This window comes from Danio rerio, chromosome 24, assembly GCF_049306965.1.
Source record: "Danio rerio strain Tuebingen ecotype United States chromosome 24, GRCz12tu, whole genome shotgun sequence".
Taxonomy (NCBI): domain Eukaryota; kingdom Metazoa; phylum Chordata; class Actinopteri; order Cypriniformes; family Danionidae; genus Danio; species Danio rerio.
In genome coordinates this window covers 16,306,339-16,378,427 of record NC_133199.1, presented here as the reverse complement: position 1 = coordinate 16,378,427, position 72,089 = coordinate 16,306,339, and the positions used below count along the sequence as shown (strand labels likewise).

The 72,089-nt window shown below is 39.4% G+C and overlaps 1 protein-coding gene across 1 annotated transcript; it reads right to left on the bottom strand.

Annotated features, from left to right (window-relative positions):
• Positions 1-14,712: 14,712 nt before the first annotated feature.
• On the bottom strand, positions 14,713-56,518 carry crispld1a (cysteine-rich secretory protein LCCL domain containing 1a). The gene is made up of 16 exons (XM_073940703.1): positions 56,310-56,518; positions 50,771-51,079; positions 40,622-40,740; positions 38,328-38,460; positions 35,436-35,551; positions 35,212-35,312; positions 32,729-32,875; positions 32,087-32,147; positions 29,433-29,499; positions 29,212-29,342; positions 29,089-29,132; positions 28,809-28,881; positions 28,611-28,686; positions 26,147-26,280; positions 23,041-25,760; positions 14,713-15,376 (listed from the first exon to the last, which is right to left on the bottom strand). The coding sequence occupies exons 2-15, from the start codon at positions 51,041-51,043 to the stop codon at positions 25,709-25,711; spliced, it is 1,527 nt and encodes a 508-aa protein (XP_073796804.1). The 5' UTR covers positions 51,044-51,079; positions 56,310-56,518; the 3' UTR covers positions 14,713-15,376; positions 23,041-25,708.
• Positions 56,519-72,089: the final 15,571 nt, after the last annotated feature.

Genomic DNA, 72,089 nt, shown 5'->3' with positions numbered 1-72,089 from the left:
CAGCCCTGCTGGTAATCTAGAGGATTTAGGCAAAAACAGCAGCACTGTGATGTGTCTAAATGTGAACGAACTCCTAATAAAAGACAACGTCTGCCATTCTCAAATTCTCCTTCTGCTCTCTCGACAAAAATGCTTGCAGCACACAAACAGTATTGCTGTATGGGCCCTGACAGCATCGCAGGGAAAAGCATGCAACAAACCCCGTGGATCATTGAAACAAACACATACGACCCTTCATGAACGACTAAATACTGTATGCCGTGGGTCCGTAGAAGAGGTTTCACCCAGTCATTAAGGTAGGATCTCACAGCTAGGCACTAGCAGGTTTGCCTTGTTTTCGGAAAGCACGAGCAGTCATGAATAATTAAGAAGCAGGCTCTTCTCATAGGATAGGAAAACTCTGCTAAGAATAATGAGAAACCGGCGCGTCATCTTTGCACTTGCAGTTTTGTGCTATGTCACCGATTTTGATAAAACCCCAAAAATCATTTTAAACCCGGAAGCTGAAATTAGCTGACTAAAGCTCAAAATTATCCAGTTTTCCCCACAATTAAAGCTGTCTTAACTGATGCTTAACACACACAAATCTGTTAAAATCTCAAAAAAAGTACTCAAGGGTTTTGTGAACCTTTAACAATCTATAATGTTGGCTTGAGAAAGACAACAGTGTTCTGTAGGGTTGCTAGTAGATGTTGCTAATGTGTTACTAAGTCATTTCTAACGTGTTCTGAGCTTTGGTTTGCTAGGGTACTTTCGTGTGTTATTAGGCAACACTCATTTACATGTTTTATTAAATATTAATAAGCTTAGTAAGCGTTCTCATCAGTATTTTAAATGCCTCAGTATTGTTTAACACTATAATGTGCTTCATGTTTTTTTCAGAGACCCTCCTTCACCCCAGCTACACCTGTATTAAAATAAGCTACAGGGATTACACACATAGTGTTTTTGTAGCAGTAGTGTGTTATATTGTCAGACTACATGTCTGTGAATACTGTATACTGTCAGTAGCAAGTCACAGTACTTGTTCTGCCATTATGATCAAATACATAGCAGATCTACTGGAGGTCAACAGGACCAGACACATCAACATTGCAATATATATACAGTGCATCCAAAAAGTATTCATAGCGCTTCACTTTTCCCACATTTTTTTTATGTTACATGTATGTACTGACAGCCTTTGCTGTGAAGCTCTAAATTGAGTTCAGGTACTTTCTGTTTTCACTGATCATTGTTGAGAAGTTTCAGCAGCTTAAATGTAATTCACCTGTGGTAAATTAAGTTGATTGGACATGATATAAAAAGGAATACACCTGTCAAAATTAGGTCCCAGGGTTGACAGTGCATGCCAAAGCACAAACCAAGCATGAAGACAAGGTAATTGTTTGTAGACCACAGAGACAGGATTGTCTTGAGGCACAAGGCTGGAGTTGGTTACAGAAAAATTTCTGCTGCTCTTAAAGTTTCAGTGAGCTCAGTGGTCTCCATCATCCCTAAGTGGATGTTTGGAACCACCAGGACTCTTCCTAGAGCTGGGCGGCTATATAAGCTGAGTGATTGGCAGAAAATGGACTTAGGGAGGTGATCAATAACCTGATGGTCACTCTTTCTGAGCTCCACCGTTCTTCTGTGGAGAGAGGAGAACCTTACAGAAGAACAACCATCTGTGCAGCAATCCCCCAATCAGGCCTGTATGGTAGAGTGACCAGACGGAAGCCACTTCACGGCTGGAATTTGCCAAAAGGCATCTGAAGGATTCTCAGATGATAAGAAAAAAAAATTTACTGGTCTGATGAGACTAAAATTTTACTTTTTGGAGTGAATGCCAGGTGTTACGTATTAGAAGGCTAATACCATCCCTACAGTGTAGCATGGTGGTGGCAGCATGATGCTGGAGGATGTCTCTAATCAGCAGGAACTGGAAGACTAGTCAGGATAGAGGGAAAGATGAATGTATCAATGTACAGACACATTCTGAATGAAAACCTGCTTCAGAGTACTCTTGACCTCGGACTGTTCATATTCCAGCAGGACAATGATGCAAAGCACACTGCCAAAATTTCAATGAAGAGTGGCTTCACAACAACTCTGTGAATGTCCTTGAGTGGCCCAGCCAGAGTCCAGATCTGAATCCAATTAAACATCCTCTGGAGAGATCTGAAAATGGCTGTACACTGTCGCTTCCCATCCAACCTGATAGAACTTGAGAGGGACTGCAAAGAGGAATGAGCTAAAATTCCCAAAGACAGGTGTGCCAAGCGTGTGGCATCTATTACAAAAAATATTTAAGGCTGAATATGCTGCCAAAAGTGCAACAACAAAGTATTGAGCAAAGGCTGTGCATACTTATTTACATGTGATTTTTCAGGTTTTCTATTTTCAATAAATTTTCAATAAATTTGCAAAAATCTTTTTTCACATTGTCATTATGGGATATTGTGTGTTGAATGTTGAGGAAATAAATTAATCCATTTTGGAATAAGGCTGTAACAATAAACAAATGTGGAAAAAGTGAAGTGCTATGAATACTTTCCAGATGTACTGTATACTATACTAAATCTCTTCAAGAGTTGTCATGACAGAAATATAAAAACAAAAGATTTAAACAAATGCAGTTTATATATACATACAAATAAACCATTTCACTTAAAAAAGTCAAGTTTATTTCAATTTAATTAATCTTTATTTCTGTAGCCCTTTTACATTGTAGATTATCAAAGCAACTTAACATAGAAGTTATAGTAAACTGAAACTGTGTCAGTCCAGTTTTGAGAGTTGAACTTCAGTTTAGTTCAGTTCAGTGTGGTTTAATTTTCACTGCTGAGTTCAAACACTGAAGAACAAATACATCGATGCGCAGTGGCCAGTGGCGAACAACAAAACTGACCAATTGATTAAAGGGAAAGAAAAAAAACTTTGAGAGAAAGCAGGCTCAGTTAGGTGCGACCATTTCTCTTCTGGCCAAACTTCTTGAGCAGAGCTGCAGTCTAGGCACTGGAGGCTGGAGAATGCTGGAGATCCATCGTGGAGAACTTCAGGTGTGAGTAGGTCACTGGTAGGTGTTCAGGCTGGCCCACAGGATCAATCAATGCAGAGGCTCGCCTGTTACTGGGGTCTTTCAGGAATCAGTCTCATAATCTCCACTCCTTCATGACTGCCACAGCATCTGTGCAGGATACGGCATGGTCCAGGATCATGGATACCTCTAGAAGTCCTCTATAGTTGGCATAATCTCTTTGTGTGTGTTGTCCTTGAGGTCCTTGATGGTTGGCATTAGGGTTGGGTTGATAGACGATGCCATCGTCCATCGTAGATGGCCAATAGATGTCATGATGCTGAGCCTGCATCGCGATCCCTTGCCCCGCCCCCTCCGCAAACCTGCTCGAGAAAAATACACACTCAGACCCCGTTTACTCTAATACAGCTTGGTTTTAAAATGGCATTTTAGAACTAAAATGATCCACATCCACACTTTCATCTTGCATTTCTGGACAGCCCTCTGTCCAAACGCACATCACGTGACCACACACACACACACACACACACACACACACACACACACACACACACACACACAAACACACTGTCATGCGCTCGTCTGAGCTCCAGCCCTGGCAGTGAGAGTAATCTATCAGGTAACGTGTGACAGTGTCAGTACACTGCTTCAATCTATCGCTTTCACTCTTGTACTTTATAATTTTAGCAAAAACCTCAGATACTGTTGGATGGTGCCTGTTGTTTGTGCACCTTTCTTATCAACCAAGTTTGTCGACGTCATTACGGCCCAGACCACTCTACCTATTCATGCCAGAGTCCCGCGGAAAAAGTAATTGACAGGTGGTAATTTGTGTGTAACTTATCTTTATTTATTTATAATTGGGTTATGGGTAAAACAAAGACCATGCGGGTCAGGTAGTTGAAACGGTAGGCTACAAATAATTCATTCGTTACAAAAATACAGCAAATTGTATTTCAAAATCTTTAATGTATTCTTCAACATTAATGGCGCTATCACAGAAGTGCAAGTTACCTTTGCCAAGGGCACTGACAAAACCCCATACCAAGACAGACCCTGGCTTTTGGACTTGTTGCTGATAACAGTGTGGATGATCCTTTTCTTCTTTGGACCAGCACACGGCGTCCATTTCTCCCTAAAAAATACCTGAAATACCTGATCAGTACACGTTTCTACTGTGTGATGGTCCATCTCAGATGCCTAAGAGCCCAGAAATGTCGGCGGGGTTCCAGGACACTGTTAACATAGGGATTACTTTAGGCACAGTATTATGCTGATCAATTAAACTTGACTACATTCAAGAAACGCAGCATTACTTTTTTAACAAGTTCTAAAGTGATATTTATTGAATCAAAAAGAAGGTTTTTTTTTTTTTTTTACTTATTCTTTACACAACAAGACTGTCTGCTAATCTTTCTTTTTATTTATACACTTCTGCCATTGAACTGCATAAAGCAATATCACACTCATATGTGTGTGGTATACAATACCAACAGTTGTGATTGCGGAAAACAGTGTAATATATTATATAATGGGTGTTATTTCTTAATACATGAATATATTTTTCATGTATGCAACAAGTGATTGTAAGACTTCATTAAATTCGTATTATCCGGTATGGTTTATTTCTGTACAAGTTTTCAGCTGAAGAGGAAATGAACTGATTAACAAGCAACTGTTGCTGACTTCAGACCAGATATTTATTTCTCAAGCTGTCACTGCCAGCGAAACGTTCATGAGATCAGCTGGAAACTATAGGGCCAGTGAGGGGGTAGAGGCGTGTATTTTGGCTCACTCTGTATTCGCAGCAGTTTATCGGCTCACTCATTTAATCTGACAGGTTTAATATAAAACAGGTGAAGTTTGTGGAGCTCTGAATCTCGGCTTGTTTTGGCAGAGACATGTGTGGCCTCTGCTGCCATTTCATCAAGACAAAGCGACTCTTTTACCTCCCCTCGGGTACTGACAACTGCTCATGTGTGAACATGGAAAAAGAAGCGAAATGAAACCCATTTTATAAACAGCGAAAGGTCAGTGGTGACGTGGATGAGTAGCACAAACTCACTCTGCTCACCACAGTTTGTGACCAGTAATGCGTCTTGCATGCTGCTATAATGCATGTCAACCAAATAAACAGACCTTTGCATTTGTTATATGACACAGACTCACTACGTTTAGTAATTAATTTATTTTAACTATATATTTTCAATTATATATCTAAATTTAAAGGGCACCTATGATGCAAAATCAACTTTTGGAACCTGTTTTGACAAAACTGTGTATAGTTATAGTGTATCTAGAGTGAAATAAACACAAGTCTCTATTTTTTATTTTCTGACATTATTTTATAAATAGAATCAGTATGCCAAAAATGTCTTATTAGTAACCTATGTAAATATGTCCACAGAACAGGATTTTCAAAGAAACTGGGATTAAAAGACCTGTTCCCACTCCCCATGATCACCTGCACATCAAGATTGAGTTTTAGAAGTTTTAAACGTTTTTAAACCAGTTCACGTTTGTAATAAAAAGAAGACGTAAAATCACTATATAATTCCTAACTGCTGGAACTACCACAGCCACATAGTATCAGTGCAACAATAAATGAGAGCAAAAACAGTGCAAATTGTTTGTGTGTACTGCAAACTTGTGTCACAATGATGTGTGACTCATCGTTTCACATGATACAAAAACAGCTATACTTTGTTCTGAGACCAAAATGGACATAGTCTGCATTACATGATAAATAATCTGATGGGTAATTTGAGCTGAAACTTTACAGACATATTCTGGAGACACCAAAGTCTTACCTTACATCTTGTAAAAGGGGTAAAGTAGGAGCCCTTTAAAAATCGGCAAGTGCCAAATGTACGTAAGTGACGTTGAGTATTTATCGCAGTTTCAAATTTTTAAGAATAACAATGCAATGTTTTGAGTAGTCAGTTTTTCTTTTAGATTTGCTTTTTCAGTATTAGGAAAGGCTGAAGGCCTTTATCCAGCTCAAGGCTTGCAATCTATATCAGTTGTGATGAATGCTATTTCAAAAAAGTACATTATACGGTATGGTAATGCAGTAGCGCAGTAGGTAGTGCTGTCGCCTCACAGCAAGAAGGCTGCTGGTTTGAGCCTCGGCTGGGTCAGTTGGCATTTCTGTGTGGAGTTTGCATGTTCTCCCTGAATTCGCGTGGGTTTCCTCTGGATGCTCCGGTTTCCCCCACAGGCCAAAGAAATGTGGTACAGGTGAATTGGGTAAGCTAAATTGTCCATACTGTATGAGTGTGTAAGAATGTTTCCCAGAGATGGGTTGTGTCTGGAAGAGCATCAGCTGCGTAAAAAGTGCTGGATAAGTTGGTGGGTCATTCCACTGTGGCGACCCCGGATTGATAAAGGGACTAAGCCAAAAATAAAAGGAATGAATGAATTATACAATATAAAGATATATAATACATGAAGCAGTTGCTGGACAACGGGGTTGAGCATCCGTGTGCAGCATTATTAAAGAGTAGTCGTACAGGCAATGGTCAAACACAAGGCTTAACAGGTACATAAAGGCAAATCCAGAAGAGTTGTCAGCAGGGCTTTACATTTACTTTTTTGATATATATACAGTATATATATATATATATATATATATATATATATATATATATATATATATATATATATATATATATATWTWTATATATATATATATATATATATATATATATATATATATATATATATATATATATATATATATATATATTAATCTTGAGCTCTTAAAAGCAGCAGGACTGTGGGTACACAAGCATTGTTTGTTGTCTAGTCTTTTTCAAAGAGAACCGATCGCAAGTAAACAAAAAAGTGCAAGTAAACAGGAGCGCGCACGCTTCATGTAATCATCCTCTCATAAGGTATTTACCTGCTTTGTCTCGCGCTAACACAGTTATTGTTTTCAGTCGTGCTGTTTCTCGATTCTAATATCACATTTGTACGCATATTGGGCCATCCTTATTGTCGAACCCTGCTTTAAGAAAACTACAATGTAAAAATGATTTCCAACCTGCCAAAGTAGCTAGTGGGAGCGGCAGTCTTACCCGCCAAAGCTGAAATCTACCCGCATTTGGCGGGTTGGCGGGTGTTAATGTAAAGCCCTGGTTGTCAGGTCACAGGTAAATGGTCTAAAAAGGTGGCAGACAACGTAAATAAGAGAACAAGGCATGTTAATGTTGCAGGGTAACCAAACAAAACTCAGCAATGTCTGTAGCTGCATCCCAAATGGCACACTATACACTATGCTCTTATCCACTTTGTAATTATGCACTTACACACTCAGCAACATAGTATATGTTTGTAGTGTTGTTCTAAATGGAACATTTATGTTTTTTTCATGAAGCAGAAATAAAAAAAACAACAACATTGAAATCCAACATCGATAACTCTGCACAGGGGCGAACTGGGACAGCATTTTCACCCGGGAAAACATTATTGTAGCTCAGGCCGCATGTTGTAATAAGTAAGTGAAGGGAGGGTTGGGTTAGGCAGCTGGCCAAATTGACCGTCAGGCCACCAGGAAATGTCACAGTGCTCCCTATTCCCAGTCCTCCCCTGACTCCTCCCCTTCCACTACGTGAGCAAAGCTGCAATCATTGAGTGCGTGAAGTGTCCATCAATCCACACTGCATTGTAGCGGTTGAATAAGTGTATCATCAAGGTATTTTCAGTACACTTTTTATTTAGAGTTTTCAGTGTGAACGCACTACTAGCATTATTCATAATACAAAATGGTGTAGAATAGTGCATGAGTATGCGATATGGGATGCACCTTGTGTGTGTGCTGTTTATATGGTCCATGTAATCAGTCTTGTGTAGCTATTAGCTGTGTGTGTAATCAATGAAGAACCAGAACAGGTGTGTGTTTGTGGTGCCTGAAGGGAGTTGTGGTTCATATGGTGGCAAAATTAGAATAAAATTAAATGTTCTACAACGATCTATAGGGGTTAGATCACTGGTGATCATGACAAGTACATAATGTACAATATTAATTGTACATAACAACAACAAAAAAGAAACGATAAAAACATGACATGGCACTCATAATACATAGTGTGTGCATATATGTATAGAAAAAAGATATTTTGGGATTTTCTGAGTGATTGTTGTAATATAACATGACCAAATATGCGTAACTATAATTTCCTTTAGAAAATAAGTTTATATATTCAATCATTTTCAGCTTGATTCCTTCTATATTTGATTAGATGAAATAACAATATTCTTCCTATTATCCTATTTGACCTAGATTCCTTCTCAAAGGAAGGCCAAAATAGACAGTGCTCTAAAGCCTGAGCCAGATCCTGTAGTTAACGCTACTTCCTCCTTTCACTAATGTACCATTGCTTCAGTAAAACAGTAAGACAGCAGGACTTATTGTCTTTTAAAATCAACAAAGTAACTGTTGGGGTCTGCAGTATAAGAATAATAATATGTGAGAAAAGTACACTATATGCATTTACCAAGACTTTCATCATAAATCTTGCCTTGGATCTGATTATTAATTCACAAACAGCAGCAGCTGGGAATCTCCGGAGTGAGGAATTCAGATATTAGATGTTCTTGTGTGCTTGCTTTAAGAGACCGTACATGTGGTTCACACCTGAAGCAAAACCTTGTTATGGTTATAGTCTGACATCCTGTAAGAAAACGGCACATTGGTTTTATTGTAACTCAAATGAGCAAATGTTTTCCTTGGGCTTTTGTTGATAGAGTTTTGGCTTGCGTGTAATAAAATGTATGGCAGCAATTACAATTACTTCCAAGGTGAAAATTGGAAAAAAAAAGAAACATTTTGCTTGTTTAAAGATAATAATAGCAGACTTATTATTTTAACCAGTTCTAGTATATTTAAGTAAAATATCATACAAAAACTGTGGCTAAAAGGAAAAAGTTCACTCATCACAAAATGACTGCATTCAAGTGGAAACAAGAGCAGTTTTCTTTACAGGAGTTGTGGATTCCTGTAATATCATGGAATTTTATGGGTCTATTCCAGAGATTGAAAGTCAGGATTTTTTTCAAGTTATGGATTATCAGTAATTTTTGTTTGTCATATTTACTTGCCATTTAATGAGATTTTTTTTTCTGTACTGTGTTTATAACATGTTCGAATCAAATGCAACCAAATGTAGTCACCAGGCTTTACCTGTTTATATATATATATATATATATATATATATATATATATATATGTGTGTGTGTGTGTGTGTGTGTGTGTAAATAAGTAAGGTTATGTTGACCTTTCTTAAAATCAAGCAATATTTCTTCCATTTCTTGCTATTTTGTTTGTTTACTTCAAGAACTATATGCAAGAACTATATTCAACAACTTATATAACAGGATTACTTAAAGAAACAAAAAGACAAAAAGTCTTTACTTCCTAACAATAACTGTGGTAAAATCTCTCTAATAAAAGCTTTAGAAAACTTTTTGATTTTTTGATTTTTTGACTTTTTGAACTTGTTAACATTTTGAACACAAGAAAAGTAGACTTGTTAGAGCAGGCTTTGACTGAAAAATATTTCAACTCAGGCTTATTCTGAAAACGTACCTCTACATACATTTCTGGATAGTGCCAAACAAGTCCCAGGAGGTAGTTTCTTTTTTTTATTTATTAATTTTTTTTTGCAGTTTCTGTTTTCCTAAATCCACCAGAAGCAGTGGTGTATGCTTTTTTTTTAGATCTCAAATTTCTCTCGCAAGTGCTATTCGCACCTGCTCTCTCACGGATCTGTTGACAGACTGACTGAATGACTGACTAACTAACCAATCAAGCGATATCCCCACCCACCCCCTTCCCTAAACCTAACTGATAATATTTGAAAAAGCACAGATTAACCTTAGCTTTGTTTTAAAGACAAAATGCAGCTTGTGTACTTCTGGCTACATAATTCGGGATCTCCAAAAGTGTATGCAGGGCTACATTTTCAGAATGAGCCTTCATATGACTCATCTAAAACAGGCCACACACCAAAGAGCAGCTTTGTCTATGACAACTCAAGGTACAGTATCACACACCAGGAGACCACCTTCCAAATTAATATGAAACAAGGAATGTGAACATTGTCCAGGCTGGCCCAATTTATTTTACAAATTTCTGACCTCTTAATTTTGCACTATTTGTTTGATTTTGCAACAGATTTTTCATTAAATTCAGTGATCGCAGAATCATTACACAACATTACTTAACCCATCACTGTACAATTTTTTAAATTATTCATTATAGTAAAAGTGATGGAAAAGTAAGGGAATTTGACATTTGGTTTAAAATGGGAACCCTGTTTTTACTAAAAATTAAGCACATCTAACACCTCATCAGCTGTACGAATTGTTCATTGCTGTCATTTTGCTCTCTTTTCTGTACTTGCTGTTTTTCTATTTTGACTGACTGGTTACTTTGTGTGAAATCTGTGGTAAATTGTAAAAGGAACAGGCTTGTTATTTTCATTTGAACAAATAGGATGCTGACTGTACTTAAAGTGAGACGTTATTAGTTCTGTTAACATGTCAGAAGTAATAAATCAAATCACTTATTCATGTGAACGTTTGCATTAATCCAAAACGTGCGGAAACAATCTGGAGTTTGTGTTTCGGTAGCCTAGATTGTAATTAAATAATATTTTAAAACTCTGTTTCATGTTTGCTTTGGGTTTCTGTCTGAAATAGGTCTAATTATAAGACTTGTTTGGCAGGTCAAGAGAAGCTCCTTCCACTCAAAATATATTCAATTTGAGAGTCATATTTTTAGCGTTTCCCTTCATCCGTAAGTTCAATTCTGATGCCAAGGAAAAGGTGGGCGTAGAAAGGCAGACATTACCTCTGGTCACCATAATATTTCAATTCATCGTCAACAACCTTGAGCTTGCCAGACTGAATCGCTTTCAAAGATTTAGGAAAATGTAGCATGTAAATAGAAAAATGAATGAGTAAGATTGTTGAAGATGTTCCAAAGAACTGAAAGAGAAAAATACATGCTGATCTCAGTTCAGTTCATCACACTACAGCTTAAAAGGTTATTAATGGTGACTGTTATTACAAATGACTCTCAAAAAAACATGAGTCTTGAGGTTTGTCTTTCATCACTCACACAAACATCTTCAGTCTTCAATCTGCCGCTGCCAACCGCTGCACGTGTGTCGATGGAAAGTTGTGGGAACACCCGGCCTCATTTGTCCTGCATGAACTTCTGCTTTCCAAAGACAGTCCTGCATGCTCTATTTGGTCAACTGGCCCATTTTATAACACACATCCTTTTGTTTGAACCTACATTGTAACTGACAGTTTTTTTTAATATATAGATTCTTATTACCTTTTATGTACAAATATCTAATCAGTAAACGCAACCCAGGCTTGTTATTGAAATGTGCCCCATATACATTTCTGGAGATCGTGATACGTTCTTGCGTAAATCCACCAGAGGCCACTGTCGACCTACTCACTGACTGACTGACTGACTCTCTTTCCTAAACCCAACCGACAGTGTTTTCAAAAGCAATCCAGAAAATGAAAAGCCCTCGAGACTGCTTAATTTTTACCCCATTTTTAGATCTTACCACATTCTTACCCTGTTATTTACTTGTTTATCTTATTTTAATGTTTTTTTTATTTTTTGTCTTACCCGCTTTCTGGAATAATTCTTTGTCAGACTCAAAACCCAATCGTCGTGGTCAACTCTTCTTTGTGTCTCAAGTCTGGTGAAGTACATGGCAAATTACTGGGCAAACTGGTAACAGCGGAAAAGCGTAAAAAGAAACAGAAGCTGACGGCAGCGTCATACCGCCCCATAGAGTTCCTTTTAAAAGGAAATTCAGCCATGCATAGCTCTGGCTACATAATTTATGCTCTCCAGAAATGTATATGGGGTAAACTTTTCACAGTGAGCCAGTGTTGCATAGATCTTATGGCAGCATTTCAATGCATTTAGGCATATAGATATTAGCTGTGTTTCCATCTAAAGATGTGAATTAGACTAATGCACAAAACTGGACTATGGCATAAAGAACATCTTCCAAGAGGTTGTTTATAACAAATAAAAGGGACCAAACACTGACCTTTGTGGTGCACTGTAACTAGGACATTGGTTTTACTGAAAAGTTGGCTCATTCAGAGAGAGCTCTATGAACTGAACTGAATGTGTCAGATAACAAAATGTGCAAGAAAAGAAAAAAAAGAAAGAAAAGAAACAAAGGAACAAGCAGAAAACATTGCATTATAGAACAAACTTTTTTTTCAGTGTCCTTGGACACGGAAATAATAAACTCTTTGTTTAATACAGTAGTTATAAGTCATCAATCAAATTATGAGGTAAATATCATCACAAATTTTGACTTGTACTGACAAAGATAAAATTATTGTGTCTAATTAATTTTTTACGTTTGTAGCAAGTATGCAATAACTGGTATAATGTACATCAAGCAAATTGGTTTTACTGAATAAAGATTTTTGTCCTTGCTGATGAGCCCGTAAGGCTTTATTCTGTGAGAACAACCAGCTAGATGTACATTGCTGACTATGCTTTAAGAAAGCGGTGGCAAAACTTATCTACATTTCCTACATATTGCTTTTTCAGGGTTCATACACATTTTTACTACTAAAATTCCTTGACTTTTCCAAAACTTTAAAATAAATATTCATGATATTCATGAATATTCACGTATAGGTGGCAAATAAGAAAAAAATACATGTTTAAATTCATTACAGCATATACAAAATTATGTGACAATCCATGTAGTTTATGTTTATTTTTATTTCTGTAAAATAGTTTTTAGAAAGTGTCTAAAAATTTTATGTTGGCTTGTGTTTTCACAAGACTTGAGATTAGTACAAATTAGCCTTTTGCACCCACAGTATCTTACCTCTGCAGTTAGATATTGTTTCTGGACACGACACTTAAATACATCTTGAATTAGGATTAAAGTGAGTAAAAGAGAGGCGAAGCTAAAATTGCTATAGATTTTTTAAGTTAGTGCTTTTTTTTACCAATTTTATTTTTTTGAAGTTTACGCATCAAAATAGGTGTCAAGAGTAATTCAAGTTCATCTCAAAAATGTTCAAGTACACAGATATTTGCTAAACAAATTTTCATGACTTTTCCAAAAAATGTTGAGTTTATTTGTTTTTACAAAACTTTCCCAGGCCTAGACAATGCCTTTTCGAAATTGTTAATTTTATTTTTTGGCTTTTGTTTTTGTCTTACCTGCTTTCTGGAACCATTCTTCACCAGACTTAAACCGTGTTGTTGCAGTCAACCTTTCTCTGTGTCAAGTCTGCCAAAGTATGCGTTGAGACACTGGACAAACTGGTAACAGTGGGAAAGCTGTCCACATTGGTGGAAAAACCTGAGGGATAAAAGCTAAAACAGGCCACGGCAATAGTGGAGATATTTTTAGGAAGTGTACTTTTTTTTTGTTGCTTTTTTTCTTGCCATAATTCAAAATATATTTGTAGAACAACCTATGTTCTGTTGTCAATATTATTTAAAAAAAAATAATAATAAGTTAAACTGTCCGAGATATGAACAAAAGCAAGTGATCCATCAAAGTTTAATTAAAAAAAATCTTGAATGGTTATAAAAATCACTAAAATAATTTATACAAATAAAAATATTCAGTTAAAAAAATATTGAGCGATATTAATGATATAGTTTCAGAAACTTTCTACTTCTCTGTTTATCTGTCTGACTTTACGGTGGGTTTCTTTTGACCGCTCCCTGTCGTTTTAAAGAACATCACAATGGCGAACGCAGCAAATACAAAAGCCCCGTCCACTTTGTGTGGAAGTTTCCGATGCGGCCCCAGGCAAAAGTATAAATCCACCTTTAGCGTTTGCTTCAAAGACAAAATGCAGCCATACGTACTTCTGGCTACATAATTTGCGATCTTCCGAAACGTATATAGGGCTACATTTTCAGAATGAGTCTGTTGTATGTTGGACCTAACTCCAATAAACTGGCAAAATTATTTATCAAGGTGTTGAAATTGTGTCTTGATTACATTAGTGGCACTTTATATTATAAGCATATGTTAGTGAGGCAGTCACCCTGCATTACTCTGTTTTGTTATGATGTCAGTGTGCCGGCTAGTAATTACACTTAAGTTGTTTCTGGACCGCAGGCTTTCAGGTGGAACACAAGCTGGATAGAGAATGATGTTTTGGACTTTGGCCATAAATAATGTATTTCAATGGCACAGCAGACTGTGACTGTGGCACATCTGAAAAGAGTCAGGCAGCACTGACAAAGTGGACTTCTAATAAACAAGTTATTTAAAATAAGGCATAGAGTGTATGATACTGCAGCTGTCTAATACTCAACAAGAAGCACCTGGTTTAGTAGTTATCTACCCATCCTTCTTACCAAGAAGACATTCAATTCTTCAGCTAAATTAGATCTACAGAATCCATCAACCTGACTGAATGAAAGTAATGTGCAATTGTGCCGCTCAATAAAACGACTCTATAATCCGCAAGGGAATTGTTTTTGGGGTGAGAGAGCAGTAAACACTGAAAATTATTCCATCTGGTTTTCATTACAGACAGATGGCCTCAATCGTTTCTCTGGGTCCATGCATTGTGCCAGTCCTGGTTTTCCAGAAAATAATTACAACAATAAAAATCACATTATTATCTGAAAACACACAATATTTTTAGACATTGGGTGGGATTACTGAATTTTATTGAATTTTAATTTTAATCAATGTGAGGTAGAAAACACACAAAAATATGTACAGTACAATTATACATGCATACATTATCCAAAATTGTAAAGTGCCAATTGCTACCTTGTTGATTATTGTATCTCAATTCAATTGTAATTATTTCTATCATTCCAATTAAAGCAGAAAAAGCACCATTTGCAAAATTAAGGGTGTGTTCACACTTGCAGATTCTTGGTTCTTGCGCAATACCTCTGTGAAAGCTCTTAAAATTGGGCTGTGGTGAGAAGAAACCCAGAAGTATCGCCTGGAGTCACAGAGTAATGTTCTGTACTTGGCTATTTATCTTATCAGTGAAGAGAAAGTGACACACATTTATCATTTCACCACCTTCCAAATGACCCGAAGGGCCGTTCTGAATGCATAGTGAAAATTAAAAGGGAAATCAGACTTAATTTTCAGCGAAGTTAAAGAAAATGGAACTAGTTAGATAATGATTTGATGATGATCCCAATGATATAATGATGATCCCAAACACATGTTTTAGATGCTATTTATCAAACTCAAGTTAATGAACCTATTCTTTTATTATATTTGTCTTTTCACGAATTTTGGCACCAATCGGTACTGAAATTTAACAAAAAATGCTCAGGTTACGAAAGTAACCCTTCATTCCCCGAGGAGGGGAACGGAAATGCTATTAGTGGATTTGAATTTAGAAATCCACGAATGAGAGGATTCGGTTCAGAAGCCGCTTGTCTGAAAGAGTCTTGAATGGGCCAATGAATGCCAATGAATTGGCAGCATAAGCTTGCGCAGGTGTGCTTCATTGCCAATTAACCCAGCATATAAGCACACGTGGAGCAAGCAGACGCCATCCTTTTAAGCTGAAGAGACTTGCTAACAGCTAAGGGACAGTCATTATGGCGATGGAAAATAGCATTTCCGTTCCCCTCCTTGGGGAACGAAGGGTTAATTCCGTAACCTGAGCGTTCCCCTTCGGGTGGGGAACTCCAATGCTATTAGTGGATTTGAATTTAGAAATCCACGAATGGGAGAACTACAGAAATTGCCATAATGACTGCACCTTACCAACGCCTCCGATGAGAGGATAGTCAAGCGAGCGTGATACACCCACCTCATGGGAGGCGCGGTCCTCCAACGTGTCCCTGGCCCTAACTTATCCCACTTCAAAGGAAGTTTTATGGATAGGATTTTTTGGGAGTTGCTAGCGTCTAGATATTTCTAGGAATTATGACAGTACGTTGGGAAGCGTGCAATCCCGATAGGGAGGACGCTGCGGAGACCATCCGCACCCAATGGGCGAGATAAGATTGAACCGTGGCGGAATAGGCATATGGGATCGCCTAGTGGGGATCACGCATAGCAGACACCTATACCCAAAACATGGGCTGACCAACGGGCAGACCTACAACGTAGTGGGCCAGCAAGTGGCTCCTCCGCTGAGTCAGTGCTGGGGGCCATGGAGGAATCTATAGGGCTCACCTGACGGGGACCTTACTGACAAATAAGGAGGTACACATCTCTCCGTGTTAGGGAAAAAATGGCACCGCAAGCGTGTTACAACACCCTACCGAGTTGTTTCCTCAATCACCAAAGGGTTACCTAATACCCTTGAGGAAACCGGCTCCACTCGCAGATCGTAAAACCTAGCAAATGTGTTGGGTGTCGCCCAGCCCGCAGCTCTACAGAGAGGCTGAGCCACTGATGGAGTGCACCGAACCTGCGAGCTAGAGAGCACAGTGTCTCAAACTGGCAGATTTCAGGCTGTCACAACCGGGGAAGTGGAAAAGTGCTTTTTCATAGATGTTTTCATGGCAGTAAAACGTGCCGTTGGAAATGGGGCTCCGCCCTCCAGCAGGGAAAGAGCAAGTTCCCTTTTCTCCAGATGACCTGTCCCAGGGACGCTTCGCGGTCCGTTGCCGGACTTAGCGGCGTTCTGGGCAGGGGGCTGCCTGCTTCCAAGGTGCTCGACGCGCCCGCTTCGCCAGAGGCGTGTGCAGGGGCGGTGCAGCTCTCATAGACAGGCGCCTTCGGCGAGGAACAGATATGGATGGTACGGCGGGCGGAGCAGGCTTATGAGGATGCAACTCTCTGAGTGGAGTGCGCACGCACTCCCAGGGGACACGGCTCACCTCTGCTCAAATAAGCAAATGAATGGCCTCCACAATCCAGTGGGATAATCTTTGTTTCGATACAGTACTTCCCTGCTGCCGACCGCCATAACAGACAAAGAGCTGCTCAGATGATCTAAAGTACTGAGTACGGTCCACATAGATGCGCAGAGCACAAACTGGACAGAGTAAGGAAAGGGCTGGGTCTGCCTCCTCCGGGGGCGGCGCTTGCAGGTTTACTACCTGGTCTCTAAAGGGAGTGGTAGGAACCTTGGGCACATAACCCGGGCGGGGTCTCAGGATAACGTGAGAATAATCCGGTCCAAATTCCAGGCACAAGTCACTGACCGAAAATGCCTCCAGGTCCCCGACCCTCTTAATGGAGGCCAACGCGACCAGCAGAGCTGTCTACAGGGACAGAAATCTTAAGGATACTGATTCGAGTGGCTTAAAGAGATCTGTGCGCAAGCTCGTGAGAACGAGGGCGAGATCCCAAGAGGGCATACGAGGACGACTGGAATCGGAACTGGATGATGAGGTTGTGCTTTCCCACGGTGCCGCCAGCTACCGTGTCATGATGAGCGGAGATGGCAGCCACGTAAACCTTGAGAGTGGAGCGCGACAGCCTGCTCTCTAGCTTCTCTAAGGAAAGAGAGCACAACACTGATCTGGCAGGTTCGGGGGTCTTCTCTGCGAGAGACACACCATTCAGTGAATAGACTCCACTTCATGCCGTAGGCGCGCCTCGTGGAGGGGGCTCTAGCCTGAGTGATGGTATCAACCACCGCAGTCGGTAGGTTACCTAAGTCTTCCTCGCGTCTAGGGACCACACGTGGAGGTTCCAGAGATCGAGGAGAGGGTGCCAGATGGTGCCCTGTCCCTGAGAGAGTAGGTCAGGGAAAAGAACAACTGGCAATAAGCGTTCTTGGAGGAAGCAAACAGATCAATATGGGCCTCCCCGAATCGCTCATATCAGCTGGACAGACTCGGGGTGGAGTCTCCATTCTCCAGAGTGTATTTGCTGCCGTGAGAGCACATCGGCTGCACAGTTGAGCATACCTGGAATATGAATGGCGCGCAGTGATTTCAGCCACGGGTAACTCCAGAGGAGCAGACGGCGGGCGAGCTGAGACATGCGGCGAGAACACATACCCCTCATATGGTTAATATACGCTGCCACCACCATACTATCAATATGCCAATGCAGCTGGGCACCCTTCCATAGGCCCGCAGCTGCATGCCCGCAACACACGGCCCCCCAGCCTGTGTTGGAAGCATCTGTTGAACAACAACATGACTGGACACCTGTCCCAGAGGCACACCGGCCTGCAGGAATGAGGGGTCATTCCAAGGGCTGAGGACGCAGCGACACAGCGCAGTAACAGAGACTAGGTGTGTGCCCGCATGGGACTCGATTGTGAAGCAAGTGCTGAAGTGGTCTCATATGGAGTAGTCCGAGCGGCGTGACAGCCGCAGCAGAAGCCATATGCCCCAGGAGCCTCTGAAAGTATTTCAGTGGGACCACAATTTTGCTGTAGAGCTCTCTCAGACAGTTCAGAAACAGGCGAGCGCGCTGTCCGGAGAGGCGCGCTACCATGGTCCAGCTCTATCCTGAGAAAAGAGCTCCTCTGCACAGGAACGAGTTTGTTCTTTTCTCGGTTGACCTGCAACCCCAACAGGCAGAGGTGCCAGAGCACCTTGTCTCTGTGCATAATCAATTGCTCCCGCGACTGGGCTAAAATCAGCCAGTCGACGAGATAATTGAGTATGCGGATGCCCGCAAGCCGAAGGGGTGCTAAGGCACCCTCTGCGAGTTTGGTGAAGACCCGCGGAGACAGAGAGAGCCCGAAGTGGAGGACCTTGTATTGCCACGCTAGACCTTCAAACACAAACCTCAAAAAGTGGAGACACGGAAATACACTTCCATCAGGTCTAATGCTCCAGACCAACCCAGAGGACGAACGCACCGGAGGATGCGCTTCTGCGTGAGCATTCTGAACGGCAGCTTGTGCAGCTGTTCAGAATGGAAGTCGCTAGCGAGGAGGGAGTGGCTTGATTGCATCCTTTGCCAGGAGGACATCAATCTCCTCTCACAAGACAGGGGCGAACAGGAGGCTGACCCTGGTGAATACACACCCGTGAACTTGAGAGGCCGTTTCGCGAATTGAATCGCATAGCCGAGTCTGATTGTGCGTATGAGCCACCGCGAGGGGCTGGCTCGCTCTAACCAGGCAGGCACAGCTCTCGCTAATGGAGTCATCGATACAATTGCTGGCGTACTGTGGAGTGAGTGTGCTGATCCGGGAAGCATGAGGGTCCCACGGAAGAGCTGGAGGAGAGCAATCTGCTCTGTCTCCGCACCCTGACTCCGGAGAAGGAGCCACTGATGGAGTGCACCGAACCTGCGAGCTAGAGAGCACAGTGTCTCAAACTGGCAGATTTCAGGCTGTCACAACCGGGGAAGTGGAAAAGTGCTTTTTCATAGATGTTTTCATGGCAGTAAAACGTGCCGTTGGAAATGGGGCTCCGCCCTCCAGCAGGGAAAGAGCAAGTTCCCTTTTCTCCAGATGACCTGTCCCAGGGACGCTTCGCGGTCCGTTGCCGGACTTAGCAGCGTTCTGGGCAGGGGGCTGCCTGCTTCCAAGGTGCTCGACGCGCCCGCTTCGCCAGAGGCGTGTGCAGGGGCGGTGCAGCTCTCATAGACAGGCGCCTTCGGCGAGGAACAGATATGGATGGTACGGCGGGCGGAGCAGGCTTATGGCCCCGCCGAAGGTGACATCACCCATCAGACTGCTCTCTTACTGCCTCGAATTCCTGGGTGAATTCACAGATGGTGTCGCCGAACAGGCCAGCTTGGGATATGGGGGAGTCAAGAAAGCGGACTTTGTCGACTTTGCGCATATCAACCAAGTTCCGTTCCCCTGTGCGTCCTCCCCCAATGCACACGCAGCGGACTTAGTAGTCCAAAGAGCTTAGTCGGCTGCGGTGCGAAGCTCATAAGCGCACTCAACCTGAGGAATCGCCACATGCTCCCTGGCCGTTCCACCATCAAGTGGTGAGGGTGGAGGGACACGCAGCACTAGCAGAAAACAGTGCCCTTCAAGACCGCGTGAGCCTACTGTGCACCTCCGGAAAGAAGGGGACGCCCCTCTAGTCAGTCCGGACGCGGAGCTAGGGGATAAACCATCTCCAACCCATGGCCGAAGCAGCCCGGGAAAGCATGGCTAACATGTCCATTTCAGGATGTGTTTTGACAGCGCTCACCTGCCCGGAGGGGGCGAGCGGGTCTGGATCATCATCGGACAATAAAAGCCCACCCTCCGATGCCGCGGTGGACGTCTGGTCTCCAGTGTCATCGAGCGTAAGGGCTACCATCTGTTAGACGGATCGCTTCCCCTGCCCGAAGCTTGGATGGAGTGCTTGGAGGAGGGAGAGGCCTGCGGGCCCGTGGGTGATGGATTATTTCTCGCTGAAACCCTCAGATCTTCCCGAGTGGCCGCTGCAGAGCAGGGGACAATGACGACATGAACTGCCCACGAGCAGCGTATTAACATGCTGGAGCATGTAACGCAGTGCCCGTGCCTATCATCAGAGGACAGAAAACCACCGTATCCAGAAATGCACAGTTGGAGCACCATCCTGAAAAGGATGTGCTGCACGACTGTGTTGCTCTCTTTGTGAAGTTTGCAACTTTATACGCACCGCTCTGGAGGACCGGACCCAAAGAACGCCAGGCAAGGGAGAAACCCAGCTCGACCGTCTGCCGCTGCATGTACACACTCTGGACCGGGAGAATGCTCTCATTCGCTCGGAATCGCTGGAGCACAGCAGGAGGAACCCTCATCGATTCGATCAGAAAGTCTCTGAAGCGAAAAGGATGGCGTCTGCTTGCTCCACGTGTGCTTATATGCTGGGTTAATTGGCAATGAAGCACACCTGCGCAAGCTTACGCTGCCAATTCATTGGCATTCATTGGCCCGTTCAATACTCTTTCAGACAAGCGGCTTCTGAACCGAATCCTCCCATTCGTGGATTTCTAAATTCAAATCCACTAATAGCATTGGAGTTCCCCACTCGAAAGGGAACTATACATTTCCCGCTAACATTTAAGTGCTGTTAAGTGTGTTCTTAAGCAGCACTAATTTGCCATGGTATTCACCAGTGCTCAACACAGATGAATGTGATTGGCCGTGAAGGTCATCAGTTCACTGCACTTCACCAATCCCACATAGCAAAATTTCTCTGGCCCAGCTCTGGCCCACACAATCAGGTTTTGCTTGGCCCACATGCCACAGTGAATTACGGTACATGACTGGACCAAATCTGGCTTCCAGACAAGGGCCAAACACGGACCATATCTGGGCCAAGTCTCAGCCAAGTTAATAACTCATAACTGGGCCTGAACTGGGCCAGATAGGTTGGTGTGTCACGATTGCAATGAAATTGATAAAACCATGGAGTGATGCGCTTTAGGCACACTATGGGCACGCTTTTTCTCAGGTGACCTGATTGGTAGAATTTTTTTTTTTTTACTCAAAAATGATTTTAGTGTATTTTAAATGTGGGTCAAGACTGGCCAAACTCACATGGCCCACTTTCAAATTTTTAAATCTGGGCCAAATACTACGTTTTTCATCTGGGCCAAATCTTGTGTGCCCCCTTAAAGACGGTGCCACCTTTGCCAAACCCGGGCCATGTTTGGCCCACATGCTGTATGCCAGTGCCGGATGAATGCCTGCTGTGCCAGCTTTATGCCAAATCTGGGCCAGAATTCTTTGCTACTAGGGATGTTTAACGAGTGCAAACACAGACAAGCAATCTGCTGATGACTTGACTGATCTTTGCGGCTTTAAAATGCTCCAATGTCCATGTATCTGTGTTTGCACTTAGTAAACAGCGATGAACTGATGACCTTCACGGCCAATCACAGTCACAAACTAATTCTGGTCCAGATCATGTAAATGAGGACCTACAAACCAGGCTTTATCACAATATATGATTTATAATGTAGCTTCTATATGTGAGTTATTACGTACACTGAATAAATTTAGTAAAGTTTGTTTTACCAATGCCTTTGAATGATTTGCAAGTTATTCTGGAGCAAAAACGATGTGAAAAGCCTAACAAAAAAATTTGGTCCCAAAAACATTCAAAATGATAAACAATGTAATGTCAGCTGCAGAGAAAGCCACCAAAAGTGCATAGAGGTGCTGCCCATTAATTGTGATGAATGACTGATGTGAGTGGAATACAGGAACAGGTGTGCACTGATGAGATGACTGTACATGACAAATTCTGCTCCATATAGAAATCTTGCCTCGTAAAAGCAAATGAACTAGGAACATATTTTAATATTGTAGCAGAACAGAGATTTTTAGCTGTGAAAATGCTAAATGTCTCTTTTTATTTTTGGATCTAGACCAAACAAACCAAGCGAACCGACAACAAGTCTAAAATTGCCTGCCAGGGGGTGTTACTAAAGCTGTGTCTCATTTCAGAGGCTGCATCCTCCAAAGAATGCAGACTTCAAAGGTGAGTCCTTCGAAGTCCACACAAGCTGAACCAAATGTTTTGAAATGAGATGATCTAGCCCACAGAGGATGGATATCGTCACCAGGCAACTGTAACAGCTGCTGTTAATAAGCAGTAATGAATTTTTTTAAAAGTGATTTTATAACAAATTTTAAGCGATCTGAAGGCAAAACAAGGTTTATAAAAGCTGGATATATGTTTCCTTTGATCCATACATGTACAAATAAGCATGTAAACTGTCTATAAAATCACTTATTCATAAGACATGTCATACTCTTTTTGTTTATTTAACATGTGTTTACATAATAAACCTAATTCATACATTTAAATCAGAGTTTACTTTTAAAAATGTCCTGCCGTATCAGCGCGGATCTTGGAACATTTGAGGTCATGAAGGATCACAAAAGGATGCATTTAAAGGCTGCTTTTAAAGGAGCCTTCAATTTTGTTTTTTAGTTGTGACACGATGACGCAGAGCATTTCTAATGCATCCTTCGGAGGATGCAGCCTCTAAAATGAAACTGAAAAAAATGAAATGAAATTTTGCTAACACAACTGCACCTTAAAGTGCCACTGTTATGTTTTTATTTCTCTAAATATTATAATTTTTAAGTGTTTATATCTGCTTGGTAAAATTTAGGTTTGTTCCAAATTAAAGTAATACCAGCTTTTAGCTTCTTGTGATTATTTATACTTGAGGCCTGAAAATGTCAGGCTTACATTTCCGACATGTCCAGAAGATGCTCTTTCATTTACTGCAAAAGTAAATCCACTTTTTATGCATTGCTAAAAGATGAAGACTCAGGCTCTGATACGCTTAAATCGACACCATCATTACTGTTCATATCATTGCAAAAAAAGGAAGCCTCTGGAGCTGAAATTCAGATATGGTAATGAGGGTAATCGGAGCATAGAAGACTCTTTTAGTTCCTTGAAGGAACTTTGTTAAATGACATGTATAAAAAAGGTGATTCTGCAATGTCTATTATGAGAAAATGAAAGTTTTTTTTTTAATTGGATGAATGTAAATGTAAAAGTGTTTACTAATACAGTAGAAAACCTTTAAAATAGCATAAAGGGCACTTTTAGACAGTGGGTGACAATTGACTACTAAAAATTATTCATTCTTAGGAACCTATTTTAAATGATAATGCAGTTTATTTTATGGTACACTGCATAATCTATCTACAATGCAACTTAAAAAATAAAGTGTTACATTTAATTCAATAGGGTATATGCACAGCTAGTGTTTTTTTTTCATACTGATCAATTTCCGGTGAACAGTTAATGTGACTTTTAAAAACTTTTTGTGGTTCCTTTTACAGCATCGATGTTGTAAAGTAATTAAAACACAATCAGATAAATAGACTTCAACATTAGTTGTTTGAGTGTAAAATGAGATGAAAAGGGTTTTACATGCACGCGCCCATCAGGATTAGCAGGCTAGCGTAGAAACTTCATTGAAAGTATTTGGGGTAAAATAAATTTTCATATTTTAAAGACATAATGCGGAAAAATGTAATTAAATGCAGTGCTTCTTGTACATTCTGAAACCCACTTTATATCATATATCAATCAGGCAGTAGAGATTGTTCATTTTTAATGAAAACAGACCTTAAAGGTGCAGTAGAAGATCTGCCTAAATGCTAACTGGTTAGCATAATATATTTCAAATAACAGAGATAACAGAGATCCACTAGATCATGTCATTTGCCAGTAAAAAAAACGGTATAGTACTTAATAATAAAACAATTCTGAATGAAAAACCCATATTATATCTAGCAAGTTTTCAGTTGTAGTTGTAGTTAGCAAGCTAAACTTGTCATAATTCTCTCATGATTCTCACTCATCAGTCTCACTCTCTCACACAATTTGTTCTAAAGCGACTACAGTATGCTTAGTGGTTGGCTGGCGGGCTACATGGATTACACTTACTAAGCCATACTTACATGTTATTTTTGACCGGATATTCAAAGTAGCATGGTTAATAATATACGGAGCGCATCACAGGTTGTCATTGTTCAAAAATGAACCAATATGAAGATAAAACCAACTTCACCTCAGTAAAACAGGCTAGGCGATGCTGTAAATGGTCCCTTATGAAGCTGAAAATAGTCACATCAATCGTTTGCCTAGAGATTTCAGAGGCTGAACAACACCACCATGCAAATCAGCCATTCGTAACAACATCTCCATAAGCTTTGCGTGAATAAAATATTTAAAAAACTTAACATTACCTGTCTTAAAGAAATACTTCAGCCATGGCATTGTCCTTCATCCAGCATGCAAAAGTAATTCCAATATTGATTCAGGATTTTACAAAGTTTTGGTTGAGCATTTGTTTTTAGTGCTGTCACTCATGTTCATGTGATCGCGGCGCAAGTGAACGCGCATCGGCAGGTGCCCAGTTGTTCAAATCTACATTTGCTAAGAGACAGTTTTAGCTATCACAACTATGGGAATCGTTGGCCGGACTATATTTAATTAGATGAACATTTTTTATTCTTATGCCTCACCTAGAATATAAAAATACACATACATACATTTAGATCATTTACTTTAAACAGTACTATTGGAATGTGAAGAGACTTTCAACCAGCACAACAAAACTTATTCTGAACACAATCACCAACAGCACCTTTAAACGTGCTGATTTTGTAACGGCATACTGGCAACTGGAAGCGCTTGACCCAGGTTACTGAAAAGTTTTTCAATTCAGCATATACCCTATTAATACTATAGACAAGCTTTTCACGACAAGCTATTTACAGTGTTTAATAATGTGGACGTTTCATACAAGTTTTTTTTCTGATGTTCTTGAAATTTAGATGTAATCTCCTGCCCTGCAGGATTATCCACATTCTTCATTATCATCAAAGTAATCTGCAAAAACTTTAACAAAACCTTATCAGCAGTCTTTTCTTGCCTTAAAGCAATATATAAAAAAATAAATACAGTTATAAAAAAAATAATAACGAAACTATAAATGAATGAGAACTTCCCCAACATGTAATGAAACTAAAATATATCATAGATACACTACAAAAGTTCTGAAATGAAAATAAGGCAAGATAAAAAATCCTTAAGTGCTTTTTCTCTGCAAAACAGACACCTCATTCCCTGAATCATCCCTTAATCACATACATTTCAACCAATAAAATGGGTAATCAGCACTGGAAAGGGTTTCCATCTATACAGCAAATACCTACTTCATTCAACATTTGTGTGTAAGGAAATACAGGCTGGTTAGAGTGAAAAAAGCCTCTTAATGGCCAGTATTACAGCCTAATCAACAGAACAGGTTGATGAGTGACCGTGACTTCAGCACATGCTCAAATAACTGCGAATACTCTGAATGCCTTTCCTCCCGCTGGGTTCTGTAGGCTAAGAGAGAATACAGAAGTTAAATAAGCAGAGTTTCCTTAAACAGAACTGTGTTCATAATGACTGACATTTGGTGGAAAGCTTGTTTAAATGTATGAAGTATTGAGGCAAATCTGTGGATGAGACGGCTATGTTCATTTCATTCTTGTACACAATGGTAAACTACAATAATTCAAGCTAATTGTGTGCATCATTATTGAGCATACATTCTGAGTGACTAACAAAGTTTACTCTACCATGCTTGGAGTAGAACCACTGGTACGGCTCTACCCTAATCAGCTTTCTTAGTAAAAGGCCTGTGATTTTAAAAGCTTAGGGAGAGACAGGCCGCCCCTTACTCTGCCTTCCACCGAGTGCACATGAGCCAGTTTGGGGATAAAGCCTACCTTTCTGAGACTATGCCATTCTGGTATGAAGAAGTGTACAGCTTCCTGTTGTCTGTGGGCATCACATCGATGTAACCACCTGACTCATTGCTTACAACACCAGCATGGATTGCAGACCTGCATATACTAGATTTCTGAAAATGAATGCAGAAAAATAAGGAAATATTAATTTTTATATTTCTTTTTTTCTAAAAAAGGGCTTGTTATATGGCATATATGGCAATTTATGCAAATTACATACATGACATTCAATTTATATTATATTTGAATTGCACATATATAAGTCATATGTGAAACTCACTGCAAATATTGCCATTTACTTTTTTTCCAACCAATTTCCAACTATATGTTCAATTATTTGAACTATAATGTCTTATATGTATTCATATATGGCAGTATACATACAGTTTGGTCCATAAGTATTGGGACATAGACACAATTCTAATATTTTTGGCTTTATACACAAACACAATGGATTTAAAATGAACAAGATGTGTTTAAACTGCAGACTGTCAGCTTTAATTTGAGTGCATTTACATCCAAATCAGGTGAATATTGTAAGAATTACAACAGTTTGCATATGTGCCTCCCACTTGTTAAGGGACCAAAAGTAATTGGACAATTGGCTTCTAAGCTGTTCCATGGCCAGGTGTGTGTTATTCCCTCATTATTCAAATTACAATAAGCAGATGAAAGGTCCAGATTTCATTTCAAGTGTGCAATTTGCATTTGGAATATGTTACAGTCAACTCTCAAGATGAGATCCAAAGAGCTGTCGCTATCCCTCTAGCAAGCCATTGATAGGCTAAAAAAAGCTAAACAAACCAATCAGAGAAAACATTAGGCATGGCCAAAACAACTGTTTGGAATATTCTTAAAAAGAAAAAACGCACCAGTGAGCTCAGGAACACCAAACGACCTGGAATACCACAGAAAACAACTGTGTTGGATGACCAAAGAATTCTTTCCCTTGTGGAGAAAACACCTTTCACAACAATTGGCCAGATCAAGAACACTCTCCAGGAGGTAGGTGTATGTGTGTCAGCATCAACAATCAAGAGAGGACTACACCAGAGTGAATACAGAGGGTTCACCACAAAATGTAAACTATTGGTGAGCCTTAAAAACAGGAAGGCCAGATTAGAGTTCTAAAAATGCCTTCACACTGCTGGAACAACATCCTCTGGACAGATGAGATTAAGATAAACTTTTACCAGAGTGATGGGAAGAGATGAGTATAGAGAAGGAAAGGAACTGCTCGTGATTCTAAGCAGTGAAGCACAGTGGTAGTAGTAACATTTTGTGGGCATGTATATGGCTGTCAATGGAAGTGTTTCTCCTGTATTTATTGATAATGTGACTGCTGACAAAAGCAGCAGGCTGAATTCTGAAGTGTTTCAGGTATTATTTTTTGCACATATTAAGCCAAATGCTTCTAAATTCATTGGACAGGGCTTTACAGTGCAGAAGGAGAATGACTTAAAGCATACAGCAAAAGCAACTACAGAGTTGTTTAAGGGAAATAATTTACATGTTATGCAATGGACCTGAATCATTTAAGCATGTATTTTACTTTCTGAAGACAAAACTGAAAAAAGAAAATGCCCCAAGAACAAGCAGGAACTAAAGGCAGTTGCTGTAAAGGCCTGGCAGAGCACCACCAGAAATTAAACCCAGCGTATGGTGATGTCTGTGTTTCAGACTAGGCTGCAATTGACTATAAAGGATTTGCAACCAAGTATTAAAGTGAAAATTTGATTATACTGTCCAATTACTTTTGGTCCCTTAACAAGTGAAAGGCACATATTCAAACTTGTTGTAATTTCTACACTGTTTACTCAGTGTACTCTTTACAATGTGAGATGTTATTAATAAAGCAATTTCTTTTTCTTCAACAATGCATTTTGTTTTACATTTAAACTACTCTTAAAAAGCTTTTGAAGAATCTAATAGGCATTTAACTTTTAAAACTGTGCATAGTGACCCTTCTTTCGAGCATTATTCTGCACAAAGTCTGCAATGCTCATCTCAAACACGTACTGAGAATAGTACATTTGGCAAACCTGTCCTGCCTCATTGTGGTCAAATGACTTAATTAAATGAAAAAGTTAAACTGAAATGTATCAGCACAATAAATGATTTTGTCAGTTGAAATAAAATAGACTACTCTTATATTTTGATTGTACGTGCATATGAAAGTAAAACATTATTCAAAACTACTTTTCTTTGACAAAACAATGAGTTCTGGCCTTTTGTTTTGGCTGTGGAATCATGGTAGTGGGCTTTGTCTTGAACGCACTTTATTTAATCTCAAATGTTATTATATATTCTTATTAGTTATTGTGCTGATTACTGGCCAACAAAATCACATTAAACCTAACATGAAGATTAAGTAAAACTCTGCGATGAACGAATCCTTTAAGTTTTAATTTGGAAAGGAAAAACAAAACAGAACAATGCTTACATCTGAATAAATTCTGGTGCCAATGACTCGAGAAAGCTGGGAGTTTTCTTCCAAGCAGTTTCGAGGACAGTAAATCCTTGTGGAAAGACAACACATGTCAGAAAGGTTTACAATGATAACAGTTCTTTCAAATTCAATTGGCAAATAACACTTAAAAACTAGGTTAAGACTAAACACTGACAGCAGATTGAGTTTTACCTTGGACAGTGTCTTGCAGGCTTTTGGTAAGGACACAGCACTGACACTGTAGTGTCACAAGTGATTACTTTCACTGGAATAAAAGAAAGATTATGAAATTAACAGTAAACGTTATGTATTCAATTATTTCAAATTAAAGTAGGTTTATATTGTTGTCAAATACAAAGATTGATACCAAGCACACAAATGAAGCTGAGCAGAACATAGTACCCCAATTTTAATTTTAAAACATGTATTATATAGAACCACACATCATAAGATGTTTCATTAGAAAACGTACCCGTAACTTTTGATACTGTGAAGGCATTTGCACTCTGGTACTTTCTGTGTAATGTAAAATATATAATGTTAGACAGAGTTATGTCTGATGCACATCAAGGTCAATCTTGAACAGATTGCTCACCCATGGGACTGAAGTCCATTTTTATATGATTTAATAAAGAAGTCTTTTCTGCCCTGTCTTGTGACATCCACCCAGCCTCCATCATTGTCAATGACACCGTAATGAATGCCTGCCCGGCAAATACTGGATTGCTGAGGGCAAAGATATTGTTTGCATTAAGCGTTGAGACTACACATCACATTATACACTTAAAAAAAATGTTTAAATGTTGCCATGTTTACCATGTCATAATATACAGTTCCAACCACTTTCACCATGCTGTCCAAACAACCAGCCGGACACTCGTACCTTTAAAGAAAAAAAAGAAGATATTTGCAAAGTTCAACTGTGAAAACTGGAGAGAGAAATTTCAAAAAGGAAAAACAATGGCAATGCTTCATTTTGATGATTCCCTTTAGACTATAAGTTACTTTGTAAATGTAATTTTATAATGTAAAACACATGAACTTTAATGACATTGTGGCATGATTAAGATAAAAAAATCTTAATCCCTAGGGTTTAAAATGGAATTGGTCCTCGGTTTGCAGCTATAACAGTTTTAACCCTTTTGGAAAAGCTTACTATAAGGCTTAGGAGTGTGTTTTCATGGAAAATTTTGAATAGTCTTCTAAAGCTCATTTGTGAAGTCAGGCACTGATGTTGGACCAGAAGGCATCGTAGTCTCCATTCTAATTCATACCAATGGGGTTCTGTCGGGTTGAGCTCAGGACTCTGTGCAGGCCAGTTAAATTCCTCCACATTAAATGCAGTCATCCCAGTCTTTATGGTCCTTGATTTGTGCACTGGTGTGTAGCCATGTTGAAACAAGATTTCCCACAAAGTTGAGAGCATGAAATTGTCCAAAAATGTCATGGTATGTTAAAATATTAAGACGTCCTTTGACTGGAACTAAGGGGCTAAACCTAACCCATCAAAAACAACCCTGTACCATAATTCCCACTTTGCCAAACTTTACATTTGGCATGATGCAGTCAGGCAAATATGGTTATCCTGGTTTAGCCACCACCAAACCAAAACATCAGATTGCCATATGGGAACATGATTCGTCATGAATAGGGAATATGTGTCTACAGTGACTGCATGTGATACTTTTCATTATACTCTAAATAAGGCCTGGATGCAGCTACTGTTCTGTAGCTTTTGTTTCCAATTACTTCAATTTTGTTTTAATACCACAGTTGACCAATATCTAGAAGACAGAAAAATGTCACAAATGCACTTATTGCATTCTTGGCAACTTGCAGTCTCATGGCACCACACTTAAATTCACTGTGCTCATGAGACCAATCCATTCTTTCACAAATATTTGTACAAGCTGCCTACATGCCAAGGTGCTAGATTGAATACTTCTGTGGCCAATCTAGCAACTGGAACACCTGCATTCAATGATTTGAAGGGGTGTTCTAAAACCTTTGGCAAGATAGTGAACCTCCATTAGGTACATTATCAGTAAACTGTCTAGTTAATATCATCCAACATTTTAGACACCCTGCTGATTAACTTTTAAAAGATCTCTAGACCCTGCATTTTAATTTTGTCCATTCTACTGGCCTGCTTTTGTTTATGTGACATCAGCTTATGTATTGTTTTTTAATCGGCCAAAATCCCTACCGATAGTTTGTCCGGGTTGCATCTGTTACTGGAGGGGCTGAGAGGGGTCTGTTGTCATTATACAGCCAATGTATCTATGGTTAGAGCGACCTCTAGAGGTGAAAATCATTGACAAAATGTTGACACCTGGTACGGCATGCTGCACAGAGCATGCCTGAAGAGATCAAGGTGTATGGACAGCATTGACATTTGAGAGGATTGTTTAAAACACACAGTAAAACTGTATATATACAGTAAACTAAAGTACACGTTTTCATGTCTACATAGTAAATACACTTTATTAGGTACACCTTAGAACCGGGTTGGACCCCCTTTTGCCTTCAGAACTGCCTTAATTCTTTAAGTTCAAATACATGACAGCATCACACAGTTGCTGCAGATTTATCGGCTGCACATCCATAATGTGAATCTCATGTTCCACCACATTCAAAAGGTGCTCTATTGTATTGAGTTCTAGTGACTGTGGAGGCTATTTGAGTACTAATTGTCAAGTTCAAGAAACCAGTCAGAGATGATTTGCACTTTATGACATCCAATGACATCCATGGGTCCAAAGTTTGACAGGAAAATATCCCCCACACCATTACAACACCACCACCAGCCTGAATATTTGATATAAGGCAGGATTGATCCATGCTTTCATGTTGTTGATGCCAAATTCTGACCCTACCATCCAAAGACTGCAGCAGAAATTGAGACTCATCAGACCAGGCAACATTTACCCAATCTTCTGTTGTCCAATATTGGTGAGCCTGTGCAAATTGTAGCCTCAGTTTCCTGTTCTTAGCTGACAGGAGTGGCACCCGGTGTGGTCTTCTGCTGCTGTAGCCCATCCACCTCAAGTTTTGACATGTTGTGCGTTCAGAGATGCTCTTCTGCGTATCTCGGATGTAACAAGTGGTTATTTGAGTTACTGCTGCCTTTCTATCAACGCAAACCAGTCTGGCCATTCTCCTTTGAAATCTGGCATCAACAATCTGGAGCAGCTGTGCGATGCTATCATGTCAATATGGACCAAATTCTGAGAAGAATATTTCCAGTACCTTGTTGAATCTATGCCAGGAAGGATTAAGGCAGTTCTGAAGGCAAAAGGGGGTCCAACCCGGTATAAGTAAGGTGTACCTTTTTCCATTCAAAATGCATTCTATTTGAAACTCACAGTGTGAATTCCCTTATAGTAAATACAAATAGTAGCCAGAAATTATACATATCATGAAAAAAGGCTTTTATGGCATGTTTATTTAAAAGAAAAACGTTGTCTCACCTATTGCATGTGGTGCCTTTACACTGGTCTCTTAGCTTTGTGTCACATGTCACAGTCTGGGCTGCACAACAAAGCAAAGAAGAAACACAGGTGGTTCATTTATGTTTAGACAGGCTGTATAGTTTAGCGGGGCTGCAGAAACGCACAGCTCTGTTCCTGCAGTTTTGTAAAAGCAAGCTGTGGAATTCCAGCAGGAGCTCATGGTGGCCAGCAGCAGGAGATCTCAGTTTTCAGTCCAAACCCCCTTTCAGCAAAGGAAGCAATTTAAAACCCACAAGTATTCATCGTCCCTAAAGCAAACACACTCAGCAGGGAGATCACCATTATGAGAAGAAAAAAAAAACTCCCTACTGCACAAAGTGACTTGTAACATTAAATGTACGTTTGAAAAAGGAGACAACGTATTGACAAATCCATGCATGGTGATCATCAAAACAATCTGAGTTAAACAGAACAGAATGTTCTTGGAAAATGTATATATATATATATATATATATATATATATATATATATATATATATATATATATATATATATATATATATATATATATATATATATATATATTTGAGATGAAAAAGCAACAACAATTGTAATTTTTAGAATGATCCTGCACAGTATAACCAGTTAACCATCACTTACACATCTGTTCTTTGCTCACAACTGCATTTGGGTGTCTGGTTGGACTTGGGGGCCGTAAACGGGGCCCAGGGCTGTGAGGGGCCTCTGGTTCTATTGAATTTCTTTCATGTGTTTCCTCACTTGGGCTTTGCCTATTTTTTCCATCACCTGAAAGTGAAACAAAAAAGGTACTTTAATTTGCCTGGATTGAGCAATCCATAGCAATTACACATTAATAGTTGTATACAATATATGTATATTTCATGTACATTTTATACAATATATGTGTATGTACTGTTATATGTTTTTTTTTTAGGATTTGATAAATGGAAAGCATGCAATGCAGCATTTTTTTAAACTTATACATTATGTGTGTACATTAATGATAAAATTGACCAGTTTAACAGTTCGGCATAATAATCATCTGTTCAAATAAAGAACAATAACCATAAAGGCAACTATTTCTATTTTTATATACCCATGTGCACAATGTAATTCTATTCATCATAGTTTTGTTATGTGCCACCTTAAATGCTGCAGCACTTTTTAAGCAGCATGGATTTAGTCTTTAGCCCCTTTCACACAGTGATACCAGTAACGATTTTACCGGTAAATTCAAAAAAGCGCTGTTCACATCGGCAAGAACGTTCCAGAATTTTTTCAGGAAAGATCATTCACACATCCATTCTAAAATACTGGTAAATTCTGACATTAACCAGGAATGACCTCTAAACAGATGCACTTGTAATTGTAAACATAGAAGGGGTTATACTTTTGTTGATAGTTTCACTTTTCTTTAGAGCTCCTTTTGTCCCAGAGACATCCAAAGGCAGGAGCGTGAATCGCAGCTTAATGTTTGCACATTTTACCACATTACAAATTCTGTGGATGGATATATTTTGAACAACTTCAATAAAACCATATGGAGAGACAGTCTCGCATGTTGAGATGTACAAAATATATGTGTGGGCTGTTGCTCACTGGAGCACACCTTCACACGTCAAGCAATTGAAGCAGAGCTGAAACAAAGCTTGCAGGTAAACAAACAGCGGTTTTTCATAAGCATTTTTATATATTTTTTACATAGTTGGTATTAAGAAGGAACATAGAAATGCTATCTGCTTAACATCTAGCAGTTAAATATGTCTGGAAAAAATATTCAAAGGATTTTATTTTTATAAACAGCCAAGATGGCCTCGCTGCAGCCCACAGCTTGATGACGTAGGTGATCGTCAGCTACGTAGCAGACCCTGTACTGCCCATGCTACTGTGACGATTGGGTTTACGGTAGGGGAAGGTGTAGACGATCGTCAACTACGTAGCGGACATTGTAACACCCACTAATGTAAAGGCCATGCTACTGTGATGATTGAGTTTAGGGTAGGGGGAGGTGTAGGTGATTGTCAACTACACAGAGAACCTTGTATACCGTCCAATAAGGTAACACCCATGCTACTGTGATGGATGAGTTTAGGGTAGGGGGAGGTGTAGGTGATCGTCAACTACACAGAGAACCTTGTATACCGTCCAATAAGGTAACACCCATGCTACTGTGACGGTTGGGTTTAGGGTAGGAGGAGGTGTAGACCATTGTCAACTACATAGCAGATCTTGTACCACCCACTATGTTAATGCCCATGCTACTGTGGCAGTTGGGTTTAGGGTAGGGATAGGTGTAGGCGATCATCAAATACGTAGTGGACCTTGTACTGCCCACTAAGGTAGCACCCATGCTACTGTGATGGTTGGGTTTAGGGTAGGGGGAGGTGTACGCAAATGTCAACTATGTAGCGCACCTTGTACCGCCCACTAAGGTAACGCCAATGCTACTGTGATGGTTTGGTTTAGGGTAGGGAGAGGTGTAGGCGATCATTAACTATGCAGTGGACCTTGTACCGTCCACTAGGGTAATGCCTATGCTACTATGACGGTTGAGTTTAGGGTAGGGGGAGGTGTAGGCAATGCTCAACTATGTAGTGGACCTTGTACCACCCACTAAGGTAATGCCCATGCTACTATGACGGTTGGGTTTAAGGTAGAGGTGGAGGTGTTGGTTGGAGTAGATGTCTCACGTCAGTCCGTTCTAATCGTGAAGGTGCTCCTTTTGTCAATTTTCCTTCTGCACTCACACAGAGCAGCTTTCTGGCAAATTTCCAATAATGTTACAACTTATCTTTCCGAAGAATTGCCAGACCAAACTTATTTTTAAAAAGGGCGGTTTACACATGATCCCTTCTCAGAAAATTGCTGTTATTTTTCAGGAAAGGTCTGAATGTGTGAGAGGGGCTCACGTTTCATTGCTGTGTTAATTATGGAGCAGACTCATTCTTTCACATGTATGATCATTTTACATACTGTACAACTATAGTTTTCTTTATGTAAATTTATTTGCAAAATCAGACAAAGAAAAAAACTAATATACTGACCCAATCTTTTAAATGGTAGTTTGTATCTGTAAATAATGAAAGCTGCAGCTCTACAAACTCATACAAGAAACAACAAACCTTTATAACAGAGGTTTTCTCTGCACACTCCTCCATAGCTTGGTGGACACGCAGAGCAAGAGGTGCCGTGTTTATATGGGGCATATCCCCACCAGTTACCTCTACACAGGACAAAAACACACACACACACGCAGAGACAACACTGACAAGCTATCATCCTACAAATGACAGAGAACGAGTAAAGTATTGAATAATGAATGAAGAATCATAAATAAGTAACTCACTTTGGTGAGTAGTTGCACACAAGATAAACAGCTTTTGCCCAGATCTGGCCCCACACATTCATGTTGTAGCACACATTGATCGCACAGCCAATTCGACTACTTGTTGCCCAAACAAGCTGGAATTAATAAGGAAGCAAAACAACCATTACAATGACCTATATGAGATATTTAGGACAAGGAATTTGCTCAAGATTCAAATATTTTTACATGAGTAATCCATCTTGTCCATACAATGACCACAAGCTCAAAAAGAAAAAGAAGAAGAACAACAAAAGAAAGCACAGTACAAATACCATCTGAAATCCTAAAATAGCTTTGAGTGAGAAATGTTGAACTTATACTGTCATACAACGTATTGTGGTTCATTTTGAAGTCACTTTTACAAGATTTGGATAATTGTAAATGAGATACATCAGCTACATTTATTTTGGATCTCAAGCTAAGATGATGGTCATTATTGAGCATTATAGTATGACTTTTATGTGAGGATTCCCTAGACTCTGCCATTTTGGGCAACTCAGGCTTATTCTGAAAACATACCTCTATATTAATTTCTGCAGAGCACCAAATACATCCCAGGAGCTACTTTTTTTGCAGTTTTTGTTTTTACAAATCCACCAGGTGTCGCTGTCTATGCTTTTTTAGATCTCAAATTTACCATATTCTCACCCAGTTATTTACCTGTTTTATTTTTTAGATTCTGTTTTTGTCTTACCTGCTTTATGGAACCATTTTTTGCCGGACTCAAACCCCATTTTCTTGGTCATGTACATGGTAAGCTAACTGGACAAATTGGTAACAACGGGAAAGCTGTCCATATGGAGGCAATCGATCAGCTGATAAGCATCATTATACCGTTCGTTTTAAAGACTAAATGCAGCAATACGTACTTCTGGCTACATAATTTGTGGTCTTTAGAATTGTATTTAGGGCTTTGTTTTCAGAATTAGCCTGTGTTGGATATTTAGAACAAGGAATTTGCTCAATATTCAAGTGTTTTTGCATAGGCAATCCTTCTTGTCCGTACAATAACCACAAGCTCAAAAAGAAATAAAAGAATAACAACAACAACAACAGAAAGCAAAAGCACTCAGCCTTCTGTAATCATAAAATAGCTTTGAGTGAGAAATATATTGAATTTAAACTGTCATACAACTTAATGTTGTTCATTTTGATATCACTTTCACAAGACTTGGAAAATTGTATTTCCTTGCTTTACAAATGTTTAGAACAGGTGAAAAGTCCATCTGTGGAGAACAATAAATCAGCTTGGGAAGAAGAACTTGCAGTAGAAATTCCAAGTGAAATTTGGGAACAAAGTTTTAAACTGGTTCACAGATCTTCCATTAATGCATGGCATTGTCTCATTCAGTTTAAAGTGCTTCATTAGCTTTATTATTCCAAGTGTAAATTAAAAAAAATATTTCCAGTGTCTCCATTGTGTGACAAATTTAAGTTTTTAGATTCCAACCTGTATAATTTTTATGTTACGTGTCCCAAATTACAGAGTTTCTGGAACAAAATATTTCAGGTTTTTTTTTCAGATACATTAAACATTCTGATTGAACCAGACCCTAGATTAATTATATTTTGAGTTTCCTAAGAATTTTTGAGACTTACAAACAACAACATTTGTTTTATGTGTGTTAATCTCTGCCAAAATCGTACGGTCAGTCCCCTTTTTTTTCCATTTCTACAAACTTTTTACTATGCCTCTAGTACCTACTTTTACCATTAGATAGCACTGGTGGGTGGTTGGTGTCACGGTTGCAGGTTTGTGCACTTTTCTGAAGTGTCTGTTTGGTCACGTGGGTTTGTTTTGTTTTGGTTGTCCACGTGTGTTAATTATGGTCATGTGTCATTACGGAACTCAGCTGGTTTGATTAGCTGAGGCTCATTATCATGACTATATCTGGGCGACGTTTCTATGTTTCTTTGTCAGTTCGTTGTCTTTGCTTATGTATGTCTGTTTGTACTCAGGACTGTGAGGAGTACCTGCTGGATCCCGTTCGACTGTCTATTTCCTGCCCTGTGTCCTCCGTTGTCCTTTGTTTTCACATCCTCTGTTGGGTTATTTTGACTTTGTTAATAAACTCATTACTTGCTGTTTGGATCTCTCCAAGAATCTTTATTGTGACAGTTGGTTGGGGGAATGCATGTTTATTTATTTATTTTTTGTTTTGTTTTTTTGTAATTGATTGTTTTGTTTTTGTTTTTTTTTCTCTCTCCTTTTCTAAATGTCTAATTATTAAAATGTAAGTTTTATGTTTATATTTAAAAAAAGTGTTTATTATAAAAATATTTTAACCAGACTTGGAAAATTGTGAATGAGATAGATCAACTACATTATTATTATTAATATTATTATTATTATTATGCATCCTAAGATGATGGTCACTATTGAGTTGGGAATAATTGTATGACATTTTTATGAGAATTCCCTAGTCTCCATTTGCCATTTGGGGACACTGCTAACTTAGTAGAAATAGAAATGCTTAGCTAAATTTGTGAGGTCCCCAACGCTTTTTAGTTTTCAATATACTACTGCATCATTCGAAGTCACTACAATTGCCTTCTAACATCTATAACTCCTTGTCAAAACACACAGATATATTGGCTCTTCAATTGTTCCCTGGTAACACACTGATGCGGTTTAATGCTTTCCTCTATGTTGTTTTCCTGGTTGGATTTCAGACAATTAAAAAAAATAAAAAAATCGCTGCAGCGGAAGAGCTGACAACCAGAACGGGGGCATGTGTAACACTGCTATTACAATAAATTTTCTGTGTTCCCATAAATTTCACAATTGTTTTCAGATCTGTCAACTCCATCAAAGAGTTTCCACCTACTGTAAATACAGCTTACGATGCATTTTCTAGTCATTATATCTACCTGAGTGTAGTGGGTGCAAACTGGACCACTGCACCTAAAAGGGCAGTGAGGGTTACATTCTTGGGGGTATGGAAATGAGTAGTCTTTGACTTCATCGTACCAGGCTTGTACATGAGAAGTAGGTGGTCGATACCTGGGGTAAGAATTAAAACAAGAATAGTTAGTAAACTCATTATTTGCAATGTTCAATGCAAAATAAAGCCAATGTTTAGATTGAAGCAAAAATATACACATACTGTAGTCTTAATAAGCACCTTTGTTCAGTTGTCAGTGCATTGATCAGGTTGCCAGCCATTTCAAGTGCTGTCTTAAACTGAAAATTATTTTAGTGAACTGAAACGTTCAAACCCATCAAAATCAGGGTGCATCAATTAAGGCATGGGATGTTAACCAGTTTCAAGGTTTATTGTGTTTTGGAAAAGCTTTTTAGAAAAGCAAGTTTTTAAAACTGCAAAATGTTTCTATTATACTATTCCTAAGGTATATGTGATGTTTTTCTAAATGTGTTGTAAAGAAAATCTGTGTTTTTGAAACTAAAGAAAACCGCAGAAGTCAGTGATTTATTTGAATTATTATTTAGCCTGTTTACTCTTCCGAAATATTTGAAATTCATTCATTCATTTTCTTTTTGGCTTAGCCCTTTTATTTATCAGGGATCGCCAAAGCAGAATGAACCACCAACTTATCCAGCACATGTTTAACGCAGCGGATGCTCTTCCAACCCCATCTTCCAACCCATCACTGGAAAACACCCATACACACTCAATCACACACATACACTACGGCCAATTTTGCCTACCAAATTCACCTATACCACATGTCTTTGGACTTTTGGGGGAAACCGAACATGAACACGGGGAAAACATGCAAACTCCACACAGAAATGCCAACTGACCCAGCCGAGGCTCAAACCAGCGACCTTCTTGCTGTGCTACCCATTTCGCCACCATGTTGCCCCAAAATATTTGAAATGTCTCCTAAAATAAAATTAATTGTGTTCAAGTTGTTATTGTTTTTTACTCAGACATTTAAAAAATAACTTATTTTAGAGCAATAATCACAATACTGTGATTCCGAAATATTTTTATCCAAGGATACCATACCATCAGAAACTTATACTGGTCCATGCTTACATCAATATGCACTGTTTGCCCTTAAAAGAAGTTTGAAAGCAAGAAATATACGTGACCCAAATCATCAAATGTAATGACAAACAAGAGACGTTTTTCTAAAAAAGAATTAGTTATTTACTGATTTTTCACATGAACAAGCATAGCTAGACAAGTTATGAAAAATCTAGCAAGCATTTATAATTGTTTAATGCTTGAAATGTTGCTGGTATATGAAGCAATCTAATTATTTATCTTTAATGTACTTTTTAAAACTTTGTTTGCATGTTCTCCCAGTGTTCGCGTGGGTTTCCTTCGGGTGCTTGGGTTTTCCCTTCAAGTCCAAAGACATGTGGTATAGGTAAATTGGGTAGGCTAAATTGTCTATAGTGTATGTGTGTAAATGAGCGTGTATGGATGTTTCCCAGTGATGGGTTGCAGCTGGAAGGGCATCCGCTGTGTAAAACATATGCTGGATAGGTTGGCAGTTCATTCTGTTGTGGCGACCCCAGATTGATAAAGGGACTAAGCTGAAAAAAATAAATGAATGAATGAATGAAAATAGTAAGTTCTACTGTTGTTTACAAACTCCAGTTTTGATGATTTACAATGAGAACATTCTCATGTCACTCTCAGTGTGTTCCAATGTGTAGTGAACCAAGCTCACCACTGTCCTTACCAGTGCCTGAATTTGTGCACATGACCTACTGATGAACAACCTTGGGAGCAAGAGTACTGATTGAAATACAGCAATAGTTTTGCATAGCCCAGCCAATAACAAAAACATTGAGTAGCACAACTGTTTTCAACATTGATAATAAATGTTTTTTGAGTGCAAAAACAACCTAAAAATTTTGACTGGAGGATCATGTGACACTAAAGCCTGAAATAATGACGCTAAGAAAATTCATTAATTCATTTTCTTTTCGGCACCAAGCCTTTATTTATCAGGGGTCGCCACAACGGAACAAACCGACAACCCATCAAGCACATGTTTTACGCAGTGGATGCTCAGCGGACACAAACACTATAGCCAATTTAGTTTATTCAATACACCTACAGCACAATAGAAAGTAGAACACTTCTATCAATAGAAACCTAATTACATAACAGTTATAATGGACAGCAGAATACTTTGCTATTTGCTATATGCAGATTGCTATTGTATAAGACAACAAAACAGACCTTCCCCAGTGAACTCCGAGGTTCTGACCAATCTGAGGCAGCAGGCCTGCTGGTCCATGCTCCCAGAGGCAGGTCTCGGCCCATTCCTCAGCACTCCGCTCCAGTTCATTGTCCCACACCTACAAGAAATACACTCAGAGGACTGAGAATCAGATGGAAACTGGTGGCCGGTACAGCATTACTGAAACAAAGCTATTAAACCCTTAATCTTAAGTATGTATGGTTGTGATAATACCCTGGTTGTGAAAAGGTGGTTACCAGAAAAAAAGGATTTGGTCCGGTTAAATAGTACTTAGAAGCTGTTGGAGTTAGTGAGCTGATTTAAGTGACTGACAACATTTACATTGTAATCTGCATTCATTTTTTTTCCACATTTTCATTTTTAAAAAAAGTACATACCAACACCAGGATACTTATGAGCTAGTTGGATAACAACTGAAAGAAAAGATGTGAAAGTTAACCATGATTTTTTATTTTAACCATGTGTTTTAGTACAATGTATTGAATATAAATATCTTGTTTTGATGTGCTTTTTACAGCACTTCCCACAATGGTCATGTCTGGCTAGATGGTCTTTTGTGGCTGTTTAAATGCATTTGGCCACATGAGTATGTACACTACAAAAATATGTTATATTTTATATTTTGTTTACCTGTATTTAGTGTTATTCCCTTATGAAGGATAGACGAAAACATGTTTTAATCTTTAAAAAAAACCTTTGTTTGATTTCATCATGTCTATCACACTCAAGTGACACCCCTTTCACCCTTTGCTGAACCCCTTCCCTGCCCACCATTCTTAAACATTTACAAGTGCACAAGTGGGTTTCATAAATGGAATATTACAAAAGAATTAGCAAAAGTTAAAGTACTTTGATTTGAATGTGTACTAGAGAGTAGAGGTAGCTATTTGCGCAGACAAGGTGCACAGATGTATGAATCTACAAATGTTAACAGACAGTTTGGGCTGCCTATTGTGATGTTCAGCCCAATTATTTTGATTGGACGAGCATTTTCTTTGTACAACACCTTAAAAATACTTAAATACATTCCAATCACTTAATTTAATCATTACTAATGTAATATCAAGAGACTTTCAACCAGCACAATACCCTACCGCAACTTTAATATCTGATATACTTTATTCTGATAGTCTCCCACCAAGTACTTTTTACTTACTTTGCAAACACCCTGCAATAAATTGTAACCACTGTTTTTTCAGACATAGCCCTCTTTCGATACAACAAATGCATGCAGGCTGTAGAAAGATCCAGGTTTATTTCTGGTTTATTTTTCTTCTGCACCAAGTCAAAAAGGCACAATGAGTTTTTTGGATCCAGTAATGTTCTCCATATGCCTTTGTTTCTCAATCTGTCTTCTGTAGTTCCTGTTCTGTGTTGTTGGTTTTCGTTCTGAACTACACCATTCAAGGCCACTCAACACTAAAGAGTTTTTTCCTGTCCAGCTGACCCACATTTTGGCTGTTTAATAAAAACATTTCATTTTGGAAAAGCAAAATGGCGCTTTCACCTTGAAGGGAAAGTATACAGAACTCAAGGTTAGACATAAATCCGAGGCAGAATTGTGGCAGGGGTGACGGGGGAGTTATCTGCCCTGTCACTGCCCATACATGTAACACTTTTTCCCTGGGAAGTCCCAAAGCACAGTCCAGCGGTAAATCTGGCCCAATAAGGTCCCCAAAATAGCTGAAACAATTGCCTGAGACATTAATCCTTGAAGTGAGCACCTGCCAACAGGACGTCTGCTTGGTTTTCTAAGCCACCCATCAAAATGGGCTTTTATACTGAATTACAGGAATATTCCACAATCAATACAAGTATCACTCAATCAAGAGCATCTGTGCAGAAATGCTGCTTACCACAAAAAGACTCTCAACTCATCTCTCATTTTCTGTTAGACAAAAGTACATTCAAAAGACTTACAAAGGAAGTGGATGGGCCCATTCTTTTTTTATTATTTTTTTTTTTTTTTAATTCCAAAAAATAAGTCCAAAAATAAATGTTTACATAGAAAAGTTTATTATTATTGTACTATTTTATTAATAATTAAATTAATAAAAATAAGAATCTATATCAAGCACATTTCATACAATAATCTAACATAAAATGTTTTGCATAATTTGGGTACAACTATTTCACAATAAAATAGCAAAATCGATTTAAGATTAACCAAAGGGCCAACCATGTAATAAAAACAGGAAATTAAAATAAAGAAATGGTTACTTAACTAGAAATAAATATAAAATAAATAAATAAAAATCTTAATCACTAAAATTAAATGCCTTGTTGCCAGTTGTGGTTCAGGTCAGAATAGCTTGTGAGATTTTTTAAGGCACACTATCACAGCTTTCTCTAACATCTAAAAATCATTAGATCATTGACATGGTCACTGTGAAGTGTTACTGTATTAAGTGTTACTGAATTAAGGACATTTTGTTGAAGTTTTCATGGTTTTAGCTTTAGTTATAAGTATTATACTGTCAGCACATACTGTATATTATAGGTGTCTACAGTTGAATCAGTGAGCATTTGATGGATTGATACCATTTACTCAATATAAGTGCCTCACTGGAACCAAGAATATGCTTTTTTTCCAGATAAAAGAAGGACTAATTAAAATGATTTATTCTAGTAATACATTATAATGAAAGTGTTGTCAAATGAGCTTAGCTTTCTTAATAGAATATTTATAAACAAATACTGTAAATGCATGTTTTGACCCGCTTAATGCCAGTTTAGCCAATTATATTTCAGCACTGCGGGTTGCCTTGTTGGAAAACCACATATATTATTCATTCAATCATTCATTCATTCAGAAAGGCTCTTAAAGTATGTGTCTGTGACCGAAATGCAACCTCCGGTGGACAGTAGCAAACTCCAAAATGAGACACAAATTCAGAGTTCCACATTAGGTGGTTAATCATTAGCAAATAATATAAATTTATGGATGTAAACATTAGGTGGACAAGTTACATTGTAACCCTGTGTCATAACAACACACTATGTGATGAGAAACTCAGTTATAAGCAATTTGGCTGTTTGCACCAGACGAAACACAACCGAAAATTAAATACAGCCATTTAGAAAGACAGAATATGCACTCACTCAAGAATAGGTAAGGTTTACAGTCTAATTAATACATATTAAACTTCTTCAACATTATTAAATGTTCATGCAGAATTATTGATATGCGTTTGTTTTGAGTAAATTTCAATTTCAAGCGGTTTATTTCATTTTCAAGATCTGAGGTGAACTATCTGCAGCTGCTTTCTATTGTATGGCAATTTGAATTTGTGTCTCAAAAATGGCATTCAAACTCACTTTATTTCCATTTAGCAGTGAATAAAGCACATTATATGTACCTCAGGTGATAATAGTCAGTTTTCTGTTGTTCATTTGCAAGAAATAGAAGCCGTTTCTAATATATCAATTTGTGTTGGTTAGAACAAAAAACACCTTTTAATATGAAAATATTGACACGAGAATACAATTTAAATCACCCTTTAGGTTTTAAAGGGTTTTACCTGCGCTTGCATGTGTTTTGATCCAGGAATGCAATACCTAGTTCAACCACTGGTTCTCAAACTTACAGACTGCACCTTTAATGGTCTAAAATAGAATCTCAAATAGCACTAATTGCACATTTCTAGCATATGTCTATATCCTGGAAAATATGTAACCTCCAAAAAAAAAAAAAAAAAAAAAAAAAAGGTAAACTGATTCTGTTTGTACAGCGTCCTCAGTGTGGAGGCCCCAAAGAATCTAACCGCACTCAGACAGGACCAGTGAAGGAAAACATGTCCAATCAGTGCAGACACTCACACTCTTTCACACATCATTGTTTACTTCATTGAACACCTCATCAGCTGCACGTTTTTTTGTCATATGGTCACATTTTGAAAATTTGAAAATTTCCAATCTCCCTCAGGAGCAGTTTTTTTTTTTCTGTTGAGAGCTAAAAGAGCCACAGTAAAAGTATTCAAGCGAGACACTGCAGGCAAAAAGTGTTTTTCACATGTACCTCTCAGTTTTAAGATTATAGGTCGTTTGCTGAGCTTAAATAGTCTTCCCTAAATAATTATCATTCTGTTTTAGTCTGTAGATTTCAAATACATATTTTACATTACTTCAGAATTAGTTTTTTTTTCAACCCAGGTTAATTCTGAAAACATACCACTATATACATTTCAGGAGAGCGGCAAATTCTGCACAGGAGCTATGTTTTTTTGCAGTTTCTGTTTTCTCGAATCTACCAGAGGCCACTGTGCACACTTTTTGAGATCTTAAATTTCTTTTGCGAGTGCCCTTCGCACCTGCTGTTCTCGTGTAAATCTATCAGACGCTGCTGTCAACTGACTGACCAATTGACTGAATCACCCTCCTCCTTTCCTAAACCCAACCGATAGTGTTTTCAAAAGCACCGATTGAACTCCTGCTCTCAACCATAAATCTCCTCTTTAGCAGCATCATGAACACCAGACTCCAAGGTTCAGTTTCATATAAATGTTTTATTCCGTCACACTTTATTTTAAAGCACAATTCTCACTGGCAAACGATTACTTTTTAACTTCTAATTTGTTGCTTGTTAGTAGTTATTAAAGTAATTGCTAGGTATTAGGTACAAAGAACAAGATCATTCAGAAGGTAATAGGCCACCAAGTTAATACTGAGAGTTTGTCTCTATATGTGTTTCCTTTTATTCTACCAAAACAGTTGTTGTTGTTTTTTTGTTTGTTTGTTTGTTTGTTTGTTTGTTTTTTTGTGGGAAAAAAAATCTCTCAAAAATCTCCTTTGACTTAATTATGCCTAAAAACTAAACCAGACTTAAATCCTAAATCTGATATCATGCACTGTTCATATTGTTGTTTTGTACATGTATGCAAATCCCTCATGTGCAAATTTAAAGGGGTGGTCCACAGTTTATTTTTAAGGTTTGGTTGTGTTTATAAGATGCAAAGCAATGTGTGCCCATGCTTTATTTGTAGAAAATCACATTATTTTTCATGTACTTTGTCACAAACTTGGATGCTTGCAACAACACCTTTGGAGCTGTAGTTAGAAACATAGTTCCTGGCTGTGTTCTATTATCCACCTTTGCCCTATTAATTTAGAACATTGTAAGATGAAAACTTGAAATGATTAAAAAAAAAAAAAAAGCATTGAAATCATCTCTCTTAGGTGTAGTTTGCTTTCAAAGTATTTTTACAGTTCAGTTTTAGCAATCTTCATGTTTACAATTGCGCTGCCTTTGCAGTGCACTTTGAAAACATTGATGTCATTTTTAACACAGCCGTGGCTCATGAGGGAAGCTATAGGTGACCTATTATGTAAAAGCGGAATTTATGTTACGTCTCCAAAGCTTGTGAAAACATGGCATAAATGTTAATGCTTTTAATTGATAGTAGGTTATTTATTAAGTATCTGTACTGTATATGACATGAGCCTGTTGGTTAGAACATTTCTGCAGTGGTTTGCATGTATCAAATTGTAAAAGTAGACTTTTCAAATAAATAAATAAATGAATGAATTAATTAATAAACAATATCCTACTTATTATCATTAATATTATTATTATTAAAGTAGGATTTTTTTTCCATTTCCTAATAAATAATAAATATTACATTTCATTTCCTAATAAACAGCCTCTTTATTTATTTATTTATTTATTTATTTATTTATTTATTTATATGATTAAAATATGACATTAGAGTGTTAGCTAAGTATTTTTATGTTTTAGAATATAATATGTAATATTCTCAATAATATTTGTAAAGGAAACATAGGCCTATATGTGGCATTTACATATATTTCAATAAAATGGAAAACGAGTGCATGTTTTTACTAAAACTAATATTGGATCTTTTTTTAAATGCATGTGCGTGTAAAACAATGTAATTTGCACAAAGAATGAAGAGCACACATCTGAATCCCATACCTGCTCTCTAAAATAACATCTGACAAGTGTCTTTCACATATATTCAGGTTATAAGCTAGTGTAAGTAAGATGAAACATTCAGATGTGTTTTTCGAGTTCATTATTTGAGATGTAGAATGCAGGGAAAGCGGCCGCAAAGAAAGACACTGCAGCGCTGGTAAAGATTGTGGGTGTTTACAGCGGTTTAACTGATAAATGTGAATTTGTAACTAAATTGTTAATGGTGCCCTACAGCATTTCTTGTTGTTTAGATCCTTGCTACAACATATCGTTAACGCTAGAAACTGTGCATTTAATTGATCAATTTTAACAAATAAAAACATTTACAGATTGTGGGTCACAATCCACAGCTTCCTCTATTACGGTTGGAGCTGCTCCTTCTTTGAGGCGTTTTTAGCTGAATCCAGCACTGAACTGGGAGAGATTCTAGGAGCTGTCCTTTGTCAATTACTAGAGATATACCGTTTTATATAATTCTCTGGAACATAATTAAAATTAAATTGTAAGCTCTTCTCTCTTTGTGTCATGTGCTTTGGAAGCCCAAATACAGACACCAAACAAGCTCTGTGGAAATAGCAGCATTTAGGCAGCATTTTAGCTTTCTCTACTAAAACATAATAGCACCTCTGGCCACACCCCTTCGATGTGCAGGTGGATGCCCGTAACCAGAAGCTCTTTTGATATCACTTGCCCGGATGTACGTATTTTTTGTACACCACAAACTTTTTTCGCTGAAGGCTTTGCTAAGCTCTGTAAAAGCCAATGTTTCTTTTTACATTGAACTTTGAGCATATTACAATCAGAGATGTTGTTTATGTTCACAAAGCTACATTACACATCAACTAAAGTTTAAAATATATTATCGTAGTGGATCACCCCTTTAAAGACCTGGCAATGAACTGAATAAGTTTTGTTATAACTCTTAGCTCATTTTTAAATAGATTTTCTGTGTCTTGTCTTAAATAAGAAATGTAAAGTCAATGAAGTGTGTGTGGCAACATGAGTGGGTTTCTGTTGAGACAAGGCTCGATTTCCCTGCCATCATCCGGAATTCTGTCGTTTTGCCTGGAATTCAGAGTCAGTTATTGTAAGAGGCAGTGGAAGACTGGAGCCGCGCATCATCACATTCCATATCTCCACATCCATCACACCTTTCCTATTACTCTCACTCTGTTGAGCTGCTCAAACTCCACTCCTGACACCCAGTTAACAGTCCCTGCAAGGCATCTCTCTAACCACTTCCATCTTTCTGAAAAGCGGCAATATAATTGGGCTTGCAATGTTCAAGAGGGCAATCACCTAAGTAAGCTGCATTAGTTATATGGTATTGTTTTGGAAATCATCAGGGAAAAAAAATCTGTTTTTAAATTCATCCTTGTTTTTATTTGAAGCAAATCATTTGAATTACAAAACTGTGCAAAACCTTAAACATTAAAGAGTTTTTTTTTTATCACCCAAAAATAACAATTCTGTAGTTAATTACTCACTGTTATGTCATTACAATTCCCTTAGACCTTTGTTCATTTTTGAAACACAATTTAAGATATTTAGGGCTACCCGGTGGCGCAGTAGCTAGTGCTACCACCTCATGGTAAGAAGGTCGCTGGTTTGAGCCTCAGCTGGGTTAGTTGGCATTTCTGTGTAAAGTTTGCATGTTCTCCAAATGTTCGTGTGGGTTTCCTCCGGGTGCTCCAATTTCTCCCACAAGTCCAACGACATGCGGTATAGGTGAATTGGGTGAACTAAATTATCTGTAGTGTATGTGTGGGAATGAGTGTGTATGATTGTTTTCCAGTGATGGATTGCAGCTGGAAGGGCATCTGTGTGAAACATATGCTGTATAAGTTGGTGGTTCATTACGATGTGGCGACCCCAGATTTATAAAGGGGCTAAGCCAAAAAGAAAACGAATGAATGAATGAAATTAAGATATTTTAGACATTTCAGAGCTCTCTGACCCTCCATAAACAGCAACGGCACTAAGATGTTCAAAGTTCAATGTACAAAGATGTCCAAATCATTTTCAAAAAATTCCATGTGGCCCCAAACTCCAATAATAATTTTATGTACCAAAAAAAAAAAGTAAAAAAAAAAACCTTTGCTCGCCAATGTCTTTTGTATCTTATCAAGATGTGCTTTTACTACTGGCAATCCAACGCTTGCATGTTGCATTGGTGATTTGACTGGTAATGTCTTACTGGCTGCAGTTAACAAGCACCCTGATGATCTGACATGGGAGAGAAGATAAAATTGATTGGAGCTTTATAAAATTTTACCATTAAACCACTAAAGTCACATAAAATGTTTTAATAATGTTTTTGGTTCATTTTCTGGACTTTGAACATCTCAGGGCATGTGAACATGTTGTTGTTTTAAATTGCATTTCATTTTTTTCGGCTTAGTCCCTTTATTAATCAGGGATTGCCACAGCGGAATGAACCGCCAACTTATCTAGCATATGTTTTACACAACAGATGCTCTTCCAGTTGTAACCCAGTACTGGGACACATCCATTCACACTCATTCATCACTTATAAGTCATGTCTTTGGACTGTGGGGAAAACCCCAAAGGAAACCCACATTAACACAGGGGGAATTAGAGAAGGGAGAACTCGAACCAGCAATGCTTTTGCTGTGAGGTGACAGGGCTAATCACTGAGCCACTGTGTCAACTTCTTTTGAATTTGATTGAAATTATATTTATTTGTGATCTGAAACTAACTCTCTAAGCGGATTAGAACAACATGAGGCAGAATAATTATTAATATAAATAATATTTTTGGGTGAACTAACCCTTTAAGATTTGAAGTTACATAGTTAATGAGAAAAAATTTCCTTATGACCACCAAGGCAGCATTTATTTATTCAAAAATTATTCTATTTTATTTCTGTGAGGACAAAGATGGATTTTTAACATCATTACTTCAATTTTCAGTGTCATGTGATTCTTCAGAAAGTATAATATTCTGATTTGGTGCGTAAAAGAAAATTGCCTATCATTATCAATGTTGATTTTTTTTTCTGCTTAATACTTATAGAATACTTTTGTAGAGTACTTTTTCAGAATAACAACAAAAATAAATTATTAATTTCATTCAGCACACAATAAATTGATCAAGGATGACAGACTAAACATTCCTGTCATCACAATGATAAATTAAAGTATATTATTTCTTTAAAATTGTAATATCAATACTTTTTCAAAACTGATCTAAGACAAAAATGGGTTTTGTTCTATAGTGTCAGGAATTTTTTGTACAAAAAAATTTGCGCAAAATTTTGATGTAAGGTGATGATCCACTTCAAATGTGTACTACTGTATATTTCTGTAATGTTTTTTAAATAGTTTATTTGTAATGTTTTTAAATAGTTAATTTTTCCTATATGTATAGTTAAAGTCAGAATTAACAGACCTGTTTATTTTTTCCCCAATTTCTGTTTAAAAGAGAGCAGATTTTTTTCAACACATTTCTAAACATAATAGTTTTATTAACTCATTTCTAATAACTTATTTATTATATCTTTGCCATGATGACAGTACAGAATATTTTACTACATATTTTTTAAGACACTTCCATACAACCTTAAGTGACATTTAAAGGCTAAACTAGATTAACTAAGTTAACTAGGCAGGTTAGGGTAATTAGGCAAGTTATTGTATAATGATGTTCTGTATACTATCGGAAAAAAAAATGTGCCTAAAGGGGCTAAAAACCTTAAATGCTGTTTAAAAAATTAAAAACTGCTTTTATTCTAGTCCAAATAAAACATATAAGACTTTCTCCAGAAGAAAAAAAATATTATCAGACATATTGTGAAAATGTCCTTGCTCTTTTAAACATAATTTGGGAAATATTTTTAAAAATATAAAAAATTCAAAGGGGGGCTAATAATTCTGACTTTACCTGTATTGACCTTATTCTAAACAGCGAAACGAGCAGTTTTTAATGTCTAAAAATGAATGGAAGTGAATGAGACCGGAAGTCTCGTGCCAAAAAGATTCAAACAGCAGCGCCCGCTCGTCTGCGGAGAATAAGGTCAATATGCAACCTCAGTAATTGGTTGACTTAAAATCAAACCAATGCAGAATCAATAGAATTGTGTACTCTTATAACTAAACCACAAACAATTTAGTCTATATGCTTTCTAATGTGTGTTATATTAACCATTTTATACCATCTAAAAAGATGTTTTACCATGTACTCCATATTTGAAGCCGGTGGGTAAACTTGTCCTCTGAGTTTGTTGTGAAGGTCCAAGATGGCCTGCATGTCACTGGCAGTGATCGCTCTCTTGCCTCTCTGTCGCTCCATCACTCTGTCACCAGCATCATCATCAGCATCATCCTCCAGGTACTTCTCCAAAAGAAAGCCGAGATCTGTGGCATTAAACAACACCATGGCAAACACAGTCCGGGTCACCAGAAGAAGAAAAAGCCCTGTCGGTAATGCAAAGGTGTAGTGACCCATGATGGATGAGCTCTGATGATGATGCGATGATTACGTCTGAGGAGAAAAAGAAAAGTTTTCAAACTGTAAAGCTGAGAAGAACACCAGTAAAAGAAAAATCTACAGAATGGCTTTTTTTTTCAGAACAATATGGCATAACACAATTATGGACATTTTAAAACATTAAAGTGGCTAACCCTTTATTTTGATGGTCTATTTGAGTATTAGTAACCTGTCTCTAATATCTGTTGATACTGCTGCTAAACAGACATTTAACTTTGGAAGTACATGTCAACTTACCCTTACCCTGACGCCATCCCTAACCCCCTAACCCCCAACCTAAAAGTCTACTTATAATCTAATGAGAATTAGTTGGCATGTAGATGCAATGGAACTTAAATTCAACAAATGGACCATCAAAATAAAGTGTGACCATAAAGGGATTATGTCACATAACCAGCAATCTGTTCCTAAACGATTGGCAGGATACTACACATGTAATTCAGGAACTACATATCCCAGCATGCCTTTGCACAAACCAGTCACCATTAATCACATACAGCTGAATATCGTCATCATCAATTGTTTGGACTATTTATACACATTGCACACAGCAGTCAATGTGGACTCTTTGTTTGTCAGTACCTGTATGGGTTCAGTGAGTGTCGTCCTGGTTATAGTTTTTCTAGTTATGTTTTGATGATTGTTTTGTAACTATTTTACTTAGATCATCGCTTTGTTTTTGCATTTTTATGCACAAATAATCTTTTTTATTAAAAATTACATTTGGATCCAACCTCTTGTCTTAACTCACTTGTCAACCGGTGATAGATTATTATTGTATATTAAGAAAAGACTTTATTCATTTAATTGTATATTAAGTTAAGTTTGTTGAGAGATAATTAGGACAATTTTTATGTTTAAAAACTATTGAAGGAGAGCAAGATTTGTTTCAAAGGACTAAAACAAAAAACATCTATATTTTAAATAATGTTGGAAAATGGTACCTGACCTAGTATTGTCTTTTTTTTCATACAATGAATGTCTACCAGTTGCCTATCATGCAGCTACCAGTTTCTTTAAAATGGCTCTTTTAGAATCCAAAGAAGACAAAAAATAAAGACACTGAAACAGTTTAAATGGTGAGTACATTTTTGAATTTTGTGTGAACTATCCCTTTATAGTACTCCATACAGTACATAGTAGGAATAAACCGTACTATGGAATTATATGGCTGCTTTTCTCCCAATATTTTTCTGAATATTTTGTTCTGTGTTAAACAGTGGGAGTGTTTACAGCTACTTTTTGTGCAATTAAAATAAGTTAGAATTCAACAACAATATCTAACTTCATATTAAATATTACAAAAATACATTTCTCTTCTGTGAGAACATTTAAATATCAAAAAAATAAATAAATAAATAAATAACAAATGCTATTCATTGATTTCTCATCGGCCTAGTCCCTTTATTAATCAGGGGTCACAACAGCAAAATGAACTGTCAACTTATTCAGCATATGTTTTACAAATAAAAAGCCGTTCCAGCTGCAACCCTTTAGAGGGAAACATCCATCCACTCTCACATTCACACACATACAATACTGACAATTTAGTTTATTCAGTTCACCAATACTGCATGTGTTTAATCCATGGGGGATACCAGAGTACCCGAAGGAAACTCACGGCACGACTTGAACCAGCGACCTTATTGATGTGAGGCGACAGTGCTAACCACTAAGCCACTTTGCCACGAATGCTATCAATATATATATATATATATATATATATATATATATATATATATATATATATATATATATATATATATATTTCACTATTTTCTCTTTAGCGGAATGAACCACAAACTTATCCAGCATTTGTTTTACACAGCGGATGCCCTTCCAGCTGCAACCCATCACTGGGAAACATCCAGACACACTCATTCCCATAAACCACAGACAATTTGCTTACCCAATTCACCTATACCACATGTTTTTGGACTGTGGGGGAAATGCCAACTGACCCTGCCGGGACTCAAACCAGTGACCTTCTTGCTGTGAGGCGATTGCGCTACCCACTGCGCCACAGTGCTGCCCATGTATATGTATATTTTTTTAAAACTGCGAAAAAAAATATATATATATAATCAAGGTAGCAACACATCAGGCAACATCTTTTGACCTTTTTTTGTTTGTAACATTTCTAATAATATAATTTTTACTTGTTCTTTCAGGCTATCAGATATGGAAACAAGCCAAAATTCTTGTTGAAATAGACTTTGGTCAGGGTACCCATTCATAAATTTTTTTTTGTTGACAGAAATTAAAATGAGGATGTGATGTGAGGAATAGAGGTGCTGTGAGTTCAGTAGATTGTACTGGACTGTACATGATAGTTGTTCAGCTAAGAAAGCGTCTATTATAGAAAATACTTTCAAAAGACAAAAACATTTAAAAACGTTATGTTGTGAATTGCATGATCAATGACACTTTATACAGTGTGATATTGTAAGTCTATCTCAGCCTAATTTGTGCCAGCATTAAAATAATATGAATTGAAAATAAAAGCAGTCTTAAAGGATTAAATGTTTGACCACAAATGACAGAGTATTTGATGTCATTTCTGCTGTTATACAGAAATGCAAGGGAGTGCTTTGATCCATACTGTATATTGACCAACTCAGAAATTTTCCAGGAGTAAATGCAACTTCAAATGTCTTTCAAGTCTAATTTCTGACTAGACTGACATGCATTATGTATATAAAAATACATGTTTTCACAAGATTTTGTTTGGGTGCAGTTAGTGAAATAGATTTTCCATTCATTTCAAAAGTGATATCAAGTTAAGTATCTCACTAAAGGATTAGTTTACCCAAAAATCGGAATTGTGCCAGCATCTTTTACTCAGACTCTGCATGTAAAAATCCTAAATAAATGTCTTTGTTCTACTAAACACAAAGGGAAGTGTTTGGAAGAATGTCAGTAATCAAACAGATCACTGTCCATTTACTGCCATAGTTGCAAATACTTTGGGAGTAAATATTATGGGAGTAAATGGGTGGTGAGATCTTTTTTGGTTACTGACATTCTTCCAAATACCTTGTTTTGTGTCCAGGAGAACAAAAATATTTATTCAGGATTGAAACAACATGAGGGTGAGTAAATGGTGACATATTCTCATTTATGGGTGAGCTATTCTTTAAGGTCAATTAATGTCAACAAATGCATTTAAATTACTCAGATTGTAAATGTGATATGTTTTAGTGTGTTTGTAAGCAGCAGGATGTAAGACAATTTAGAACTTTGAGTTTCTATAACACACGGTGTTCCATTTGGAATGGTTCATCCCTATGCTCTAATTCCCTCTGAAGTGTTTACCTTCCGGATTGACAGCTTTAAAGGGATTAGGGCATAGGGATGAGCCCTTTTGAATAATATGCTGCATGCAACACCAATCAACTTTCTTGAGCAAAAGATCATGGGGGTCTTTTAAAGTGGCCAGTTTTGAGCACTTTGGTTTAAAACAACACTTCAATATGGCAGCCATGATAATTTTTTTATTCTAAAGTGCCTTTTGCAAAGAGCTCCCTCCAAATATATACACCGTCCATATGAACAGGACCGGTGTGTTTGACTTGATACAGAGCTGCAAAGACTGGCAAGTACCATGAGACCAATTGCTGACTGCTCCATGTGGCTTCAAACTACTCTTAGGGTGTACTCACACTAGGCATGGTTGTCTTGAACCATGCCCAAGCGCAAATATCCCCCCTCCCCTCTCCTCGGCCGGCACTCAAATTGCATTTTTTGCCATCTGAGCCTGAGCACGTTTACGTAATTGATGATGTGACTGTTCAGTTTAACAGAAGAAAAGCATTCTCACTCCCTAAAATGGAGATTGCTTTAGTCATTTTGCTGAAAATATTAGGAGGTTTGCAGAAAGTGGCAGATGATGTGCAGTGAGAGGTTTGTATCTTTAAAAAACTACAGTTCAAGTTCATTGAAAAGTAAGAATGATTAATAAATCTATATGAAACAGTCCCTTAAAAGACTAATGATGTCTCATCTTCAGTTTCGCGCTCAGACATGTTTTGCACTCACACAACAAGCATACCCAACCGAACTGCGCTCTGGCACACCTCTTCCAACCAGGCAGGGCTGGCCACCTGAACCGTGCCTGTGCCCAATTCGGAGTACTTGTTAAGCGAACTGGGAAATTGGGGTCAAATGTGTCTGCCCAGCAGAGCCAGGACATAAACATGACATCAGATTGACATTGAACCCCAACGTCGTGGGACCTTGCATTTTGTTTGGAAATGAAAATCGGGTTTAGGTCTGAACAGAACGTCAGATGACCTTGGGTTTTGGTCACTATGTGAAGTTCCACTTCAGGTGATAATGCAGGAAGTTGATCAGATTAGGTTGATCTTTGAAATGGTTCATCAATTTATTTAGTATAGGCCTGTAGTAAATTTGATAGTAAAGAAGGATCGGACATTGCTACTAAAGGAATATGGTTACCCAAAAATTAAAATTGTGCCATCATTTACTGTAGCTACTCACCCTTAACTTGTAAAACCTATTTGACTTTGACTTTCACAGTAAGCTATTTTCCTTTACTGTATAGTTTAATGGGTGCCAGCAACCAACATTGTTTAAAATAGCTTATTTTTCGTTCAATAAAAGAAAGAATTTCTTAAAGGTTTAAAACCGAAAGGGAGAATAAATGATGAGGCAATTAAAATGTTGGGGTGAACTAACCCTTTGAAAAGAGCAACGAAATGAAACTAAGACATTCTTTCAGCTGAACTTTATTAGAAACGTTATCAGATGGATTCATAATGTGGAAACTACAATGTATATTTTGTTTGTTTGTTTTTAATTTATGCATGCAAATGTCTTATTCGATAATTCAGTTATTCATTTCTTTAGCGTTGTTCAAGCATTGATTCAAAAAGATAACCATAACAAACAGACAGACAAAATGTAACTATTATTAAAAAATAGCGATTTAGTACAAAAATAATGTGCGTTTAGGAAATGACAAAGACAAAACATTCTTTAAAAAATATTTAAAATTTGGCTTAGTTTAGTTCCTCAATAAAATACATAGCTACAGCAGCACAAACGAGTTTATAATTAAACATGTATAACACTTTAAATCAAACTTTTTCAGCAAAGGGTATCGAAACAGTTAATAATGTGCACAACTAATAACAAGGAGTCTATAAGCAACGGATTAAAATGTCTATTAATAACCCCGTTAAACTTTTAAAAGCGGAATTACCTGAAGCAGTGTATCCAGCGAGTGAGATTTTCTGCAGACTTGCGGTAAGTTTCAGTATTGAGCTCTGCAAGTGTTCTGCCAGTGTTGTTGTTTCTGCAAGTGCCTGTCCATAGATCCTGTGAGTGTGCTCATAAATGCAGCTGAACGGTCATCACTGTGCCGGGGAGACTCGGTTCCCCCTGCGTGCCGTGTGTGGGACAAACTGCTGCATCTCTTCAAATCCACACTCAACATTTTATAGAGTCGAATTTCTTTGCAAACCCCACCTACTTTGTTTCAGTCAACCCATTCGTTTGACCTGGTTTCAAATTAATATTTACAATCTGTGTATTTCTGTCTTTATGTGGCTTGCAGAATCACTAGTATCAAGCACTAACCTTCAAAGATAATAAACGCTTCAATAGTCCAATTTTGGCACTATGCAATGAGAGTTGCTCTGAAAAACAAGCAAACATGATTTATCTAAATGAAACAGATCATTTAAGTTCAAACTTGTTTGTGTACCCAATTTGAGGGACGTTATAAAATTCAAGAAACATCAGCAAGTGCCTTCATAATGGAAAATTGAGGAAAATTACTCTCTGTTGTGGCTTTAATCTTTAGTGTGTGTACAGAGTGTGCACAGCCCACTCTGTAAACATTAAAACTATTGAAAGCACGCATTGAAAGTCGCATGTCTTAAAAAAAAAATAATAATAAAAAGTTTAATGATTTTTGATTCCATTTAATAATTTATAATGAATTGCTGCCATGAGGACACAGGGGTGGGCCCTAAGCAATTCCAGCTAAGGGGCCCAAAAGTTCTATAATGCACCTTTTATGTAGATTTTTTTTTACATAAATTATTATTATTTTGCTGTTTTTTTTTTTCTATTATTATTCGATCTTGATCTCGAATTCTATTTTTTATCTTTATGCAACATAATAATAAAATGTAAATCACCTTGTAAAACTTTTGAAATTAATTGTTGAATTCACTTAAGTAAAAATAATATATGAACTATTTTGTTTTTAAAACTAAATCTTTACTGATTTGACTGCTAGACTGGTCCATGATTGAAGGTGGGTACACATTTGCACAGATGTAATAATTACGTCCAAATAAAAAAAATTAGACCCTCACCGTACAAAATATGATAGAAAACAATGTTATAATTTAAAGTATCATTTATACTTATTTATTTGGGGGCCCTCAGATTTCCTGTGGCCCTAAGCGTCCACTTACACTTAACTTGCCCCTGTGAGGACATCAGTTCAGAATACCAGGTGCCATTTTTTTTTTTTTTTTTAAGATTTTTTTTTCTTCGTTGCTATTAAACTGATGCATTCTTAATCTGTAATCTGATTAAAAATGACAGTGGTTATCTGTGAATGATTTGTAGTTAATTTAGTATCTGTATGGGATGTTATGTGACTCGCTGCTGCAAAACTAGTTAGCTCCAAGGTGGAAAATAAAGGAAAACAAACATGTGGCCAATTCATGTACTTTTGCCTCTGTCAGATTACACCTTGCTGAATATCTCATTAACAAAGCATTTTCACTTCTGCCACTTATAGGTTTATATTGTATTCACTATATTGTTTTCTCACTATGCTCTGAAGCAGGGGTTACCAAACTCAGTCTTCAAGAGCCGGTGTCCTGCACATTGTAGTTTCAGCCCCAATTAAACACATATAAGTTAGCTAATCAAACTCTTTCTAGCTATTAGAAACTTCAGAAAGGTGTGTTGAAGGAAATTGGAACTAAACTATGCAGGACGTCCAGCGGCCCTCCAGGACTGAGTTTGGACACCCTTGCTCTAATGCAATGGTCTCAAACTCAATTCCTGGAGAGGCGTAGCTCTTCATAGTTTAGCTCCAACCACCTCTAACTCACACTTGCTTAATAGTCTAGTAGTCTTGAGCACCTTAGGTGCATCCCAAATCGCATACTTATGCACTATTTTATGTCATTTTGTAGTATAGTGTAAGTAGTGCGTTCACACTGAAAACTCTAAAAACAATAGCTGCACTTTAATTACCCAACTGATGCACTTATTCAACCTGTAAAAAGATATGTGGAATGATGGACACTCTTTGCTGAAGTAGTGGAAGGGGCGCTCATGTTTGAATTGTAAAGGCTAAATTCACCCTATGAGAGTGATTATAGTGCTTCCCAATGGTGAATGAGCTTATACTCATGGCTGGTATTATTTGGTACTTTGATCATTTATTTCAGGAAAGCAGTTTAAATTTCTGCTTAGTCAAAAAAAAAAAAAAAAAAAAAAAAAACGTTAGTGTTCTATCTAGGACAACACTACATAAATATACTATAATGTTGAGTGCATATTGTATAGTGTGCCATTTGGGACGCATCTATAGATTAGTTGGATCAGCTGTGTTTGATTAGGGTTGAAGCAAAACTGTGCAGAGCTGGGGCCTTCCAGCAATCGAGTTTCAGACCTATGCTCTAGAGGGTCTGTTGTGCTCAAAAATCCCAGAATATCTATAGTCTATACTCAAACCATGTGTGACATCATAAATCATTCAGTAGTTACAATTACAGATCATATTTCTTGCCCAGTATGACTTGAAAAAACAGTATTGTATTCTATCTGGGTATTTTTCAGATTATGATGAATAATATAACCATACGCTCTTGAACAAATGTAATAAACTATCTCTTAGACATTCTGACATTCATCTTAACTGTAATTGAACATACTTGTATGTAGCTGACTGATGTCAGGATGGATTCAGTATCTCCCCCATGTTGATTGCCATGAGTTCCCCCTGTGTTTAGTAATCAGTTTTACTTTGTGTATTAAATTCTACTGTTTGTTCTGCTTCCTGTTGTTTCTCTTTTGTCATCCTTGTGGTTTCCTCCCCTTTTTCTGTTATCCTCTAGTGTTCTCTGGCAGTCTTTGTATGCACTTAGACCTGAAAAAGTCCTGACCGAAAAGTTTTTGTGATATTTAATTTTCTGTTTTGCACAGGTCAGTGTTTGTTTATACATTGTTTTGTTTTGTTTTGTTTTGTTTTGTTTTGTTTTGTTTTGTTTTGTTTTGTTTTGTTTTGTTTCCTCATTGTGTTTCCATAGACCCCACCACACTCCTTGAATTCCTTTTCCTGCTGGTGGAGCAGGGGAATAAATCGATTAGTGTTTACTCCATCCCCAAGCCCTGTCCAGTGTCAGCTTCATTCCCTGGGCCCAGTACAGTGTCTGTTCCCAATAGTGATTTCCAGTGACTGCTTCAGTCCTCCCCTCAGGTCTGTAGCCCTGCTGAAATAACAATATACCACAATTTTACCAAACCACCAATCAGTGCACCCTTAGTCCAAGCCTCAATCATCTCCGCCATTGCCCTTCTGTTGACTGGCTCCACTGTGAAGAAAATAAAGTTTCTAACTGAAACTCTCAAATCTTGAATGTTTAAGGACAACTGGAAATTTATTGCAGGAAAAGTAGAAATAAATACAGAAGTTGCAGAACTTCATATTATTATTTTATTTTTTTTACGTCAAATACCACTGGAAACAGATTTCCCCTTTTAACTCATGGCTCCTTTCTTCCTGGGCAAGTTTAATGGGCAGTAACTGGGTTGCTAATGATGTAAAGACTTGAGTTTACCTTTTTTAGAAGATTAGCCAATGGGCTATAATGGAACTATAATTATTGATGATGGAGAAGCAGCAGGGGAAGTTAATGGTTATATAGAGCCTTGTTGAGAAATCTCCTTAATGCACTACTCTATGGCCTTCTGTTCAGAGATGGAGAGTATTTTACCTTTGGATACTGGTTTATTAGAAAGGAGCTTGATTGCACAATTCTGTGTTCGGTGTGGTATTACTTTGGAGGTTCAGTTTTGGCATAAGACATCACTGAAGTGAAAGAATCCTTGAGGGTTATCGATGGAGAGGTCTTTAATATGACTTTCAATAGACATGGGGTTGAGAGGAACTACTGCTGGAGACAAAACAGGCGAAGAGAAATCAGGAAACTTTGGTTAAAACATTCATTAACCTACTTAAAGATTATACCTCTCAACCATGAGATGGAGTGGTCATAGAAAACAAACCAAGGGCACACTAGTACTACCTCAGTGGTGTACTCCTCCAGAAGCAGCAATGGAATGTCCTCCACATGAAATCTCACAAGACCTCATCCAATGGGACTTCCATTAATAGATTGAATCTTGTACTTAGTATCATGGAGTTTCTTTATGAGATAGAGTTGTTGACATAACATAGAAGTGATGCAATGTCTGGCTGACCCAGGATTGAGGAGTGGATGTTAATGTTTTAAAATGGAGAGCATAATCCTGAGTGGAGCTGTTCCCTCATGTGAAGCAATTTATTCTCTCTATCACCATCAGGACGTCCACAGGTGCTGTTATTTGAGATGAGGGCTCCTTCAGGGATCTTTTGGTCTGGTCTTCTGTAACATTAGCACCACTGAAGACATGGACAAACATGTTTATTGAACAATAGGAAGGAGGAAATATGATTGTAGAAATCCAGGTGAGATTCTGATTATGAAAAACACTGAAACCAGAGTAATATTTATTTTTACCAGGGTATTTGATGCTGACGACAGATTGTTTTTGAGTAAAGGAAAAGTCTGGAATGACTGTAGCACATTTACATGTTTTAATGTGTGCTGAAATAAAGACTTTGTTTGGGTGCAGTACCAAAATGTTCCACTGGATGATGTTAGGGCCTACTCACACTATGCCATCCGTACCGTGCTCAGTCCCGATTCCCGGATCGTTTGAGAAGTGTGAGTGCGCTGAATCGGGCTCAAGCACGGTTCACTTGGCCGGCCCTGGCTCGGTTGGAAGAGGTGGGCCTGAGCTCGGTTCACTTGGGCTTTGGCGCGGTATGTTTGTAGTGTGAGTGCAAAACGCGCCAAAGCCTGAAACTGAAAGCTAGACGTGACTTTTAAGGGACTGTTTTATATGGATTTATTAATCATTCTTACTGTTCAGTGATCACAAACTGCTGTACAGCTGCGCACCTTCAGCAGACCTCCTCATTCCTGCAGCACGAGAGCTTTATGATTGTTTATGAGTGCCAAAAGTGACGGATTTGTTCGGCGAAAAATCTGACTGCATGTCACCGCATCCCTAAGGACTGTTTGGCGAAATATTTGACTGCATGTCACTGCATATCAAACAACTGACATGATATAACTAGAGAAATCTCCACTGTGCTGGTGAGTGAGAGAGCGCTTCTCACTGAACAGCGCAGCAGCGATGACGTAAGTGTGCCGAGGCCTGACTGTGGTGTGAGTGCGGGTGGGAGATGGGAGGGGGGACAAGCGTGCTCTGGCCCGGTTCGAGGCAACTGTACCTAGTGTGAGTACGGCCTTAGTTTCATTTTAAATGTATCTATTTTGGGCCACACACAGAACAGAAGTTTCACAACTGTTCTGTTCAAAACAAAAACTAAACAGCACCAGAGGGTTAATGTACATCACCATAAATCAAAACCATAAATTTGAACTCAGAGATCCAGTTTTATTGCTGACGCTTATATTCTTATTTAGCATCTCTGTCCTCTCCAAACCAGAAGCAATGTTTTTGGAGTCCAGCTTTACTTTGCACTTAATGTTATAATGAGCCTCTAGTCTACCACATGACCTACCACATTTTAAACAGCAGTGAACTGGAGTTTGTGGCTGGTCGTGTAGGTCTCTGGCGTTGGGCCGCGACCACAGCCATGCTTCAGAATGGACAGCTGTGTGAAGAGACCAGGACTCTCTCTCCACAACTGAAATAGAAAAGCAGCAGGAACTCTTCACAAAACACTACAGTAATTCATAAGCCACAGCAAAGAGTCACGACTGCTCCATGTTTGACTTCTCAGAATGTATTACTAATATGGGCTGTTAAGACATTAAACTTGAGCCAGACATTTAAAAAAACAAAAAACTCCAAATAATGTTTATTGGATGTCTTACATATAATGACTCATCATGTACACATATAGTTTAATATGGGGAAAAAGATTTAAAAATGTTATAGACACTCCAATATTTTTATAATTGAGCTTTACATTTCTTGTCCAAACAGTTATAGCTTCAATTATACTCATAAATGCTATGTAAAGTAAATGAATTATGCAAGGAAGAACAATATAGACTTTTTAGATTGTTGGTTCATTCCAGCTAAAGTTTTTTTGCACTTTCTTCTTATTTGGTTTCCTCTGTTGGGCAGCCAAATCCTCCCTTCCTTCCTTTGTTCATGTGCTTTAAGGCTGATGAGACAGATAAGTGTTTAACTTACTGTCGTGTGTATATTTACTTCTCTGTAAACTGAATGAACCCAAAAGTACAAAAACACAGCTCAATGTCTCCCTCTTCTGCTGTCTATGTGGAATTACATTAATGAATACACTAATTACTCTGAAAATAATACCTACTAATGTCTGTAACCACGTTCCTAAAATTATACAAGCAACTCTCTTGCTATACAAAAAAGTAGGTGTAATGCATCAAGGCGTGGATTATACAGGATATTCTGCATTAAGACTGGCAGCAGATCTTTTATGGAGGACTTTTTTTTGTGAACAGCACTTTTATAAGGGGATTAAACACCACTGTGTGGTAACAGTCTGTAAATATAACCAGCTTATAATGATAAAAAAAAATAATAAATAAACAATTAACTTCGTAAATTAACATTTACTTTTACTGACATTTTCCCTTTGGACGTGTGATCAGAGGGGGAAAGTCCCAAATTACACCCTATTAGTTAATAAAGTGCAAAAGAAATGTAACATTTGGCTAATGAGAGACATATTTCTGAAGGGGAGAGTTTTGTTATCAAAATCTAAACGTTTATCTAGATTAGTTTTCATTGCAATGGCTATAGACGTTCTAAAATTTATCATTAACTAAATAAATTTATACATAATTTTATTTGGACAAATAAACTTCATTATTTGAATTTTTTTTTAAAAATCTTTGTAATCCATTTATCAAGGTGGGCTAAACTTTATTTAACACTATTTTCAAAATCAAGTGGATACAAAATTCTATTTGCTCAAAAAAAGAAAAAACTATAATATTACAACCCTAATAGGATTTTTTTGAAAAAGTAGGTTAAATTGAATTTCTTCTTAATTGCAGTTTTAATATTAGTAAGGTTGCTTACCTATAGAGTTTCTAGAAAAAAATTACCTTTAAATACCTGTCAATGAGTTTATGATAGTTATTAATGGTATTCCCTTAGAGTTTAAGAAATTATTAGAAAATGATATAAAAATTGAAAGGTATAAATATAAAAGAACAAAATGTATAAATAATTATCTTATAATGATTTGCCAGATTGTCAGTGTTCCTTCAGCCATTGTTTTTTGTAGATTACATTTTTAAGTTGTCAACTGGAATGAGACTTTTAAGATTTCCAGACATTTTTGTATAACAAGTAAAATTAAAGAGGTATCATTTAAAATTGTTCATCATATTTATCCTGTAAAACAGGTAATTGCAAAATTTTGTAAAGATGTTGATTTAAAATGTGCTTTCTGCAATGATAAAGAAGAGAGTACTGTTCATTTATTTTATGGTTGCATTTAATACACAATTGTTTTAGTGTGATCTTTTCTTTTTTGCTAAACATTGTATGAATATTGCATTGGAATTCAAAGAAAAAGATGTTTGTTTATTATGAGAAAACAGTTGACATCAAAATTTGACATATTGTTCATTTTCTCATTATGTATGGATTTTTTTATTCATAAATGTAAATGGGCAGTAAAATCCTAATATTTACTGTAAAATAGAAATAGGTCATTACCTATGCATGATAAAAGAAACAAAAAAATGCCAAAGCAAAACTGTTAATTATCTCAAAGCCTTAAATCTTTTCTTTGAATAATTGTATTTTTTTTCTTTCGATTGTGTTTATTTTGATGTCAATTTCATGTTATGTTATTGCCCTTGTATGTCCTGTGTTCTAAAATTACAATTTAAAAAAGGGGTGGGCTGGGGGAAAGTCCAGCCCACTAATGAAGATCTCTCCCTCATTAGCAGAGAGTTGTATTTAAATCTGCCACTATGCTGACACATAGGTATTTGTAGCCCCACCCTCTTTTGGAAGGAGGGCAGGGAGCACAATACCATTTTAATTTAAAGCAACAGTCTCCAAAACAGCACAATTAGGATCAAAGCCTAAAATGGGCAGTTTCAAAGAGTTATTTGTGGGGTATTTTGACATTCATATAGAGACTTTAGGGACATCTGAGATTTATTTTAACATCTTGTAAAAAGGGAATAGGTACTCTTAAAACCCTGTACATTGCAATGGGACCTCGCATATCTGTTGATCTTGCACGTCTCATAAAATTATAAACATTTTTTTCAAAAAATATAAGCATTTTGTTAAGTCAAATAAAACTAGTTGTTATAACATGACTGATTTTGTTTGTTACATGTGTTCTGACAGAGATAGTTCACCCCAAAATTGAAAATTTAACCATCATTTAAGACTGATTTATACTTCTGTGTCAAGCGCATGTGTATGGTCCTGTGCAGCCCTCGCATGGTTGCATAGCCTTTGCCGTGGCTGATGCTGACGCGCACCTGTCAAAAAATTTATCTACACGATGCAACGACGCGTAGCACAACCTCTATGATTGGTCAGCTTGGTAGCTGTGCCCAGTGTGGGTGTTGCTGAAAGCCATGAGCTCAATGGAGCAATTGTCTACAATTGTCGAGTCCCACTAAGAAGCTCTAGATATTTTGTGTTTACCTTATGGACAAAGTTGTTGCACGTCCGCCGGTTCCCACCTTTGAATGAGTAAGTTTTAGCTACTTCTACCAGGCCCGGATTGGCTTATCGGGAGGACTGGGAGAATTCCCGGTGGGCCGGTCCGTTTTTTGGCCGCGAGGGCCGGTGTCCCTAGCTGCTTGTACTCTCAGCTGTCGCACTTTTTTCATCTTTTTATTTATTTGACCATAGCCTCACTCTTTTTATTCATTATTTTGTCGCATCTCCGCTCTTTTTATTTATTTTCTTGCAGCCCCATGAGCAAAATGCGGCCTGCAGGTTCATAATGATGTAACTATCATTCGATCCCAAACAGCGGCACCTTAGTGAAAATAAGAATTTGAATAATTAAAATTAATGAATATTACACCTGCTCAATGAAAATCAGATGATACTTCATCAGAAATCTAAAAAGGGGAGAAAAAGATTAAGCCATCAATAAAGTAACATCATGGTTACCTTGCCATTGTGGCCCAGTGGTCAGCACGTTGGGTTACGACTACCCTTTAATGTTTCATATTTATGAAAAGTTCTAAAGCAGCTGTTTCATTGAAAAATATGTGATAGTGTCATTAGAAAATGAATTGGAAATTACCTTATTTTAACATAGTCAATCGTGAACTGAGGTGGTCCGGTCTAAGACCAGAAACTCCAGGGCTGAAAAGGAGTCCCACTCTGGCCCTGACTTCTAAATTAAGGTATATTTAAGAAAAAACTAAAACGCCCACGACAAATCTTGATACAGAGGAACATACTGTAACAGAACCTACCACTAGCTAGCAATTCAGAAGTGTTATTGCTAAGCAACACAAACAGCATGCATAAGTATAAATGCACGGCTACATGCAAGGCATGCAGTAAACCAGCATTTACTCACCCTGCACTTGTTCAAAACCTGTTTGTGATTCTTTCTTTTGTTGAACAAAATACAAGATGTTTTAAAGAATGCGTGTTGCTGGCACACATTGACTTCCATAGCAGGAAAAAAGAAGGAATTCAATGGGAGCCAGCAACCAACATTTTTAAAATACATAGTGTGTTAAACTTAAGAAAATATATAAAATATAAAAACTCATAAAGGTTTTAAACCACATGAATGAGAATAAATGAAAAGTTATTTATTTTTATTTTGGGGGGGGGGGGGGGGGGGTGAGCGTTCGAGGTTACAGAAGTACAGAAGAACGGAAGTGCTATAGAGTGGATGAAATCCACGAATGGGAGGATTCGGTTCAGAAGCCGCTTGTCTGAAAGAGTATTGAATGGGCCAATGAATGCAATGAATTGGCAGCGTAAGCTTGCACAGGTGTACTTCATTGCCAATTATCCCAGCATATAAGCACACCTGGAGCGAGCAGACGCCATCCTTTTAAGCTGAAGAGACTTTCAAACAGCTAAGGGACAGTCATTATGGCGACGGAGTATGGCACTTCCGTTCCCCTCCTCGGGGAACGAAGGGTTCCCTTCGGTTGGGGAACTTCAGTGCCATAGAGTGGATGAAATCCACGAATGGGAGATGTATGGAAAGTGCCATAATGACTGCACCTTACCAACGCCCCCGATGAGGGGATTGTCAAGCAAGCGTGACGCACCCACATCATGGGAGGCGCGGTCCTCCAACGTGTCCCTGGCCCTAATTTATCCTACTTCAACAGAAGTTTTACGGATTTAGATATATTTTTGGGAAGTCGTGAGCATCTAGATAATTCTAGGAAAATACGACAGTACGTTGGAAAGCGTGCAATCCCGATAGGGAGGACGCTGCGGAGGCCATCCGTTACCCAAGGGGGGATAGATGGCAGAATTTACATATGGACTAGCCCTAAAAAGGGGGAGTACGCATAGCAAAAGAGTGGTTAGCGGAGAGGGAAGACACGGGTCCGCCCAGGGGGGGGGGACTTAACCGTGGCGGAATAAGCATATGGGATCGCCTAGTGGGGATCACGCATAGCAGGCATCTTTACCCAAAACGCGGGCTGACCAGCGGGCAGACCTACAACGTAGTGGGCCAGCAAGTGACTCATCCGCTGAGTCAGTGCTGGGGGCCACGGAGGAATCTGCAGGGCTCACCTGACGGGGAACTTTACTGAGAGATAAAAAGGCGCACGTACCTCCGTGTTAGGGAGAATGGCGCAGCAAGCGTGTTTCAACACCCTACCGAATTGTTTCCTCAATCACCAAGGGTTACCTAATATCCTTGAGGAAACCGGCTCCACTCGCAGATTGTAAAACCTTGCAAATGTGTTGGGTGTCACCCAGCCCGCAGCTCTACAGATGTCTGTTAGAGGGGCGCCGCGTGCGCGTGCTCGAGAGGATGCGAAGCTCCGAGGGAAGTGCGCACGCGCTCTCGGGGGACGCGGCTCACCTCGGCTCTGATAGTGAAAGAAAGGCATCCACAATCTAGTGGGAACTTATTTCGGTACGGCACTTCCCTGCTGCCGACGGCTATAACAGACGAAGAGCTGCTCAGATGATCTAAACTCTGAGTGCGGTCCGGATAATACACAAAACGCGAACTGGACAATAAAGAAGGGCTGGGTCTGCCTCCTCCGAGGGCAGCGCTTGCAGGCTCACTACCTCGTATTAAAACGGAGTGGTAGGAACCTTGGGCACATATCGCGGGCGGGGTCTCAGGAGGTTAGAGAAAGCCAGCCCAATTACAGGCACGAGTCACTGACCGAAAAATGCCTCCGGGTCCCCGACCCTCTAATCGATATCAACGCGACCAGCAAAGCTGTCTTCAGGGACAGAAAGATACTGAGTCGAGGATCGAAGCGACGCGGCTTGTGTAGCGAGGGCGAGATCCTAAGAGGGCATGAGAGGGGGCGGGGTGGATTAATTCGCTTAGCGCCCCTGAGGAACCGGATGATGAGGTTATGCGTTCCCACGGTGCTGCCAGCCACCGCGTTATGAGAGCGGAGATGGCAGCCACGTAACCTTGAGTGTGGAGGGCGACAGCCTACTCTCCAGCTTCTCTCGGCGTAAAGAAAGCACAACGCTGATCTGGCAAATTACGGGTGTCTTCTCTGCGAGAGACACACCATTCAGTGAATAGACTCCACTTCAAGGCATAGGCGCGCTCGGGGAGGGGGCTCTAGCCCGAGTGACGGTATTAGCCACCGCAATCGGAGGTTACCTAAGTCTTCCTCGCGTCTAATGACCTCCAAAGATCGGCTAGGGTGCCAGATGGTGCCCTGTCCCTGAGAGAGTAGGTGCTCTCTCGAAGGGACTGCCAGGGGAGGGCTATCGCGAGGGAGAGCTCTGACATCCAGGTCCGGTTGAGCCAGAGGGGCGCAACCAGCAACCTGTTCCTCGTCCTCCCTGACCTTGCACAGTAACTGCGCGAGCAGGCTCACTGGGGGAAACGCGTATTTGCGCATGCCCCGAGGCCAGCTGTAAGCCAGTGCATCCGTGCCGAGAGCACTAGGTCAGGGAAAGAACAACTGGCAATGAGCGATCTCGGGGGAAGCAACAGATCGATCTGGGCTTCCCCGAATCGCGCCCATATCAGCTGAATAGACTCGGGGTGGAGTCTCCATTCTCCAGGACGTAAGGCTGCCGTGAGAGCGCATCGGCTGCACGGTTGAGCTTGCCTGAATATGAATGGCGTGCAGCGATTTCAGACGCGGATGACTCCAGAGGAGCAGACGGCGGGCGAGCTGAGACATGCGGCGAGAGCGCATACCCCCCATACGGCTGATATACGCCACCGCCGCCGTACTGTCCGTCCTGACCAGCACGTGTTGCCGATCCAGCACCGGAAAAAAACGGTGGAGAGCGAGGAACACTGCCAACAGCTCCAGGCGATATGCCAATGCAACTGGGTACCTTTCCACAGGTCCGCAGCCGCATGCCCGCAACGCACAGCCCCCCAGCCAGTGTTGGAAGTGTCTGCTGAAACGACAACAAGACTGGACGCCTGTTCTAGAGACACCCAGGCCTGTAGGAACGAGGGGTCGCTCCAAGGGCTGAGGGCGCAGCGACACAGCGCAGTAACAGAGACTCGGTGTGCGCGCGCGTGCCATGCGCGTCTGGGGACTCGATCGTGAAGCCAGTGCTGAAGTGGTCACATATAGAATAATCCGAGCGGCATGAAGCGGCTGCGGATGCCATATGCCCCAGGAGCCTCTGAAATAGTTTCAGTGGGACCACTATTTTGCTGTCGAGCTCTCTCAGACAGTACAGCATCAGCTGAGCGCGCTCTCCGGAGAGGCGCGCTGCCATGGTGACCGAGTCCAGCTCCAGCCCGAGAGAAGAGATCCTCTGCACGGGAGCGAGTTTGCTCTTTTCTCGGTTGACCTGAAACCCACAGGTGGAAGTGCCAGAGCACTTTGTCTCTGTGCATAATCAATTGCTCTGAGAGAGGGCAAAAATCAGCCAGTTGTAAAGAAATCGAGTATGAAGATGCCTGCGAGCCGAAGGGGCGCTAAGGCACCCTCTGCGGGCTTGGTGAGGACCCGCGGAGACAGAGAGAGCCCAAAGGGGAGGGCTTTGTATTGCCAAGCTCGACCTTCAAACACAAACCGCAGAAACTGACGGTGGCGAGGAAGAGTGGAGACATGGAAATACGCGTCCATCAGGTCTAATGCTGCAGACCAACCCAGAGGACGAACGCACCGGAGGATGCGCTTCTGCGTGAGCATTCTGAACGGCAGCTTGTGCAGGCAGCGGTTCAAAACGTGCAGATCTAGGATTGGCCGTGACCCACCACTCTTTTTGGGCATGATGAAGTGTGGGCTGTAAAACCCGCTCTCCATCTCGGCTGAAGGGAGCGGCTCGATTGCATCCTTCACCAGGAGGACAGCAATCTCCTCTCGCAAGACAGGGGCGGACAGGGGGCTGACCCTGGTGAATACACACCCGAGACTTGGGGGGCCGTTTCGCGAACTGAATCGCATAGCCGAGTCTGATTGTGCGTATGAGCCACCGCGAAGAGCTGGCCCGCGCTAACCAGGCAGGCAGAGCTCCCGCTAATGGACTCATCGCTACAATCGCTGACGTACCAGCAGTGGGGCAGCGCGGAGTGGGTGTGCTGATCCGGGAAGCGCGTGGGTCCCACGGAAAAGCTGGAGGTGAGATATTTGCTCTCACTCCGCACCCGAGCTCCAGAGGGGAGGCTCGAGGGGTGGGAGAAAGGAGACCGTCCTCCCAGCGCTCGTGAGCCACTGGCGAAACGCACCGAATCTGCAAGCTAGAAAGCATAGCGTCCCAGACTGGAAGATTTCGGGCTGTCACATCCGGGGAAGTGAAAAGTGCCCTTTCATAATGTTTTCATGGCAGTAAAAAAGTGCCGTTGGAAATAGGGCCCCGCCATCCAGCGGGGAAAGAGCAAGTTCCCTCTTCTCCAGATGGCCTGTCCCAGGGACGCTTCGCGGTCCGTTGCCAGACTTAGCGGCATTCTGGGCAGGAGGGCTGCCTGCTTTATAGGTGCCCGACGCGCTCGCTTCGCCAGAGGCGTGTGCGGGGGCGGAGCAGCTCTCGTAGGCGGGCGCTTTCGGCGAGGAGCAGGTATGAATGGCACGGCGGGCGGAGCGGGCTACGGACCGCCGATAAGACATCACCCATCAACTGCTCTCTCACCGCCTTGAATTCCTGGGTGAATTCACAGACGGTGTCGCCGAACATGGCTTGGGATATGAGGAAAGTCAAGAAAGTGGACTTTGTCGACTTCGCGCATATCAGCCAGGGGTGGCGCTCCTGGATCACTAATGTGGACATCGTCCTCCCCAACGCACACGCAGCGGACTCAGTAGTCCGAAGAGCTAAGTCGGCGGCGGTGCGAAGCTTGTAAGCCTGGGTTGGACCTACCCTCGTGCAGCTCGGCCAGCGCCTGCGCTAGGTAGCGCTGGTAGGTGGCTATCGCATGCAAGGCGGAAGCAGCCTGGCCCGCAGCTATTTAAGCTCTAGCTCCGAGGGAGGTAGATAACTTACAGGATTTGGATGGGAGACGAGGAGGACCCCGCCAAGAAGAGGCGCCGCGCGGATTGACCGCCATCGCGCACTCAACCTGAGGAATCGCCACATACCCCCTGGCTGTTCCACCGTCAAGAGTGGTGAGGGTGGAGGGACACGCAGCACGAGCAGAAAAAAAGTGCTTTTCAAGACCGCGTGAGCCTACTGTGCACCTCCGGGAAGAAGGGAACGCCCCTCTAGTCGGTCCGGCCGCGGAGCTGGGGGATAAACCATCTCCAACCCACGGCCGAAGCAGCCCGGGAAAGCACGGCTAACATGTCCGTTTCAGGATCTGTAGTGACAGCGCTCACCAGCCCGAAGGGAGCGAGCGGGTCTGGATCATCATCGGACAATGAAAGCCCACCCTCCGATGCCGCGGTGGACGTCTGGTCTCCAGTGTCATCGGGCGTAAGGGCTACCATCTGTTAGACGGATCGCTTCCCCCGCCCGAAGCTTGGATGGAGCGCTTAGAGGAGCGGGAGGTCCGCGGGCCCGTGGGCGACGGATTCTCTCTCGCTGAAACCCTCAGATCTGCCCGAGTGCCCGCTGCAGAGCAGGGGAAAACTGGGGTGGTTCGCCCTTTTGCAAAGGCTAGCCGCGATCTTTATTGCGCAACAGTCATGGCATCGCAATGACGACATGAACTGCCCGCGAGCAGCGCATTAACATGCTGGACCCCCCAGACATGCAACGCAGTGCCCGTGCCCATCATCCGAGGACAGGAAACCACCGCATCCAGAAACGCACAGTCGGAGCGCTGTTCTGAAAAGGACGTGCTGCACGACTGTGTTGCTCTTTCTGTGAAGTTTGCAACGTTATACGCACCGCTCTGGAGGACCGGACCCAAAGAACGCCAGGCAAGGGAGAAACCCAGCTCGACCGTCTGCCGCTGCGTGTACACACTCTGGACCGGGAGAATGCTCTCGTTCGCTCAGAATCGCTGGTCACAGCAGGAGGAACCCTCATCGACTCGATCAGAAAGTCTCTGAAGCGAAAAGGATGGCGTCTGCTCGCTCCAGGTGTGCTTATATGCTGGGATAATTGGCAATGAAGTACACCTGTGCAAGCTTACGCTGCC

Excerpts from the sequence above, each read along its gene's own strand:
- crispld1a (XM_073940703.1), bottom strand. The coding sequence starts at position 51,043 with ATGGGTCACTACACCTTTGCATTACCGACAGGGCTTTTTCTTCTTCTG. Across the intron at positions 40,741-50,770 it reads CTTCAAATATGGAGTACATG|GTGTGGGACAATGAACTGGA; the intron begins GTAAAACATCTT and ends TATTTCTTGTAG. Across the intron at positions 29,133-29,211 it reads AATGGACTTCAGTCCCATGG|AAAGTACCAGAGTGCAAATG; the intron begins GTGAGCAATCTG and ends TACATTACACAG.